General features: G+C 36.4%; 1 protein-coding gene and 1 long non-coding RNA gene across 2 annotated transcripts; both read right to left on the bottom strand.

The window, feature by feature from the left end:
* Nucleotides 1-351: 351 nt before the first annotated feature.
* On the bottom strand, nucleotides 352-18844 carry LOC145769869 (uncharacterized). The gene is made up of 3 exons (XR_014289107.1): nucleotides 18695-18844; nucleotides 9644-9811; nucleotides 352-704 (listed from the first exon to the last, which is right to left on the bottom strand). It is a non-coding gene; the product is annotated as an uncharacterized LOC145769869 (long non-coding RNA).
* A 15866-nt stretch (nucleotides 18845-34710) lies between these two features.
* On the bottom strand, nucleotides 34711-64035 carry LOC145770878 (receptor-type tyrosine-protein phosphatase epsilon-like). Its single transcript, XM_082582621.1, has 24 exons — nucleotides 63889-64035; nucleotides 62193-62369; nucleotides 61013-61238; nucleotides 60276-60372; nucleotides 59853-60002; nucleotides 59069-59233; nucleotides 58087-58214; nucleotides 57773-57842; nucleotides 57437-57498; nucleotides 48713-48870; nucleotides 47807-47903; nucleotides 47341-47420; nucleotides 46828-46962; nucleotides 46256-46396; nucleotides 43391-43539; nucleotides 42363-42498; nucleotides 41793-41899; nucleotides 40979-41091; nucleotides 40255-40331; nucleotides 39622-39756; nucleotides 38686-38829; nucleotides 37589-37728; nucleotides 35176-35311; nucleotides 34711-34809 (listed from the first exon to the last, which is right to left on the bottom strand). The coding sequence occupies exons 1-24, from the start codon at nucleotides 64033-64035 to the stop codon at nucleotides 34735-34737; spliced, it is 3045 nt and encodes a 1014-aa protein (XP_082438747.1). The 3' UTR covers nucleotides 34711-34734.
* Nucleotides 64036-72089: the final 8054 nt, after the last annotated feature.

The following is a 72089-nucleotide window of genomic DNA, read 5'->3' as shown; positions in this document are numbered from 1 at the left end:
AAATATGGATCCAAAACTAAACAAATTTACATCGATGGAACCAAGTTCTATTTGACTAATATTTTTGCTAAAGCAAACATTGTTTTACGTTGAAAGACCGTCTCAAACTGTTGTCGTACTGATTGCTTCAGGCTATGGAAAGTTTACATAATTCATTCATCACCAATTTCTTAATTTGATTTTGTGCTTTTGTTACCACACAAATCTATACTTCAAATTTGAAGTAAGTTTCATTGTGAAGCATTGATTGAACTAAACTACTCGAAAAGTCTTTTGAGTGATTTTAGACTGCATCCTTCCACAGTATTCAGTCAACCGAAACACTCTTATTGTCTTCATGTGCTTGAGACATTTCGTTTTATTCACACAGCAGATTAGTTACATTGAAACGTCGTATATACAATGGAATGATGAGCATTTTAGTATGAAGGCAAAAACTGATAATTACTCACAGAAACCCTCAAAATCAGTAATTTACTACGAAACCGTATCAATTAAATTCAAAATAATAATAAAGTTGAATAGTTATCAGAGACGTTTGTTGGTATGCTTGCGCTGTAATTTCTGACGACTTTCTTCATAATTCATACATGTTCCAAAGCAAGTCTAAAACAATTTCAATTCAAGTAATTTATTCCTTTCAAAGTCACAAGCAGATTGAAGTCACAAGGAAATCAATAGCCAACGCGATAACCAAGCATTATCTGAAAATTGAAATATTACTTGTAAATGCAGCGTAGTGATTAATGTTTTATAATAAACGACAAATGTTTTTCGAAGCATAATATTGGTTGGTGAAAAGTTTTGCGCTGGTTATCTGGAAAACTTTATCTTCTTGTACAAGCAAGTTAGCAAACATTTGTATTGTTTTGTGCGTTTCAAGATTTACTGCATGACCTACATGACTAGTGACCATTTCGGATTAGGCTACATGCATGGCTGGACCGTGCGTGCCTTCAACGAAGAGATTAGCGCTTTCAAGGAGATTACGGCGGAGACATCAGACAAATTTAAAAAAAAAGTTGACTTTTTTTAGCAAAAAAACAATAGCAAAAAACTGGTAGAGTATGTACGTCCACTTAAAATTTTAACCAGTTTGTCAATAATTTTGCTTTAACTTTGCGAAAAAAGCAACCTCGTAACGTTTTTATATCAAAAGTTATTAGACAATGAAAGTGTGGATGGAATAAGTCCACACGTCAGGCCATTACCTCACAAAAATCGCTTAGTCCGAATGGGGTTAACATAAGAAGCTGTTTGTTTCGGTAGAAATTTGTCAGATCTTTCTTGAAGGACGTTTCAAAGTTATTGTATGAACATGTTATATTCACGGTAACCATCGGCGTAGCTAGTGGGGGAGTGTCTCCCCCCAGTTGGTAGTTTCCCCCCCGGTCGGAAGCTTGTGGCAGTAGAATATTTTTCAACGTAAACGAAAAAGCATAGTCAAAATCTTTTTTGAGATGGATTTGGCTCGAATTCTATTTGCTGGTTCCTACTTCACACGTTCAGGGGGGCAAAATCATGGTCCACCGCGGGCGGCACAAACCATAGCGATACGCCACTAACAGTCGTCGGCTCCAGCTCGTGACCGAGCATTGGTCTCGTCATCAAATCGAATTTGGTTTTGGATGGTGATGTCATATATGGCTTTGGAAGCCAGTGTATGATGGAAAAGACGTGGGCAAAAGTCACATTGTATGGGGGGTAAGGATTGTATGGAGGGAGGGACGAGGTAGTTTTAACTTTTCTAGTGTTCGTTTTTCTGGGGCTTTTGTATTCTTTTTTTTTTCGAAAATTTCCGTGCCTTCTTTAGATCTTTTTCTCCAGAGTAATCTGTCACTAGCAAGGTTTTCCCATGAATCCAGATCAATGTTTGCATGGTTGAGGGAGACTTTTAGCTGATCTTTGTATCTCATTCTTGGTCTTATGGAGGGGGGTTCCTGTTTCTAGTTGTCCCTCCTCGTTGTTCGTTCTCATGACATGTCCTGTCCAGCGAAGGCAGTGTTGCAATATGGTGGCTTCTGAACTGGGCAACCTAGCACGATCAAGGATTGCATCTTTGGTGAGACAATCTTCCCAACGAGTGCCTAGCATTTGACCCAGTTTCCTCTGCTGAAAACTTCCAAGACGTTTAATGTAACGGCGGTATAATGTCCAGGTTTCACAAGCATAGAGAAGAGTGGATAGAATGACTACCCGGAGGACCATAATTTTTGTGCGGATAAATATAGCATGGTTGTTGAAAACACGATGGTTAAGTCTTCCATAGGCACAATGTGCTGCTTTTACACGATGTTCAATATTCTTTGACAGTGTTACAAACAACCAAAAAAATGTGGCCATGTGGCCGTTGTCCTTTTAAAAGACAACAATAAATATAATACAAAATAAACAAATAAAAAAAGCAAAACCTTACACAAATTAGAGTGTAGTAGGAAGCACAATATTATACGGAGTCAAACTATGAAGAAACATAATTCATATCTATTACCAATAGGCAATAAAACATGCATGTTCCTCCTCACTTCACTTTATCGGGCTCTTCTCATTTTTCAACAATTTTCAAACTTTCACAAAATTCAGAAAAAGTACGTTGTTCGCAAATATTTATCAACACCTTCCAAAACAGACCCTAAACATCTACCAGCAAGTCCAAAATGATTCAATCAAAATAAGATGATGCAATACTGATGCATTCAAAACGATGTCCTTTTAAAAGGACACCGGCCATGAATGGGTTAATCATACAACAGAACATATGCGATTACTGTTTCGTTGGTTGTGCCTCCAATCATAACAGAATTTTTGTTCCATATGAAGATTAATGTATTTTCTTTGAATGATGTTCAAAGTGCAAGTAGAAAAATGCAACGCACCACTACTTTACTGACGATTCGCACACAATGACTCTTCAGAGCTAATAATGAATAAAGTTAACTTATGAAAATGTATAACCTGTTTCAGTAATCGTGGAAACAAAGCCTCACTCACAACACATTGAATATTCCAATCAACCTAGCTTGTGCTTACTGAACATAACCTTACTCATACAAATTTATGGTAAATATAATACAAACAATATATTCGAAGGATATCTTCAGGTGATGGGAGGAAAAAAATACGTAGTATTGCTCTGTTCTAACAACAAGTTTTTGATGACATAAAAGTGTGTGACTGATGCAAATAATTCTTCAAACAGGTTTGGTAAATAGGCTACAGATAGATATTTCTCAAAAGATAGGTTTGCATCGAATTCAATAAGGTTCATGGCGAAACTGCATGTTCATACAAGGCGTTTTAAGTGCAGACTGCAGGTAGAAGGCAAGTAAATGCAACTGCAGAAAGATATGTGTCTTTCCGTTTTCAATAAAAACAGAAAATTCAGTTTAGTTCTAGGACACACAATACTTTTGCAATCTTAGGAAATAAAAATTATACGACACTTCGTAACTTTGCTGAGCTGAAAAGCTAAATCAGTTAATTTTTTTGCCTGAAAGTTTTTGGATTATTTTTTAAACTGCTTTTGTTGGATTTTTCATGGAAACTAATAAAATTTTTGCACATACAATTGAAAAAACGTGATGCAAGCCCTTCCAATATGATATGACCATTGTTGCAAACAGCTGAAACAGACCAAGGTGACACTACACGTGCTTCATAAAAAGACATGGATACAATGTTTTAGAACACTTCACGTTAATCGTGGCCACTCAGAAACACTCTTCTCGTATCTGTGTACGCCAGAGTTTTCCAAACTGTGGTCCGAGGACCATGGGTGGTCCGCGACGACTGCACAGGTTGTCCGTGGCGATATAAGAAATTAATAAGTCACACATATACGTTGTACGGTACGTACTCTGTCAAGTATCCTGTTCTGTGTGACTACATTACCAACAAACCCTTAATTAATACATAGTCGATTTTTTCTAACGTTACACAACATTTGGAATTGCTTTCTGCACATTTCAACAAGTAAGCTACTTTTTAAAAGAGACATATGAGAATTTTGACTGGATTTTAAACCAGGGAGTCGAACCGAACCCGAACCGGATTTTTGTAAACCGGTTTTGGTGCGATTTTGTCTGAACTTTAACCGGAACTGAACCGAAAATTTGAGTTAGCTTAAACCCTAACCGAACTCGAACCGGTTGAAAAAAGCGGTTCACTCCAGCATTACGTGTGGTAAGTGAAGTTGTACGTAGCACGTTGTTATCTTGGAGGCCACATTGTACGGATGAATTGTAGCTTATTCCGTAACACAAGATCCACTATCATCGATGCTTTGGAGAGGAGTTTTTTGAGGTAAACAACTTCTGTTCTGTGACATCATAGACAATATAGTTTGATTGTAACTTGTGCAACAAACAACTAAGGCAAGTTAATTGAGCTAAGCAGTGTTGAGATCAGTGTTGCCAACCTTGCGGTTTTCACGCCCAATTGGGCTAGTTAGTAGTTGGGCAATAGTAGGCCTAGGCCTAATTTTATCGGACTCGAACCGGAACTTATAAAACCGGTTTTAAGTTTTTTCGAATCTGAACCGGAACTGAACCAAATTTTGAAACAATCTTTGAACCAGAACCGGACCCGAACTGGAAAAATCAAACGGTTCGACTCCCTGTTTTAAACCCTTTTGTTGTTGCAAAGGCCGATCTGTCAGAACGGGAAGAAGAAGAATTAGCCGAATTATCATCTGTTCGAACTTTAATATTTAGTTTCAATCAAACAGCTATTGCATCTTTCTGGTTGAGTGTTGTGGAGGAATACCCATTGCTATCGCAAAAGGTAACTAAAATTTTATTGCCTTTTGCCACGACCTGCATGTGTGAGACAGCATTTTTCAGCTCTTACCAACATGAAGACAAAATACCATTACAGGTCCAGACTTTCCATGGACCCTGTATAGTAGGGCCCTTTCCAAGTTCAAATGGGTCTTGTTTTATCTTAATCGTCATCGACAGATTTACTCGCTGGCCAGAAGCCATTCCCCTTGCAGATGTCAACGCGAAGAGCTGCGCAGACGCATTCATACTGCATTGGGTCTCTAGATTCGTAGCCCCGCGTAATATCATCGGATCGTGGCAGGCAATTCACCTCTGTCCTATGGCACGAGATGGCTACATTTATTCACGAGATGGCCACAAATAACTCCGAGAATTTATGACTTATGCAATAAGAAGCAATCCCATCCGTCCCATTGATGTCAGTTTTTTAAATAAACAAAATTCGGTTTTATTCATTTTTACCTTTGTATGGGGAGTCCACGAATAAACAGATTCCCAAATACTGGTCCGTGGCCCAAAAAAGTTTGGGAAACCCTGGTGTAAGCGATCTCAGAAATTTGAGAAAAGTTTAAAGCTGTTGAAAACAAAAAACTTGTATTTTGGAAATTTTTTTAGTCCTGGGCAAAGATCAAAACCCTAATCTGGTTCCTAACTCTAACCCTTGCCTTAACCCTCTAATATTAATCATAACTCTGGCAACACCTGATTGTAACTATGACATTAAATGTGGAAAAATAGCGACTTCATTTAAAAAAATGCAGAGTTTATATTTACCATAAATGATAAGCATAGCTTATCATTTATGGTAAGAACAAGCGGGGGAAGAACAAGGGGGGGAAGAACAAGCACCTTCTCGTGGTCCCTCCCGTCAGTACCATATCTTTAAGAAAAGATATGCAAAACGAAGCTTGTCACACTCGAGCAAACCTCATACGCCATCATCATCATAGCAACTGCGTAGAAACAAAGTTACGTGCATCAGAGCAGATTGAGCTTAGCAGGTAAAAATGTGACAAAATTTTGGAGGTAACTTGCAAAATTATAAAAAGGGTACCGATGAACAAAAGCTTTGGGAACCCTTGGCCTAGCCCATTGTCACAATCAATGTGCAAGGCCTCGCGTCGGGCTGCTTTGTATCTTGTCAGAATGTGCTGTTTTCATTATGGAATTTTGAGCGATGTGTTATTATAGGGTATTGACCTGAAGTAACTTTTGACAGCGAAGTTTGTATTAATATGCAACGTGTTTCCAGAGCATTCGGGACATTCATTCAGAACAAATCTGGAATGTTCTGTTGTTTTCACAATTGCCGAGTGACGTTTGTCATGACGTCATAATGATGTTTATCAGTAGATGACGATTGCGAAATATTTAATATGTAAGAATCTTCTACCCTACGTGACATTCTTTAAACTTCTTTAAGCTTCTGCTTGTTGACGTTAATGCTACTGTTAATGTTTACGTTAATGTTAATGTTACTAGATTGAACAACCTTCTATAAATAGTGGTGTAATTTGCGTAAATTATTATTATGAGTTGATTATGAGAGTTGTGTTATGAGTTGTGAATTGGTAATAGGTGAAGGAGATTATTGTTGATTGAGAGTTGAAGTAACTGAATACAAGCAGATGAGAATTGGTGGTGATATAAATTGCGTTCGAAATTCGAGTTATTTGAGAAGCCGTTCGTTAAAGTCCTTCAAGAAGTTTCATTATCATTTTGCTGGTAGAACTATCCGACTATTTAATTGACTGTTTTTCGGTTATATCCCATTAAACTACGTCATTGAACCTTCCCAAGTCTCTTTCCTGGTAAGAGATAGAAAGAAAGCGTGACACCAATGCTGAAGGAAACATTCGCATAGATGAGGTAACGCAACTGTCATCTTGCTCACAATGTAAAACAGGCCTAAATTAAAATTCTTTTGAAGTCAGGGAGCTCAGATTCCAACTCACCATATTTCATCTGTCATTTTGATACCCCTCAATATGCATCCAAGTAAACTATGTCACTTTGGTTTTTTGGAATCTTAGTTTATGCACCTGAAAACTTAACATTCTTTGAATATGTACTCTGAGCACAGAAACATACAGAAACTAGAAGTAAAACTTAAGCTAACATGCCAGCTCGATAACTGTTGTCAACTTGTTATTGTCAATCAAGTCAACACAGAGCACAGTACGAACTCCCGCCTGAACTTGTCCACTCGGAATAAAAAACCCGCAGTGTTTCCAGTCCATCTCTATGAAGCAGTCTATGGACGAGCATTCTTTCATTTTCTTGCTAGCAAATTCAATGATCAGTTTCGAGAATTTGTCGCAATTGTGAAAGAATATTGCTAATTTCTTCGTTCTGTTTGAACCTTGACAATTCTCCAGCTCATCTGCAACTAATTGAGCTTCTCTGTGAAGTGGGCAGCAACATCTTTCTCTCGTACCTTTTACCAGCAGCTGGATAAAAACAAATTTTCAAAAATGCCAAAGTTTGCAAAGAAAATGTTGAGCTTGTTCGATTCCACATATTTGTGTGAGCACACGTTCTCTTTGTGAACTTTAACCCTTTGAAGGTTGGGCTGTCAATACAACTTTTTGTATCAACAATTGTATCTCTAAAATCACTGAGGCTGCGACTACGAGATTTCTTGACTTTTCCTAACTTTTATTCACCTCTATTGAGGTGAATTTTTGAGCGAAAAAAGGTTATAAATTAAGAGATATAAGGCATTTCTCAGCACATCCTCTGAAATATTTCATATTCTATTGTTCAAACTTTTCCCACCAGCTGGATGAGCTTACGTAGAGCATGATCGAATTTTTTGGGTAATCTTTCTCCTAGTACTAGCCTTATATTTAGCCGAGTTCACATTGAACTTACATTGAGAGACGCTGTTGCAACTACAATACATTGCATTTAAACCGCGTTTTTTGTCGCATGATCTTCCAATCGTGTCGTGGATTACATAATAGTATTTGATAAACGCCACCCTGCTTCTTCAGCTGGTCTACATATGTTAATAAAGCGTTGGAGTTGCTGTTCTAGAAACCGTGGTCACTAGATCGTAATCCAAATTGGTGTGACGCGCGTTCAGAAATCTCATTACTGCATGTAATTGATGAAGTATTGTTCTTTTAGCCAACCAGTGAGCTTATGTTTGAGCGTGGGAAAAGTTATTATTTTGCATAAAAAATATAGATTCAAATTGAGATTATGTAAAAAATATTTAATCAGAAATTTGCAATGCATGTTCTTCATTACTCTACCAGAAAATAATGTGTAAACTCACGCTACAATTGCTTTAATCGCAAAATAATCCAAAGCTCATAAGTCACCTCAACATTTCAACGTATATGAGCAGTTCTAAAATTCACATAGTTTTAATTTTCGGATATGCTCAGCATGAACAATTTTACAATGTGAATCCCAAATTTTAAAACCGTGCCTTAAAAATTAACAGAGATATCACTCTTAAAGCATAAGAAGAATCGACACCCCTCCAAACTGAGCAAGACTCCAGGAGCCCAACCTTCAAAGGGTTAACAAGCACCGCTTGAGATCAAAGCTGAGCGACTCCCACATAAGTGACATTTTATCTACCACTAACCACGACCTAGAGATGACTTGATTACAGAAATCAAGACGTTAGTTTCATTTTTCACATTAACACAGCTATGTTTTACATAGTTTCTTAATGTGTTAATATCTGATGGAAAAGCAGATAACTTATATAGTCTAACTTATCATATACTGTAATATTTAACATTATCTTAGTACTAAAAATGCTTTCGATTTGCAAAGAAAATGTTGAGCTTGTTCGGTTCCACATATTTGTGTGAGCAGAAGTTCTCGTTGTGAACTTTAACAAGAACCTCTTGAGATCAAATCTGAGCGACTCCCACATAAGTGACATTTTACGCTTGTCTATACCACAAACCTGGATACAGAAATCAAGACGTCAATTTCATCCTTCACATTAACACAGCTATGTTTTACAAAGTTTCTTAATATGTTAATATCTGATGGAAAAGCAGATAACTTATATAGTCTACCTTATCATATACTGTAATATTTAAACCTGCATATTGCTTTGTTGCATAAAAATTACATTAAATTGTATTAGCATATATGCATCTTTCTAAGCAAAACAAAATTGTCAGAGGCTGTTAGCCAGCGGACACTTCTGCCTTATCAAATCTGGGCAACCTGGGAAAAGCTTTGGACACCCCCGCTTTACATCCATCAAGCATCCCATTTTAATTGTTGGTGAAGACATAGCTGCGGGCTTACTCATCGAATAGAAGTGTTTCAAACTTTTGTAATACAAAAATACTTTTGAATTTTATGTAAGTGATTTAATGCTTATGGGATGAGTCAGAGTCAATCATCAAACATAGTTGTAATTAAAGGTAAAAGTAGTCATGTACAAAGTTACTGGGACTCTGGGAATGAAAATGGAAGCTGTCAATCAGCCTTCGGCATTGATAGTGGTTTGACCAATTTCTTTCTTTATGCCGCCTTTTCATCATTAACTACCCTCAACCAATTTATTACACCTTAAGTAGTGGCGATCGGTGTTTTTTTAACAATCAAGTACTATAGAATGATCGAAAGGCAAGCGCTTTATACAGTACAATGTCCAATGCCATATCTTCATTATATGTATAGGCGCTATATGAGTTGTTGGAATTTACATGAACTTACAAAAACTTACATGAACCTATCTTTGGTGCAATTATCTACACTAATTTTTCCAAGAGTTATTACTGCAAAAATTTTGAACGACTAAAATTAATATTTAAGCATTTGTTATAACTAGTTTTAGTTACATTAGTTTCAGTTACTCATAATTACATTTGGTAAGTTACCCGCACGTCCTTGACAATAACACCACTGCTTATCTCCTGTATATACATTGTTATAGGCACACCACCGACGGTTTGTGAGGTCCTCTTTTTTGCAATCTTTGTAAGTAGTTTCACCGGTGATGAATGGGAAGTGGCAAGTTTTGTCATCAAGTCCACAACTGCAATCACCTAAATAATAATTCAAATTTAGGAAATATTCTGGTTCGTGTAGATAAATATTGAGATAATTAAATTTCACACAATTAATTTTCAAAACTAAAATAAATTTACTGTACTTCAAATAGACAAAATTCTTAAAATATTTATAAAGAATAAAATTATATTTTCTTAAAATATAGAGATATGCATTGGGAAATAATTACTTACTGCGCTTTCATCTGATTCACTTGTTTCACGTTACGTGATATGCTAACATGAAATTAAGCCATTGGATGAAATTTAACGATTACCGACAAAACAAGAATTTCTGTGTTAATTAGTACAGTACAATCATAGTTTGTTTCATAATAGTTTTCAAAAAGCAATTTCTTGTTGAACCATAGGCATACGAAGCCGAGTAACGTGACCAAGCTTAACATCTTCAAGTTTATTACATATAAAAACACAAAACTACGCAACAAATTAAGTATCGAACGTTTTCGACATCACAAGATGTCTTTTTCGGAAAAATATACATACAACTTAACTACATCTGAATAAAATACAATGGTTAAACTAAATCTATAGACAGGAAAAGACGAAAACTGCACAATACTTCTGACTAGCTCAAACTCAACGATAAGCCCCACGAGAATCAAAGGTAACTGCATCAAAAGGTGTTAAACAGATCACATGATATGGTAGAAAGTCAAAGTGCGAAAAAAATAATTTTAAAATACAGAGAGCGAGAAAGACGAGCCGCAAACAAACAATTGTCTGTTCAAAAGTGGATTGTGACGTTTTATGTACAAGGCTTCCAAGATCTTACTTTGATACTGAGACCTGCCTCTGGACATGATCTCAAATTGCTTGAAAGAAACGTTATTTTGGCATTCTGTACATGAGAAAATGTGATCTTTAACCCTTTGAAGGTCGGGGGGCTGTCAATTCAACTTTTTGTATCAACAGTTGTATCTCTAAAACCACTGAGGCTGCGACTACGAGATTTCTTGACTTTTCCTAACTTTCATTCACCTCTATTGAGCTGAAATTTTGAGCGAATAAAGGTTCAAAATTTTCCCAAATTTGTACAAAATTTTCCCTTATATCTTTATCTTTAAAATCCTGTATCTTTAAAACCCTATATCTATATCTTTAAACCCCTATATCCTTAAAATCTTTTGTTTAAAATTTTTCCCAATAATCCAAAACTCATAAGTCACCTCAACATTTCAACGTATATGGGCAGTTCTAAAATTCACATAGTTCTAATTTTCGGATATGCTCAGCGTGAATAGTTTTGCAAAGTGAATCCCAAATTTTGAAACCGTGCCTTAAAAAATAACAGAGATATCACTCCTAAAGCATAAGAAGAATCGACAGCACCCACCCCCCAAACTGAGCAAGATTCCAAGAGCCTAACCTTCTAAGGGTAAATTGCACTTTTCTGTACAGAATTCAAATTTTTTATAATTAGACTTTTCTTCCCATTTATTGACCTTTCTAGACCCATGTTTGGGTCGCGACGTATAATTTGAGAACCACTGCACTAAAGGCTACAAAATCATATTATGAAGGAACGTACCTGTAAAGAGAATTTTTAAGGGGAGTATGCTGACAACCCACTGATAACCACATAATACCATAGACTCTTGAGCATTTAATATCGATACAAATAAGTTCATTATTTCCATATCCGATAGCTCGAAAAAGTCTTCTGAACCTAATTTATGGTTGGTTGTTGGTTGGTTTTAAACATTTATCTTCGGACTCAAAAACCTCTGATAGGTGATTCTTAGTAGTTTCGCATACTTGTATAGGCTTTTGACGCAGGTGTGGTTATCGAGATTAACAGTGAAGTTTTTCGACTGTTGAAGTGCTGTAACAAGAGAATTATTTCATCCGCTAGGTGTCTCTAAATGGAGAGCAGTCCTTAAAATGAGTTGCTCAAGCGCATACCTCGAGAGCCGAACCAACGCGCTTAATCGTGAGTTGGGTGCCTCACTACAGAACTAACGGGGCGGATTAATCTTGTAATCTATTGTATTAATAGTATTTCTGTTTCCTTATTTAACCCTATCTTGATACGAGCTGTTTTCTTACGCGGAAAGCACGTCACGGGCTATCTTAGCCCGTGCTAATGAATCGCTAATAGCGGGAGCTATGAAAATCACAGAACCAAAATATTTTACAAGCTAATAGCCATGTGCATTGTGCGTATAGAAATTAAATTTTTACCTAACAAGTTTATTGAAATAAAGTGTTTGAGATGAAAAGACGTCAGAAAGTCGGTTTTTATTCTAATTTCCAGAAAATAGCTTCAAAATTGAAATTTTTGAATTATAACTAAACTAAACAAAAAATTACTTTTGCTCATTAATATAAGGCATTTTTGGACGTTTCTACACTTCAAAGTAATTGCGCTACCATTTATATTGCACTAACATTAACTTTTATATAACTACCATTGCACGAAAATGTCTAGTCACCTGAGACGAAATGCTTATTGTGAAGGGCAGGAAGGTAGAAAAATGACCAGTATTGGTTTAGAAAATTCGCAAATAATAAAAACTAAAAGTCAAGAAGTTTCACATTTCTAGCATATTTCCTTCTGAGAAATATTTCACTAATAGAGTGGGGCGTCCTCATATAACCCCGTGTCGTATTAAGATAGGGTTAAAAAAACAACTAGTGCAATAGAAAAAAAGGAATTTCTGCCACATATAAGGCAATGTAAAGTTGTGTTACTGTGTGGGATTTCCTGAAATATAGAAGTCATAGTAACGTAACCAGAGGAAGAGAATGAGCTAGTAGCCCATCAAATTGTAATGTAAGCATTTAATAACTTTTTGTTTTTTTCGTCCTTTTTGAAGATAAATTTTTATTCACCCTGCAAAGTTTGTTTGCTCTCTATTCCCGATGTTTCGTCTAACTATGCTCTCGGCAAACGCATTGAATATAAAACTATAGCGCGCTTTGTACTACAGCACAATTCGCCGAAAGTGACACTTGAAGAGACCGCGAAAAATTGTCACTATAACCGAAGTGTCACTATATAGTTGAATTCGACTCTACTGTAGTGTATTTAAACGGGACTTTGCAACAGGTGTCGCGAGAAGCGAAATTTCACTATAGCCGAAATCTATTCTACTGTACTGGGGTATTAATTTAAAACAAAACTCAGCAGAATTTTAAGCCACCTTTTTTGCTTGATAGCTTGCGCACAATGGTTGCTTATCATATTTTTCTGCTACATCAGAGGTACTCAAGCTGGGATACGCATACCTCAGAGGTAGACGCGCAAGTTCATTTTACTGGCACAATTATGATTTTTGCCACGGTGATTTTATAGCTCTTTAACCCTATCTGTAACGACACGAGGTTTTATGGGGACGCCCTATTCTAATAGTGAAATATTTCTCAAAAGGAAATATGCTAGAAATGTGAAATTTCTTGACGTTTGTTTTTGTTCTTTGCGAATTTTTTAAACCTACACTGGTGATTTTTCTACCTTCCTGCCCTTCACATTAAGCATTTCGTCTCAGGTGGCTTGGCATTTTCGTGCAATGCTAGATATATATAATTTAATTTAAGTGCAATATAAATGTTAGTGCAATTACTTTGAAATGTAAAAACGCCCAAAAATGCCTTATATTTATCAGAAAAAGTAATTTTTTGTTTAGTTTAGCATTACTTTATGTTATAATTGAAACATTTCAATTTTAAAGCTATTTTCGGGAAAGTAGAATAAAAACCTACTTTCTGATGTTTTTCATCTCAAACACTTTATTTCAATGAATTTTTTGGGTAAAAATTTAATTTTTATACGCACAATACACATTACTATTATCTTGCAAAAATATTTTGTCTCTGTAATTTTCATAGCTCCCGTTATTAGCGATTAATTAGCACTGGGCTAAGATAGCCCGTGACGTGCTTTCCGCGTACGAAAACAGCTCGTATTAAGATAGGGTTAAGCCGTGGCCTACGAAAATACATGGCCTGGACAACGTGCACAAGCCTTCAGAACTGAAGGCTGACTCCCAAGTTTGTGATAAAGAAAAACGTCACTCCCAAAAGAGGTTTTCCTTGCGATTGCTGAGTCACATTTTAGAGTTGATAAAATTTGTTTTTCTTTTACATCGTTTCAACATCGGTAGACGTTGAAACGATATAAAATAGAAAGCTTTGCTAGCTAGGGCCTGCTGGGTGCAGTCAAGTGCAGCTTTCTACTGAATTCACTAGTATTAACAGAAGCTTAAAGATGCATGTAGCCTGCAGCTACAGATACAAAGTAGAGTTTAAATGATAAAGAATACCTGTAATGTGTTGGTATCTGTAAGCAGGATTTATGATTTAGAGATTATTTTGTAGTCCCTAGAAGGTTTACAAGGAACTAGTAGTTGTTTCAGAGTAGGAAGGGTTATCATAATATGCACTCAGGTAGTGGCAATGAAATTATTTGGAAAGCCCTAGTTGACCAGATATTTTTATTCTGTACAATCACTATTTGTAGCCTACCGAAAATGTGTTCAGCGTCCTGATTATTCTAAAAAAGTTTTTAGCTGAACACAGTATAAACTTAAGTGAGGTAGTAAAGTAACAAACAAGACTTGTAGTTAAATTAAGGCAAACCACAGTGTCTGTTTAAGGTTAGCATCAAGTAAACTTTATATGATAGGCCTGCATCAGCAGTGTAGCCCTTTTTGCTAATAAAAAGTATTTTTACAGATTATCCAATAAATAAATAATGCCTCTTAAATGCTGTGTGTCTCACTGCAACTCAAATTATGATTCTCCCGAGATCACTGTATCTGTGTATAAATTTCCGAAAGATGATATACAGTAAAGAAACAAAAGCGGAAAGATAGCATTTCCAAAGTAAAGTGGGTTTGTAGCTTAACATAGTGCAGTTTGTGCTCGTCACTGGCCTGAAGATGAACCATTTTCTCCACACTATGGTAAACTGCGGCCGACAAATCCTCATTCGCTACTTCCTCACATTCCAACAAGTTGTGTTCCCACGCTTCCAACAACAAAAAAAGGAAAACTTTAGCTTCTAGTGAAAAGCGAGGTATTATTCCTGATGAAATTGGTGAGTTTGTAAAGCAAGATACTTTTTATTTGGATGATTTGTGCAATGTTTTGAGTAATGAAAATGTCGTAGTTTACAAAACAGAAAATTATACTACAATCCAATCAAAGAGATGGTTCAACAAAGCAAACTCTCTACCAAAGCTTTATCAATCCAATCAAAAAGTATGAAAGTCGGAATGCCATTATTTGCGCTGAAATTACGTGAAGACTACACGTTTGCTGCTGATCACAATGGGTCCTCATGTTCCATTGCACCTTTGTTACGTAATCGGATATCAAAAATAAAGACAAAATCAGCTTTATTCGCAGCCATTACTTTTCTTGCAAATAAAGAAGAAGACAGACATACAAGCGTAATCTTGCAGCAGTTGAATGTAATGGGTAAAACAAGAGTTGGTCAGACAATTTATTTATCTGAAATGATATGCCGGGCATTTGAATATTTTGTACTAAGTCGTTGTCTGTATGATCGTTTACGTGCCGATTACAAACTTCCAAGCGCAAAGACTTTAACTCGCATCACCTCAAAAATTCGTTCTGTTGATGATTTGACGTTTATGAACAATGTAGCCTACTCTCACAACTAGATATTTCGAAGAGAAAATGTGTCATTCTCATCTCATTAATGAGGTGTATGTAAAAACGGCTCTTCTTTACCAAGGCGGCTTCCTGTTTGGTCGAGCAGTAAATCATCCTGAGAAATTAGCTAGTAGGCCTACTGTTTTGTCCTTCATGGTTAAGAGCTATTATGGAGATCCTGAATTTTTGGCAAGGATTCTTCCTGTTGCCAAATTAAATGCACAGTTGCAGTACCGTACACACAATGTACTTCGCTAATTGATGCTGTGAGTGCTGTTGAAAATGGAAATGTTGTTGCAGTTTTGTTGACGGAAATCGGGTAAACCAAAATTTTTTCTCAACGTTCGACACGTTAGATAATAAACCATGGTTAACCACTACAGCTACAGGTCTTTATTTATATGACTTTGTCCATTTACTCAAGTGCATATGAATCAACTGGATAACTGAAAAAATTGGAGAGCTAAAGTTTGTTCACAAAGAACATGCATTATGTTACAAAATGGGCAGATTTGATCCAGCTCTACAAACTCGAAGCTGAAAACCTTGTGAAACTGTCTCGCTTGACTGAAGCAGCAGTTTATCCCAAGCCAGTTGAACGTCAATCAGTTTCACTGTGCCATAGAGTACTTTGTGACGAAACATTAAAAGCACTTAAGACACATCCCTCACTCAACAGCAATGAATGTAAAGGAACTATAGCCTACTCTTTATAGAAAAGATTTTGCAATTCTGGAAATGGTCAGCACAAAAGTGCCTGTTCTTGATTTATGCAAAAGGGATCAGCTCCAAAAAGCCATAGTTTCTATTGATGACCCACAGCTTCAAGAAACTGCTGCGCATTCCATTCAATGTTTAAACTATTGAATTGTGTTTGTATGTTGCTTGATAAATGCTATGATATTTTTTTCTCATATTAAAGCTGCTTGTGATCAGGGAAAAAAACAGTAATGGGCTTGAATGAACATTCTTGACGAATATCCAACCAAAGTACGCTTTTCATTAATATCAGACTTCAGCCTTCAGTTCTGAAGTCTTGTGCATGGTGTCCAGGCCATCTATTTTCGTAGGCCACGGGTTAAGCCCTAAAGAATGCACACTGTTTGCAATCACCACAACTGTGGTATTTATCTGCTAAACTGAATGGGTCTTACTTTTTTTGAATGAAAAGGACATTTGGTAAAGGTTGAAAAAATTGCTAGGTTTGCATTTAACTTTTTTCTGCAATTTTCAAACATTTACAGATAATTTTTGTTTTACAATGTGAAGTTTATTTGATTTTTTCTTCCCATAACACTTAAACATCACTGTGACAACGCTTGAGTGGAAAGCGAGTCTCCTACAACCAAGCAGTTGTGGACTCAGCATATGGCAGTTGAGCAAGCGACAACTAAGCTAGCAACATTTCAACAAGTGGCTGAAATTGGTAAATGATGAACCTGATATAAGTAAGAACTGGCCAAGCTGATACTTGGCATGTAACAAGTCAACAAACTTAGTTTAGCAAGCGATGACCAAGCAAGTCCCATGCTAGCGGAAAATCTCCTTTGCTGACTTGGGCAGAAGCTGAAATGTATTTGTTGAGTTGAAGCACTTGCTGAGTTGTCGCACACCAAGTGGTCCAACTACCACGGAAAGCCTGACATCTAGCGGTGAAGTTTTGCGCAATTTAAGGATTGTTTTTAAAAAACGGAAAAAATGAAAACGAAAATAAATTTTAAAAATGCAAAATTTGTTTAGTTTATTAAAAATTTTAGACACTTAAGGCGTTTTAAAAAAAAAAAAGTACACAAAATTTGTGAACATAATTGAAAAGACTGTCAAATACAGAACAACAATTTTCAAGTTGTGATTTTTCCTGGCAGTTGCCGTTCTCAAAGTACGGCAGTTCAAAATCAAAGCCTTGCTCAAGCTACATTTTAAAAATGCAGCTAAAAGGCTTGCCAGTTAAAGGGTTCAAGTCGTTGATAATATTTATGTGACGAGCGAGAAGAAAGTTAAAGGTTAAGAATAGAAGCGTTTAAGCTAAAACCAGCAAGCCTATGACTTGCTACTACACATCAACAAATTACTGTTATTGGAATGCTATCATAAGTAGTATACTATTAAGCCTAAATCTTTTCATCATCACCAACGTTTCGTGTAATATTTTCGTGCAAGACTTTCAGTTGAACATAATCTATGCATTCGGCGCATTTAGAACATCTTATCTAATATATTTACTCGTGGTGTCAAAGTAATCCATCACAACGTGTAAATTGATGGTTGTAAGTGTCAACAGGTAGTTTGTTGTGTTTAGTAGTAGCGTATAAACGTGTAATCGCGTACAAGTTATGCTACATTATTTTTAAGCTACGCCATGCATGCAGATAAATCGAGAAGGTACGCAAGTAAAAAAAGTTTGAGGACCCATGAGCTACATGGAGCGTGAGTTATCTTACGAAGCATTGTTTTCTGTTGACGCTTAACCACTTTACTTCTTCAGTCAAATATGACTGTGAAACGACAAAGCTTGCATTGTTTTGAACTTTCCAGTGCTCTGTAAATTTTTATGTACCTATTGCTTTTATTTTGTTATGGCTGGTTTGGATGTATACGACCTAGTTATAATGTACTGTAGTTTGGCATAGCCACAATGTAGCGACAATGAAGATTTAAAACGTGAATGCAAAGATTAGCGGATTAGGTTGCTTGTATACGGTCCTTTTCTTAAAGTAGAATTTGAGTCAACTATTTGCGTCACGTCGAACAGTATCGAGCCTTGGACACGTAATAGCTTGGTAAATAAAATTGAAATTATTTTTAGAAATTGTCAAACTAAACAAAAAAAATTAACATTGCTATCTTTTCAATACTCTATGTGAATTGTATCTCTCTTTAATAAAAATAAAAACCTTATTAGGCTGCTATACAGTAGTGTTGAACATTGAGAAGAAAGACGAGCATTAGCACGAAGTGAACTTGGAAGCTGAAAATAAATTGTCGTAGGCCTACTCAGCCAAGTATATCCTGATTCTTGACTGAAGGAAAGCACTTAGACAAGCTGATCTGTCCACAGCTTGTAAAACATTACTAACAGTAGATATCCAAACTATAATTTAGATTTTCAAATCAATTTCTTCGATTTTAAATTTTATTCAATTAAAATCCTCTTTACAAGGTCTTTTCAACCACCCAGCAATCTACAGTAAATAATATTTTAAATCTTTTTTGTCCACTTTAAAATAAATTACATACCGTTGCCTTGAACAATATGAAGGACACGCACTAAGAAAATTATGAGCTTAAACTCCAAGTGGCTTGATGTTTTCATCATTGAAATATCAATTTTTATTACACTTACATAATATAAATCAATTCATAAGTTATTCAAGCAAACGAATCACATTCGAAGCTGAAAACAAAAAGTATGTGTAAATCTAATTTGATTCTGATACTGTGTGGTGTGAATCATTGTCTGGTAACAAATCTCCTTGAGTCAAATGATTGAATGTCCACTTGAGTGTCAGATCATGGCCTCTTCAAATTTTTCTCATTAGGCTACTGTGCAGCAGTGACGATCGGTGAGGGAAAGCAAGGAAAGCAGTGCTTACCTGAGCGAAAACTATGCAAAGTAGGCTATAATGACTGAATTCTAGGTTTAACTTCTTATTATTTTTAACATGTCTATTTTAACTTGAAAATTACTGTATTTGTGACTAGAATTACTCGTAACGCTTGTGAGTAGTCTAAATCCTCACCAAACCGCATGTCTTGCCTATAAATGCCAATTAACGCAAACGCTTCTGTCAGAAACAATCACTGAGGCTCTAGGTAAACAACTATTAAAGTTGCTTACCCAGATTCAAAAATGTCAAAAAACGCCTTCGTTTTATCCAATCATCACTCGTTTTGCAAAACGTCACCAGCTGCTTAGCCAATCAGATGTGTTATGGTGAGACCAGGTGAGTCTTGCTTTCCCAGTGACGTCAATGCATACATTCGCTAGAGCGGCTAGACTAACTCGTCAGAATGGTGCTCGTCACGGTACACAGCACAAGCATCATAATGCCGAAATAATTGTTGCTGTTTTTTGATGTCTCCTCGCCATGTACTGTACTTCAGCCTACTAGCTTTCATAGTCATGCCTTTGCCCTTTTTACAGCGTTGATGTAACGTTACTTCGCCAATGAACGTTCAGGTGCGGCTGCAATATTTAGTTTGTTAAGCTTCTATACGCAGGAGGCAAACTTATCCAGCTTTTTGTACAAATTGCTTGCGGTTGTAATGTTTAGACCTAAGTGTTAGTTTTTGTAGTGTAGGCCTAACTGAATATCTCAGAATGAACATTCATGACGAATTAAATATTTAGACAACTATTATTCCATGTCTAACACTGGATTTTGGTCCTGCAACGTCAACGTTAAAATTAAGATTGTTCATGACTTCTAAACATTAAATGGATGTATGATCACGACATAGGCGAAGCACAATTTGACAGATTTTTATGTTTGATTTGTTTTGAAAATGCTCTCAGAGCGCACCAAATTGGAAGTGTTTTTCAAAAATTCCTGGGGAGGCCCCCCAGACCCCCCGCTGGAAGTGTTGCCTTCGGCAACACGCCTTCGGGCTTCGCCCGATGGTTACGCCCTTCGTGCCTAGGCCTACTACCTTGCTGCAGCATATTTACAAGTTGCTTTCCCAACGGTTTAAGCCACCGAACGTCACTGCTGTGCAGTGTGCATTGGGTGGGACGTTTATGACTTTTTTTTTTAATTCAAAAACAGCTAGTCATAAAAAGTGGCACATGCATAAAAAAATTATGTGTGCAAAATTTTATCAGTTTGGGTGTGCATCTTCTACCCCCGCAGGGGGGGTCAAACTTTCAATTTTTGGAAAAAAGGGGAATTTTCACTTTCCGTTTTAACATAATTTTTTTTATAAGTTTTCTTCTGCCTAGTTATAACTTTTAAGTGAGATGTAGCCAGAACTTTCCTATGTAAAGGCATGTTCGAAGCTTCAGGTTTACTGCCCCCGCATGGTCGACCAAAATGCTGAATTTTTACCAATTTGAGATCCAATTTTGTGATTGCTCAATAAACAAATTTGTCGCAAAGGGGCGAGATGGTGTTAACGCTGTACGCTTATTTATGTTCTGTCCACTAACTTTGCAGGATAATACGAATTGACAAAGTATAAGAAGCTTGATCTGTAAGCTTGATCAGTTAGGCTACAGCTGTAAAACGCAACCTATAATTTACTTCAGAATGAAAGCAATATGATCTGCAGGTTCAGTAAATGGATTGTACAACTGTAGCCTATAGTTTCAACGTGAATGGTTATTATGGTTTTGTTCACAAAAATTTGTCATTTGCATACCAAAATTAAACGTTCACTTGATAGAATCACATGCAGAAGTAAACATTGTTTGACAGCAATGTAACGATAAAAAAGAACTTATGATAAAAAAAATGAAACTGTGTCAAAAATACAACAAACAGCAAGGAGTTTTAACCAGTTCACCAGACTATTGTTCAAACTTAGTTCTGGCATAAGTCTAATGAATCATAAAATCTTGTATCGACTGAAACCGAGGAATTTTTTTCCTTGATTGTAATATTGCTTTAAAGTATCCATCTCTTTCAATGCTGTCCACCACATGTGATGAGGCATCTGTCACGAGTTTAATGGCTCTCTCAACGGCTTGTGTGTGGCAGGGAAACATAGGAAACAACTGTTGTGGAGGCATCTTTGTTATGATGTGCTCTTCTATCACACTGCTATCAACACCACGCATCACTGGGGGTTCCGTAACTAGAATATTTTGCCAGTCTATCATCTCGTAGTAACGTTCGGAACTAAACTGGAATACTGGCAGGGTAAATTTTCGCTGACGAGTGCTGTGAGATGATAATATTCTTGAATTGAAAATTCTTCTCCATCCTAGTTCTCTTACATACTTTTCGGTATCATATATCATTGCAATCAAAATGGGCATAAAATGCATTCCTCTGTAGTAGGCCTACTTTGTTGACGATATTGCGAGATTTATTCGATAGCTTCTGAGCAGGAATGTTTTGGGTCATTGGTGAAATTGCTTTCCTTTGTAATGGCAAACCATACTATCATGTAAACATTCATAATATAGTTCACAAGTTCCACCAATACAGCTGACGGTTCGTTAGATGCAACATATAAACGTAGAATTCTATTGGCTGTGGTCAACCATCTTGAGTGGTTCATCATACTTGGACTCCAAGATACGAAATGAATTGATATTTATCCACTTTTCACTGCTCTGTGCATGCATGTGTAGAAGATATGTTTGGTCAGTGCTGAGGTCATTTTCATCAATTTCCATATCTGGTGCAGGAACTGCTTTATATTTTACAACATGTAGGCCTAGTTGTGTGACAGTGGCTAGCTGTTTTCCAATGGGCCCGGTGAAGCTATGAGGTCCGCTAGTATTGCCATATCTTTCATAAGATGCCAAAGAGGCAATTCATTACTATGGAGTAGGCATATTAACCATTGAAGTGGCTTTTGGAAATGATCTTCCAGGAGCTTTATCACGACTCCTTTTTGACCTGTGCTTACTGCGGTTCCATCGCACCAATTGCCATTACATTATCGTAGCTAATTTTATTAGATTCAAGATATTCAAGAATCCCGGTGGCTATTGACACACTATAGATCCGTTGGCTACAGTAAAATGACCAATTAAATTACAGTAGAACTTGGCTCCTCAAGTAAAGTAATGTGCTCTTCAACTGCGAAATGTTTACGAAGTCGCCCAGCAATTTCATTTTGTTTGATGGTTTGATCTTTTCGGTCATCAAAATAATTATATGCTTTGCAAATTTAGGCACATGATACTTTCCATTTGAGCTGTAAACCTTAGTTTTTTTGTCGCTCTTCTCACTTTGCTTTTATCTATAACAGATTGGGATTCGCTATCTATTACAACCCCCGCATCTTGTAGAAGTGATGAAGCAATAAGTGCTGCAGACATATCTCAAATACCAGTACGATCGCATGATTCAGCAAATATTACGACTAAACTGGAAGTAGTTTTGCTTTTTCTGGAGTTTTCCGATGCAAAACTGGGCTGATAATCATAATCTTCGCAGCGTTTTTCATTGAATGACAAAGTTTCTGAACTTGAATAAGAAGTTAAAGGTGTTTTTTCCAAGCTTCACTTGTGCCTGCTCCTTGGTCTTCACGTAAAGAACAGAATTGTTCTGATTTTGCGATTCTCCTCTGAAAACGTTTAAAGTTAGACTTTGTGGCCGATTTACCAAGTTTATCAATCACCATTATGCGGGTTGTTCTTTGATCAAGAAGGAACTGTTGTTCCGCAACAAGGACACGATTTTCCTGCGGGCAAGTACAATGCTGAAAATTAGAACACTTACAACAACCTATATCAAATAATTTCTGCTTTGCAGATTCTGTCATTTGCTCAAATTTTTTCTAAAATTTAGGCCTACCTCTAGACTTTTTTTCAATTTCAATTTATTTTTTTCTTTGTTAGAAAACAACAGCAATGATAAAGTTACCAATAGTTTACGGGAATAAAACCAACAAAAGGAAACGGCGGCAAAACCAAAGAAGTTTAAAACGTGCATGCGATGTAAATTTAAAGCATACGTCGATGAAAGTAAATCTTAGCACGGCCACCAAACTTAATAGTTTAAGATAGAAGAATTAGTTGAAAGAATCAGTTGCCTACACAACACATACCTAAAGCAACTGGAGGACTGACAGTTGATGAAGCCTTGCGGTGACGACTGAACCTTACAACTAAAACAAAAACAAGAAAAATCAAAAACACGCGCATTTAAGAATAAACGTACGGTGAGCTTATTATACAAAAAACTATGTACAGTGTTTCGTGTTTAAATAAAATGAAGTGGTGTTCGCAGCAACGACAGTGGCGCAGTTTTAATATATCAATTGATAACCGATGGGTTCAGGAATATACACTAATTATTATTTGAACATGATATTAAAGTGATAATTATGAATGATGAAAAATGTGGTGAAGAATATATGAAAATGGTTTTGATGGCATGCGGGTGATTTTGGGATCGGAGAGGGATGGAGTTTCTTGGCGTTTTCCAATGAATTTCCAACCAAACTGCTGGAGAGTGATGCAGCTTCATTTTTTAATTGTGACTCTTGATCATAAAACATACTGGCAGTGAACGAGTTTGGACAAGAGATAAATGAGCGTACTACGTTAACACCGACTCGCCCTTTTGCCACAAGTTTGTTTATTGAGCAATGACAAATTGCATCTCAAATTGGTGAAAATTCAGCATTTTGGTTGTCGATGCGGGAGCAGTAAACCTGAAGCTTCGAACATGCCTTTACATAGGAAAGTTCTGGCTACATCCCACATACAATTTATAACTGGCCAGAAGAAAAATTATAAAAAAAGATATGTTGAAGCGGAAAGTGAAATTTCCTTTTTTTTCAAAAAATTGAAAGTTTGACCCCCTTGCGGGGGTAGAAGATGCACTCCAAAACTGATGAAATTTTTGCACACATAATTTTGTTTTATGCATGTGCCACTTTTTATGACTAGCCGTTTTTGTATTTTGAAAAAACGTCAAAAATGACCCACCCTACAGTGTGCAACGAATTGCTCACTGGTGCTAGTCGTTTTTGTGCTGAAATGTTGCTTTGGAGTGTAGCAGAATGTACTTCTGCCAGTTTAGAGATGTGCAGACGAAAATTCATAATATCATTTTCTATACAAATCAGCAAATGTATAAATGTTCATTATTCATTGATAAACACCAGGCAGTGGCTAACTATAAGGATGCCCTACTTTTAATGCAGCAATATGACGTCTGAAATTTGTGCACCACGTTGGTTTTGTTTTGTGATGCAATCGACTCCAATGCAAATATTGTATATTTATCATTATTTTTTTATTGTTGTTTGCAATTATTTGTATATATTTATTATTTCTATTGCCAACTTGACAACAAAAATGACAAGAAAAGAACCAAACCGTGTTAATAGAGAAGAATTATAAAGCCAGTTACTGTGTGTGACGAATAGGCATGTGCGATGAGATGGGTTACTCCAAACGAGAACAGAGTAGATAACTTTATTGAATTTTTCTGCTGCACATGAAGTTATTGCAGGTGTTACTCATGCTTTACGATCTACTTCGAGTTCACATAAATGTTTTTTTTTGCGGTTAATCTTCTTCCGACCTACTCGGAATGGAGGTAAAAGGAGGAAGATAAGTAATCCATGTGATTAATTTCTTTGATGCTTATCTATGCAGTTCTGCTAAATTTTTTGTTCAACTCACAGCAATTTGAGAAATGCAACTATTTTTTTTGGAAACGGCAGCGCGCTTTTTCGTCTGACACTAATCTAAGCTAAATTCTGACCAGGGTTTTCATGGTTAGGTGAACTTATCAACATGAAATATCATAAATTGTCATTGTTACAATCAGTTTAGGGTACGCTCTGATTCGATAAATACATTGCTGAACACTTCGGCACAATTGCATATATTTCGTGACATAGTATAGGTCGGTTGATATATCTACATATCTAAGGTTGCGACTGTGCCGCATTCAAAACTAATTGTCCTAGTTTGGTGTCATGCACGCATAGCATCAGCGCTTTTTCCCTTCTACCTTTTTCTAGAGCTCTGCTATATTTGGCATATACAGTAATGCTTTTGTTGTGATGGTCAGAAATAAAAACAAAATGAGCTGAACTGATCAAGTCTAACAGGTCTTAAAACGTATGAATCATTATAATAATCTACTACGCCTACGTATATTATTGAAATGGTCACAATTATCCAAGGTCCAACACAAAGAAAATAACCAACCCTTAGCTTTTAGGTTATTTAGGTTTTAAGGGATTAGACTGAAAATTGCTATACAATATTTAAAAACAAATTTTTACAAAAGTTTAATTTTGTTTGTTCAATGTATTTTAACAGATAAATTTTGAATAACTCTGGTCTCAGGTTGAAGTAGACCTTGGAATACAATGGACCCCAGTATGCAAGAAAGGGTTGAGCGAAAATGTTAAACCAAGTATTATCTTTAGGTTTGTTCTTATTGATACTTCATCAGCACATCTATAATTCAATGCACTATCCTTTGTTGATTCGATTCTAAGAAAACCATGCTGTACTTTTTTCGAAATGATCGATTGGAATTGGAATTATCAAATAATTCTCAAATGAACCTCGTAACCTACGCTCATTCTTGCAAGTTTAAATCACAAGAAAGCACAAAGTTTATCTTCAGGTATCCTACTATCCATAGCCTACTGTAGGCCTACTCGGGGAGTTGATAAATGAAAACTCTCTAAATTTAACACAAAGTTTTATTAACTGTTTACCAAAAGCATAAAATACTAAATCTATTTTAAAATCTTGATATTCTCCAGTGTAACATTTCTTCTTTATGTTCTGGTTTAACCACTTTCCTTTCCTTATACCCAGGTGATAAAATCAAACAAATCTTCAGTGTACGATAAGAAACAGAAACTGAACATACTAAACGTTCTTCTGCACTTCTTCCTTGATAAGAACGCTAACTTACAGAAAGGATTTTGTGACGTCGCTAACTTAGTTTCCTGATAAAATATGTGTGGGCTGCTTCCTTGTACAAAGCCAAACAGTCTTCAGGACAATTTCTCAAAAGAAAAGATTAAAACAAAAGCTCCGCATTGTTGAGCTCAAAATTGCTTAGGTTTTTATAAGACATGAGCTGTATTATAAATAGATTTAAAAAAAATTGATTCTATATAACCGTTCAAAAAAGAACAACTGTTTACAATAAATTGAAAAAATAAAGTAGAGAATATATTTGCCCTAGTCAATTTAATAATATTTTTTCAGTTACTTTTTGAGCTCAATAGAAAACCCATTGCCAGTCAAACAACAACCAACAGTTTGAGCTAATTTCCGTGTAAAACTGTTATTGTACCGATATGTGTCATCCACTTGGTGAGTTTTTTGATTTGGCTACACACAAGATAAGCCAAGTAGCCTATTCTCATTGCTGATGTTAAGTTGCATGTTTTTTGTTTGTAAAATTGTACGATGTTTGTGTTAATGATGTTTGCATTGTGATGATTTTCGTTAGTTTTGTGGCCCGTAAAAATTTTCTCTTTGTAATGACCTAAATGAAAAGCAAACATGCTACAGACAGTATGCACTTTATTGGCAAGTAGCTTTATAACTTCTTAACCCTATCTTAATACGATCAGTTTTGGTACGCGGAAAGCACGTCACAGGCTATCTTTGCCCAGTGCTAATTAATCGCTAATAACGGGAGCTACGAAAATCACAGAGCCAAAATATTTTACAAGATAATAGCCATGTGTATTGTGCATATAGAAATTAAAATTTTTCCCACAAATTTATTGAACTAAATTGTTTGAGATGAAAAAATGTCAGAAAGTCGGTTTTTATTTTAATTTTTCGAAAATAGCTTCAAAATTGAAATTTTTGAACTGTACCATAAAGTAATGCAAATTTTATCAAAAAAATATTTTTTCTCATAATTATAAGGCATTTTTGGGCGTTTTTACATTTCGAAGTAGGCCTAATTGCACTAACATTAACATATATATAAGTAGCATTGCACGAAAAGGTCTAACCACCTGAGACGAAATGCTTATTGTGAAGGGCAGGAAATTAGAAAAATTACCAGTTTAGGTTTAGAAAATTCACAAAGAATAAAAACTAAAAGTCAAGAAATTTCACATTTCTAGCATATTTCCTTCTGTGAAATATTTCACTATTAGAGTGGAGCGTCCTCATAAAGCCCGTGTCGCTACAGATAAGGCATGTACTTCTAGACTACCTGTACTGGACACAGGTGAAGTATTCATCACGTGACCATACCACAGTGGACCTAAAGGAATTGCGCTTTATCAAAATCAGCTTTTTCAAAAACTAGACAGAAGACAGAGAATTCAGTTCATTTAAGTTTTCTTATAAAAAAAAATATACAGTTCAGTTTTAATCTTTGAAGGAAGTTGAGTGCTTTGCAGAAAGGTAGGCTACCTTTTTTTAATGTTTTGTGTGCGTGACTGAGCTGTTAGCACAACAGTAGCTATGGGAAAGCTTTGTGAGATTGGAATGGAACCTATGGTACTGCTCGGTACATAAGTAGCCTAGGCTATGTACAACTTTACAAAGCATAAAACATTATCAAGAAATACCACGTTTTTGATTGTTGACAGTAAATACAAGAAGGCTCGCATTGAGTGACATTGATAGACTAACAGCACAGCAGTAAGGCATGCAAGTTTGCAAGAAGTCAAGTTTTGGAAATAGCCTAGGCTACATAATAGTAGTAAGCAGTGAGCTATGGTATTTTGTAATTTCCGCAAAACTAAAGCGTACAAGGTTGAAATCAGTTAGAAAGTGATGTTTCCAGTTCAGTTCACTTACATGTCAGACTAATTTAGTCATTCCATTTACAAATAAAGACACCTGGTGGATTGTTGCAGGTTGTGTAGCTTGGTACAAATTTCGAATTATAGGACGTTGCTCTGCTTATGGCTGTAAAATTGGCTATGATAGGCATAAAACACCAAAAGGTGTGTCAACTGTCAATGCACATTGCACAGTTTTCCTGTACAAAATCATGAACTGTTAGAAAAATGGATCTGTAAACTTTCTCGAAAAACCAGGTGAGATCAATTGAAGACACATATGAGCGAATACAGACAAAACAAGCCATGCCATCTGAAGTTACTGCGTTGTTGAAAGATGACATTTTATTTCTTTGTATTGTTGACATGACTGCTGAAATTCCATCCTTAGGCATGGGGTTGCGGATTTTTGTTGATTTGTTTCTGAGTAGTAAAAGAGAAAGAACAATGTTAATATTGCAAATGGCGCAACAAGTCGTTTCAGTGAAGTCACAAACCTGCTTGCTGACCTAAAATGTCAATTACCATCTTGTCACGCAACTAGCTTTGATGATGTTCTTGACGATTTACAACTTCTTTTGAAGCATTTTTTCCTGATTGTAAAAGAATAAATTTCATTACTGAGCAACTGAAGCTTATTGGAGGTTCCACAAACGACGAAAATACTCTAGATTAACCACTGTTTTTGCATATCTGCTATGGTCAACAAGTGCAAGTGCGTACAGAGTTCTTTAAAAAATGAAATTTTAATTTTGCCTTGCACCAACGCAAAATGCTTCTGTTAAATATTTAAAAGCACGGCGATCTGGGTTGACTTTACGTGAGTTTAATGTCAACCTCATGCTAGATTAAATTTACACAGCTAGCAGAATTGAGTATGCATCTGGAAGGCTAGTGGGCCTGACCAATGGAGGGGAAGTTGCTTCCACTATTCTGTGTTTTATGGCCTCTTCTTTGTGCGGTATATTCCAAGATGTGATAGCATTGGTTTCTACTTATCATTTGGATACACCGAAACTTAAACTTGCCATGTGGGATGCCTTACACTTATTGGCTGAATCTGATTTTAATGTTGTATTACTCTGCTGTGACAATCACCCTGTGAATCGTTCGTTCTTTAAAAACGTCTTGTGTGAAGGTGTTCTGAATCCGATTGTTTCTCATCCAATCACAAAAAAGCCTTTGTTTTTATTGTTTGACCCAGTGAATAATTTAAAAAACATTTACAACAATTTGCATAATCGAAGAGTATTTTTTTTCTTCTGATATTGACAACCCTAACACAATAAAAACTGCTAGATTTAATGACATTTGTGACTTGTATGCTGCAGAATCAAAATTATTAACATTGCTACTGTATCTTCAATTCACTTCGCTGTGAACCTTTCCTGGAGCAAAAATTCTTAGCGATTGAAGAAAAATAACATTTTTTTGTGCGACTTGTTACAGTTTCATTGATTGATCTTTGGCAAAATTATAAAGATATTTCAAAGTGCACCATGGGCCATGATATCATCAACAATATAATCTGCAAGTTTTTTAATTGTTTCATGTCGTCCAATTATGTTCGTGATCTATCACAAAGCGGTAGATCAACATCGTGCCGTAAAATTACGAAGTTGCGTGGTGGATACTAACAACCAGAGATGTGACTTTATATTTTTGCTTAACTGCTTACAAATGTGCTATTGAATTGGTTCAATATTGGTAGTCTATGTCTATTAACGGACAACCGATATTTTGGGCGTCGTCGTCAGTGGAATCGTACCTCAAACGTTAAGAAATTAATTAAAGCTATATATACCAGCTCAAAGTTTTAGCCAAGAATGCGATGAGAATAATTCAGTGATAACTTTCTTTGACGTTGTTCCGCGTAGCCTACCTTGTTACTTGTGTTGCATCAATGTTACACCTCTCCTTAAATTCACGTTGCATTGCAATTTTCTGTGCTGCTTAACGTACTGAAATTAATAAACAAACATTTTCAGCTAACTCTTCGCTATATTTTACATAACTCACACCTAAAACAGTACTGCGGTGTTGTTCGTTTGGTAATTACGTTTTCCGTCGCATGGGGCCACTAGCGTATTCAATAAAAACCTGTGTCGAGTACAGGTAGTCTAAGAAGAACATGGTTAGCCCTTCAGTTGGACAGGCAGATTTTGAGTTTCGCATCCCGTAGTCTCAAGACATCCCTGATTTCGAAGAAGAAATTAAATGTTCAAAAGCAGATTGTCAGAAATGAAATAAATTGAATAAAAATTACAATTGTCAATCATGACTAGGGAGATGTTTTTGTAATCTAAAAAACTCCAAAATGTGACTTTAAGTTTGTAAAAAAGTAAATTTATACAACGAAAACAAGAAAGCGCAGAAAATAGCAGTAATTCAACATAAAAAACGTCTAAATTAGTTTCAATTGGTGCCGAAATTATAATTAGCCTACACATATGCAATTTTTTACATTCTCTGGCAGAAAGTTTCTGTCAATCAAACACTTTAGCTGTTGCAGAGAAAACAAGTGGCTAAATATAGTTAACACAATTTGTTTTTAAATCGAAAAAATTACTTAACGTTTATGAAATTTCTGGAATAAACGCGATATGAACAAGCATGAGCTTGTGCAAACCTAAAATCCGTACCATAGTTAATTGGTACAACCATGGCCACCTAAAGATACGGCCTGATTTGTCACATTTTGCAGAAATTTCCAAGTTTTTCTAACTTTTGGCGAACGTTTAAATAAATTTTTCTAAAAATTGGATTTTTACGCTTTCTTTATTCTTTTCCCCAAATGATACGAAAGGTTTTAACATCCTTACATGTTGAAAAACGAAGAAAAATTGATTTCAAAGATTTTAGTCAGACTGTTAATTTTCAATAACAGTCTGATTTTGCGTTTTTCAACTTACTTTTTCTCATTTGCTACTGCTTCCACAAGGCAACAAAAAAGTTTTATGCAATTAGGATACCGCAAAAAGTAAAAACATCTCAGAAAATGTCAGTTAAGCACTAGCAGTAGCTGTAATCAAAATCTGCAAAATGTGACAAATCAGGCCGCATCTCCAGGTGGCCATGGTACAACCAAGCAAAAAAGTAACTTCAGTGACAAAAAATCGCCCTAATTATGAATCAGTTGTAGGCCTAATATAGATATATTTGGTTGCCTCTTCTAGACTAGTACCGTACTCCATTTGATCATCGTACTAGCTACTTTACAAGAATTAGCAACTTGAAAGCAAGTTACAGTAAAAGAACGAACAAGCAGCACATTCAAATCTTTACAAGATCAAGTAAATAAAACATCCATGTTAATTGAAATTGATGTTACTAACCAATAACATCTACCAATAAAATGCTTGTAATCAAGACTTTGATGCCGTTGTTTTTAGTGTATATTAATAGTTAATACCAAAGTAAGTAAAAGCAAATTGGAAAATATATTACTCAGTGTTTCGATTTGAGCTTTAACGTAGATTCAGCTTCCACCGCAGTAGGATGCTTTCATGCAGACACAAGCTTCAAAACAGTGCACTGAGTTGATGTGTCATGTTTCAGATTGAGAAACGTTTCTTCATTTAATGTTTATTAAAATTTTCTTGTTGGTTTTTCCAATAAAATAACTTGGATAGAGAGGTTGTTTTTTTCTGCCATCAACAGACATAGCTCAGCAACAGTGCGACCTTTAACATTGTAACACAAAAATAAAATATAGCGAACGTTTTCGGCTATACATATGGTCACACATATTTCGTGTTTGGCTATATTTATACGCTTTATTTGCTTTTTGTGTTTAATGTTCAATATCATATTGTTGTTGAGCTATGTCTGTTTATGGTATTCTTTTTGAGCAAGACAAATTTGGTATATTTTTTTAAGAATTTTTAGAATAATTTTTAAGCATGAACGTAGAAAATATCTAACAATTCAATATTATTTAGTGTCTTCTATTCCATGCCATAAGTTTAGCATCACATTTTTCTTAATAATCCTATTTTGTCTTCACATCTAGGCTATCTGAAATAAAATATTAACAGAAAAATATAAAAATAACGACTTTATCGAAATAAACTTTTCTAAACACTCTATCTTGAGCTGCAATGTTGAATGGTGTATTTACACCATATAGCCAGTGTATAGGATAGGCCTAATACCGTATACTGGCTACAACAAATAAATTCGTACTGCTAGCCTTACCAGGTATTTTAAAAATAAAAATGTTGAAAATATGAAATATCTATCTACTGTAGGCTACATAGGCTACTACTGTAGTTACAACGCATTAAATCCAAATATTTTATTGAAAATACAACGTACTGTAGATAACTATACAATAAATGAGGTCAGGCTATTGCAATAGGTTGCCATCAGATTCCAATATTTACATTTGCTGCAATCATAATGGAGTGCGGACCGATGAAACGTTATTTACATTTTTGAATGCCTCACTAAACATTTAGTGGAAGCTGCTTGAACGCAGCCTACGTACTGCCTACAACACAATCATTGGTCCAACCGAACAGTTTATGTCTAAAAGAACAAATTATCTGCATTTTTCAATAGAAATTCGACGAGTAAGCTTGCGTGCTTCCGTATGAATAGTCAAAATACTTTAATAACAGTTTTGTCTGCAAATCAGTTCTTGTGGCTTTACCCGCCCGTGGCTTTTAATATCTGGTAATGGTAAATTTGCCATTAAAATTTTGCGAAGGGGTGAACAAAAGTGAAAAGTTTCAAACCCTGATCTACTATAGTGCACGAAGACTAACACCCAATAAATCTTCCGTATCCCCAACTAATGGCAATCACGCCAGTTCAGAGAGTTAGTAAAAGTTCAGCAGAATTTATTTACACCTATAACAGTACTGATCAATATTTTTCTTGCGCAGAATCCTTGTTACTATTTATGGTTCACCATATGAGATACGTATTGTCAAAAATTACAATGAACAGATTTGATTTCGATAACGCAAATAACAGCAGCAGACAAATTTGTCTTTGCAAAGTTAGGGATGGTAGAAGTAGGGGATTGCTCACTCAAAAGTAAGGTGGACAACTGGAGGGTCATAATGTTATCACAAAATTTGATGCAACTCCACCTTGAGGTCTACTGCCATATGTCGCATACTCAGGTGCAGTTTATATGACCTGCTCACGTGTGTACAAAGTGTGTATCGCCAAAATAAATGTAAGAAATATGTGATATCATGTTTATCTAATAGTACTCAAGTCATGATAATGCAGGCAGGCGCGGATCTAGGAGTTTTTTTCGGGGGGGGGGGGGCCAGAAAATTTGAAAATTAATTGAAAAGAAAGAAAAAGATAAAACACATATGAACAATGATACTACGACATTTAGCCTAGATATGATATAAAATAGACATTAAAACAGCTATTTTCATCAATTGTGAATGTTTAAAAAATAAATTTTGCTTCAATAAAAATTGCTAAGCATGCAAAGTAAACTTGAAATCTGGTTTAAAACCCTGCATGTAGTATCCATGACCAATTGGATATATTTTATGTTTGTAGGCATAGCCTATACCGGTACGGTAATTGATTGAAAGTATAATGAAGACTGAAAACTATAAAACAGCCATTCCAGTGACGTTGCCAGAAATTTTGAAAGAATTTTTTATGATGTCAGGCGGGCGAAGCCCACCGGCGTGTTCGCCTAAGACGACACCCAGCAGCGGGGGGTCTGGCGGGACTCCCCAGAAAATTTTGAATATTTACTTTGAATTTGGTGCATTCTGAGAGCATTTTCAACAAAAATGTGGGTATGAATATTCCTATAAAATGGTGCTGTCCGGTGGAATAGCAAAAGGATAAGATCATGTTTTTTTCGGAAATAAAGCTAAGTCTCTATGTTTTCTTGTTGCTAATTCCTGGCTGAGATGTTTGAATGTTTGGTATTGGCAAAACTCACTCTTTTAATGCAGTTTCGTTTAAAGTTAAGTAAACTTTGTTTTAGAGACAACGAGACTGAAAGCATCATTCTCAATATCACGACGCCACACGCGTGCCAAAAGGGGGGGGGGGGGTTGAAACCCCCCAACCCCCATCCTGGCTACGCCACTGAGCCATTCAAGGTTTCAGATTGTTTCAACTGACCCCATTTGGTTCAGCGTTGGTTTCAACTCCAAAAAATGTTGCTATTAAAATGTATTTGATGTTATATGAAAGAAAATAACGGAGTCTGATCGATGGATAATTTCAACCATAATAACAAAAAAACTATTCCCCCCCGGGATAAGTTAAGTCCGCCGTGGGACTAACATTAGCTGTTTAGAAGCATATCAAACCATTTGATGCGGAAACATACTATTTCAACAATTCCTCACAAAATTTCGGGGGGGGGCCGGGCCCCCTGGGCCCCCCCATAAATCCGCGCCTGAATGCAGGGGTAGACTTCACGCAACACTGGTAACAGTAGGTAGCCTCACACTGCTGCAGTCAGGTTCTGCAGATGTTCTAGCACCCAATACTTTAACCAAATATAGCAATTCATTTGATGAGAATGAATTTATCTAAAAGCAAAGAAAACGTTGTGCAGTTCTGCTAATTTTTGAACTTCTTAGTGACCCTCCAGCTGTCCATTTCGCAAGAAAAATCAGTAAAGTAAGTCGTCCCGGTATTCCACTGTCCCTAAGCAAAGTTTAGTAGATTATAATTGTATAATATGAGCCTCTGTTTGTATTGTGCATACAAAGTCAATCAAGTGCCAAGAAGCAACATCCAAGTGAGATTTGATAGAGAAAAAATATTCTTCGTGGCTAACGTCGCTGTGATAAAAGGCAACATTTTACATTAACTGTTTGTAAATTTCTTTCTAAGATGAGCTTGAAATCATGTGGATTCTTTTATCGAAAGTTGTCATAAAGGTCAAAGGCTGCAAGGTGAGCTTTCATTGTGGTGTAGCAAAGCTGATACAGTTCCTGAAAACAAAGTTTTTAATATATTGGTGCTCAAATCAGCGTTTCTCAACCTGGGGTTTGATGAGAGATATGCTTTGTAAAATATTCAATCACAAAATGCAAATTTATACTTGTAGTGGAACAGTTAACGAGAATGGTAACAGTTGTGAGATTGTAATTTTTTTTAAGTCAAATTTATTTTGATAAACTAATTCTAGGCAAATAATATACAGTATACATGAGAAAGACTAAGAGGGTTTCAGTCGGTAGTGAATGTCTGAAAGCGGGAAAAAAATACATGGTTTAAAAGAGGACTTTATATCTAACAACGGATTTTTACCTAAGCAATAAACTATTTTCATGCTTCCAAACGACAAGTCTACTCACCACAGAAGAAACAAGTCCTGGTCTCATGTCTCTCAAGTCTTTGACTGCTCGAAAGACGTCGACCTTCTGTTCTACATTCCATCTCTCGATGAGATTCAACAAAGCACAAAACACCCCAGTCTGCTTCAAGCCGTCGCTGAAAGCATCAAATCACAAAAAAGCATTAAAAATAATTTCCCAAATGTGTTCCTAATGAATGTGTTGAAGTGATTTGATTGGTTAAACGTACAATATGTAGTTAAGTAGTTTGAAAAGTGACAAATCGCATTAAAGTAATGGCCGGCGTATTATTTTTTGTGGTCAAAATTTGGTTGGTATGCGACTGGGAAAACATTTTTATTTATTTCATAAATATTGATAGAAGCGATGTGTTTCAGCCTGTGCTGCGAGTTCATTGTGGTAAGAGCGTTTTCATTAGCTTTCGGAACACAGTTCCCTAGTCATGCACAAGAACAAATGATGTAGAGTAAGTGTATCGTTGTTTCATAAAGTTCTTTTCTTCAGCTTGAGAGTGCTTTCTTGATTGCAGCTCGTTGGGTTTGTATTACACATGACCAGAGATGGGTGTGATCTTGATCTTCAAGATCACTTTTTTTTTGGTGATCTTGATCTTGATCTAAGATCACTTTTTTTTGTGTGATTTTGATCTTGAAGAACAATAAGATCAAGATCACTTTAAAATTTAAGTTTACTTCCTAGATAGAGGCATTTTTTTAACACTCGTACTGTGCAAAGTAGTTAGTGGCGACTACTAACATTAAGCCACTGCTAATATGGTATGTGTCGAACAAAAGACGATTTAAAATCTCCAACTAATCTGGTCAGTGTTGCCATTTCAAAATTGAAAAAGTTTTCGGTGTTGGTCATAATAAAGAAGTCAACTTTCGTGTACTTTATGTTCACGTATAATAAAAAATTATTTAACTTTGTTCACAATTTCCATGTGTGAATTTTAAAGAAATGTTTGCTTTCTTTGACCCAATTTTAGATGTTTCAAAAGTCTAGAATGGCGGTGTTAAAAAATCTGGACTTTGGTCATGTAAAGTGGTTTATTTCAGCAAATCAACCAGACCAAGACTTGTTTAGGGTCTGAGTATGGAGCGGTTTGTTTGACCGCAAACCTCTGGAACTTTTTTGATAGCAGACAACAGTATCAAGGTTGCCAGATAGGTAAATGGTGCAATAAACATTGACATAATACAGTGAAAGTTAAAACAACTTAGTAACACGAATAAAAACTCCCTCATAAACCAGACAAAAATTTGATAAAAAATGATGCAGTTCAAACTTTATTAATATTTATTTATTATAAATAAAAAGCATAAAACTAATTGCTTTTTCAGTAGGCTACTGCTGTAATTAACCTCGGCCTTGGGTGTGACGTTGCGATTCTACGCAAACTGTAGAAATCGCAATTGTCAACAATTGATAGGCCTAATAGCAACAGTCACTAACTCATTACAATTTTTAGGCCAGCGATCGAGTAGTTTTAAAAGTAAAAGTTAGCAATACCAACTATACACCTTTACCCAAGTTGCTTATACAGTAGTAACTATTTTTTGCAACATCATTGATCAAAAACTTATTTTTTTTTCAAGTACACAAAAATTGATCTTGAAAGTGATCTTGATCTTCAAGATCACGATTTTGATCTTGATCTTCAAGATCACTTAGTTTGGTGATCTTGATCTTGATCTTCAAGATCACCTATTCTTGGTGATCTTGATCTTGATCTTCAAGATCACCAATACTGGTGATCTTGCCCATCTCTGCACATGACTCGGGTATTGTGTTCCGAAAGCTGGTGCAGACCGCTACTAGAATATCGAACCTCCAGCATCAAGCTCAGACAGGTCGTTTGAATCTACTGTACATTTGTGAATTAAACAACAATGATGCTGCTAAAATCTAAACTCAATTTGTAGCATTTTAATTTTCTTACACATTTTAACAATTGACCAACGGAAAGAAACTACTAAATTAAACAAAAGTGTTATTATTGATGTTGTGAGCTAGGTTGCCAATATATGTGCAGTAGATTAGCAGACCTGCTATTCCAACAAATAGCTTGTTGCTTACCTGGCAAATATACAAGATGAGCATGAAATGTTGACGTGATTTCAAAGTTTTGTTACAGTTAGATTAAATATTAGATAGTTATTAATATTTGTTAACATACCAGGTCTGGTGTGAGCTCTGTAGCATATTCCAAGAAGTTAATGTTCTTTTACACATAAACATGATGTTAAAGTTATAAACAAAAATATTTCTTCGACAAAGAAAGTCTCATAATTACAATATTTTTCATGCCAGATTTATCGTGCCATCGGCGCTGGTGTTATGACGAAGACTCCATTTCGATCATCAAATGTGTGATGCAGTCAAAGCACACCATGGATGTCACGTAACTAACCTGCAGTGGACCAGCATGTTTCCTTCAGCCAGATCGCTGCTAAGCATCTTTGCATCATTGATGACGTGGAGAATATCTTCACCACTAGGTGGCTCGTTAAAGTTTGACCAGTTTTCGTAATGAATCTGTGTCACTCTCATCTAAACAGAAAAAGTGAGATAGACTTTGAATTTGATTGATAAACTAATGTCAAAATGTATAAGCTTCCACATTAAATCAACAGCTTTAAAACTAAGGGTACTCTGTGTGGTAACCAAGAAAAATCATTGGAGCATACAAACGAGTAGCTCATATTGGCCCTTCAACGATTTTCTTCGTCACACTTTTAGTTGAAAATAACATATAGATACCTACATTTTTCTGAAACACGTTTAAAAGTTACTTCGTTTTACATGTAACAATGTATAAATTTGTAAAAGTTGATTAAAAATGTGTAGAATACATGTTTTTATAAACCGGTTTCCTAGTCATGGAATATGAGTATCAAGTCGTCCCTGTGTATATTTGGTGTTATTGTAATTCTGAGAAAAATTTCAGTAACACAAAAATGAAAAGTAATCGACATCAAACTTAAATATTGTGATTGGTTAAAATAGCACCTACAAAATGCAAGTGGAATACTTTATACGAGTTATTTATACTCGATTGGAATAAAGTAATTGACCAAGATATTCAGTTTTAATTAAAATTTAATGACTGCAAAATATTGTTATAAGTAGTTGGCGTGTGGTAAGGTAAAGGTGAGCCCTGTACTTAAATCCAAGCATCAAAGAATGATATGATAAGGTTTTTGTTGTATTAAGCTTTTCGCACTAACAAGAGTAGGGTGGTCAGTTCATTTCTCTTGTTCGTCTTTCCAGCAACTGCTCCAATCCAATTTTTTACACGCTGGGTAGAGAGTGTACATGACTTGAAAATGGCCGGGAGAAAGTTTTACGTAGTTTGAAGCTGCAATACTTTTTGTCTGACTTTCTCCGGGTTCGTTTCGTCAGAATGAAGTCAATTAAATCTGTTCAGGTGGTAGGAATAAAAAAAATACATTACTGTAATGACCGACTTTCTCCTCGCCATATTGATAGCAAATAAAAGAAACGTACCGTAACATTCTTTTTCGACACATCAAACCGCCGCAGAATGCAATGATTCCAAGCCTCAACTTCCTCTACAAGCTTGACGTTCAACGTTTTCAGAGACAGTTCAGAGCCTACTACTCCAGTTGGCCAATAACAACAGCACATTTCCTGAAAGCAGTAAAACTATAAACAACAAACTTTAGGAAAACAGATTTTATGTCGTGCTTGTTTATCTATATGAGTTGTTATAATAGTTTCCTATTGCAGCCTATTTTTTCATAAAACAAGTTAAGTTTGTGACATATTTATTCTTACTTGCGGACAAGGACTTCAATAAAAACAAAAACTTAACACAACAAAGTAACAATCTGAGAAATACAAAACGTCATGTCTTATTCTTAAAGCCTATGTGGGCACATCATAGCTTACTCAACATAGCTGATGTACAGCAGCTATACCAAATTAAGTCGTTTGGGATATGATGTCATCCTTACTATTTCTTTTGACGCACCGAGACAATATACTCATTAAAGTAAACGCATAGCGTAGGCATGTGATGTAATATCTCCAGCATACTTTTTTTAGCAAAGTGCAGTAAGAGTATTAGCAAAAGATTAAGATTGCATTGACATAAGTTCACTTTAAGGATGTGCGTAGTTATGATTCGCAAATTGCCAGTCAAATTATTAAAACTAAGTGCCTTTTTATATTTAACTCCTAAAACAAATCAACCAGCACATATTGGAAAACTAAAGAAGCTAATCTAAATCTTAAATAATTTAATGAATCCTGAGACCCCAACTTTTCAGTATTTAAAAGTGTAATGCTCAGGGTTATGGCGGAAAGATCTTAATCAAAATGTAATAATTTTTGCTTCACTAGCACTTGCACTATCAATAGCCAAATTGCTATTGTAAAATTAATTTAATGTGTTTTTGCTGAACATAGTTGCTTACGTACCTGGCCACATTCCTCTAGTGGAGTAAGCATAACAATTATCTTTACGTCACATTCCACGACGGCTCTCCAGAAGTTCAGGACTGTATTTTGCATTGGTCCTTGAGATGCAATCATTTTCTCAAAGCAGAGATATTTCTGTGATATAATCTTGAGGAAATCAGTTTTAGACAAAGATTTTCTTATATCGGTTACGATAGTCCTCACGCAACGCAAAAACTACTTATTGTTCAAATGAAAATAGACAATTTTTTTTAAGCCACAGTTTACTTTGGGATTGCGTTTGCAAACATTAATGAAAAGAAAGCTGGTTCAATACGAGTGAGGATCTGAAGCCGGTGACTTTCGCATGTAGTCCATGTAGGGTGGTAGGCTATTTACATAAGTTGCGCTCACGAGCATACTGAGCCTAGGCGGTTTTCTTCTGCTACTGTAAGTAGCCTTACAGTTGCTCAAAAAAATGAACGAAATCATGACAGTAAAAATTTTATTGCTAGAAAGAGTATCATAAACTTTTTTCAGTCTTAAACATATTAGATTAATCTTAAATTTAACTTACACAATTAGGAAACTAATTAAAGTTTGACAAAAACGTAACAATACAAATGAAGTCGATTCACAAAAGCTAAAGCCCACCTCAACATAGGAAGCGTTCACATAAGGAATATCTTCATCATGAATCTCCGTGGTGAGAATCACCCGTGCATGGTCATCTGTAAAAAGTAACAGGTTGAGAGCTGACCATCAATAAAATAGTTTATTTCTTTTTATCATACTGTACATGTGTTTTTAATATTTGAGCAATTTAAAATTCGTTATCCATGAAAAGTGCCCAGTATACATATTTTAAAACAGTAGATAGGTTATTGTACACAATGCAATGAATATGGAAATATTAATAATTTTAAAACTATTTTAGGATGAATCAAGAAGCTTTGAAAAGCAATTACTGCCAACAAAAGTTATTATATTTGAAAAATGCAAGAAGAAATAACCAAATTTAAATTTAAAAATCAGAAATTAATATTAAATACATTTTTCATTGCTTCAATGATTTCATCCAATGCCTGGTTAAATAGTGAGAGCGTAAAAAAGATTTTCGAAAGAACGTTGGAAGAAGACTTATGAAGATCACACAGCTGTGTCATCTAGAAGACGTAAATATGCTTGAAACAACCAAGATATTGGCTTCCTTGCCTTTATGTACGCTTCAACCTTTATCCTCCTGGCACAAACCGCAGCAAAAGCTATGGGGGTGTTTGTTATTTCCCGCTTTGAGTAACATTGCCGTTAATCAAAAATCTACTTTACCGGGGATATATTCTACTGATTAGAATCAAACTTCTAAATCTTAGCCTACATGGAATATTCATTTCCGTTCGATTTTGATCTTCGTAACAATCTTGAGTTCCAAAGTTCCGTTTTGTTTTTAGTGGCGGAATGCAATCCAACGTAGCAAATTGTTCAACAATTCTAAAATTTGTGTTTTTGGAAATATAAAATTAATGATGCCTTCAAATACAACATAGCACAAATACATACAATAGAAGATATCGGTACTACAGATGCTTATAAAATACATGTAACCTAATATAACAAAGCAACAATCCATATATTTTGTAAAAAGAAGTGTCCTTCCTGGCAGTCAGCACAAAGCTGTAATCGTAAAAACAGCGAGCAATTTGCGATTCTTTAACCATCACGGTGCCATTTGGACTTCCAATCAACTGTATTTTTTTCGGCAGCCAAATGTAGAAAAAGTTTAAAGCTACTGTATATACACCAGTGTTTCTCCGATGAGGCTCGGCTCATCAGTATCGCACAGCTAATCCCATATATTGTCAGAAATATAATCTCAGTTTTCATGAAATGACTTTGAAGCATTAAAGCAATTTCTTACTTACAGTAGTTTAATAGCAATTTATAAGTTTCAAACGATTAAACATTTTAATTTTATTTGTTTATTTGATTTGTTACCTTTTCTTTTGTTGAGGGTGGCTGCGCGACTAGAAGACCTTCCAGGTCACTTTGCAGCCACCGGTTGCAGTATTCATACATACTACGTTATCGTTTGTTTTATCTGACTTTGCTGAATATGTGTATTTATACGGTGCTGGCAACAAAATAAATGTCAATCAATCAATAATTTGCATACCCAAGCTATAAACACTTACGTTGCTTCAATGTTGTTTGAAATATCGTTGAATTCTGCAGTGCTGTAATCTGTTTCTCCAAGTAAATAAATTTCTGCTGCAACTTTGTGGAGAAATACGTACTGATCCTACAAATAACGAAACAGAAAGAATAGACAAAATTTTGAAAATAATACGCTTAGACTGAGACATTTTTACTAGCAAAATGTGTAGCACGTAGCATATTGTAGTGCGTATAATTATTTTGGTGGAGACATGTTTATTAAAAATTTTCTCAATTGGTCAGGTGAAAATTAGGCTATATTAAATTTCTTATTTTTATTTATTGTCTGACCACATGTGTTGCTCTCTAAATATCAAATACGTAAGTAGTATGTGTTTCCGCTTATTAGTAAGGAATTGTACAGTATACAATCAGAAGGAGTCAGAAGCGAATAAACATAGTATTACAATGTTTCGTGTCATTATATTTGTGTGTAGGAACAAAAATTGTCATGACCTTACCACCTTAACTTGCGCAATTATACTTTTCACAGGACATGAGATACATGTGTACTCTAAAGAAATACAATCACTCAAAAATGTAATTACATTTGTCTGCACCATGTCGCAACGGTTTTGCCTCATGCTTTTTACAGTTTCGAAAACATTTATGGAGTAGCCAGACTTCATTTCTCGAATGAGATAATCCATTCCAATGAACGTTCCAGTTCGTCCTACCCCGGCGCTAAAAAGAATAATGGATGAATAATTCTTTTTTTCTAGCACAGTAAGCACACTGCCTTAGATTCTGTTTTTTTTGTCAAAAAATTGGGAATTAATTATAAAATAAATGTTTTAAACACATTAAACTGGGAGACAGTAAGTTTGGCAGATGAGTCCTGCTCTTTACGTGCAAGAACTAGAGAATTGTGACCATAGGACAATTTTCTCTATGAACTATTAGCTGACTGCAGTCATTGTAAACCTTCTCGCACTCAGCCAGAGAGTTGATGCTTTTTTTGAACTATATTAGTTTCAGAAAAACAGAGGAATGGCAATGGTTGGAATCAAACCCACGTCATCGAAAAGACGACTTCCCTAACCATCAAACCGCTGGACAACGTCACTGACGCCGAAATGTTCACTTATATTACTTAATGAGTGCAATCAGCTGATTTAAATGTTGCTTTCTGATTGGTTAAAGAATCTCAACTTCTGCAGTGATCTGCAGATTGCAAATACGCAGCTGGAACGCAGGTGCGTGACGCCCCGTCAGAAATGTGTATTGAACTACTGCCAAGAAAGTTTTTCTATAACTGTTTTAAGAACCAAATTAATCGGAGAGTGTTGTTGCTTGTATTCATTTGCAGAGAGTGATTTTCATAAAACAATTTTTTTGTTTAAGACAACATTTTTACAAGACAACTGTAAGAAAGCAAAACTGCTTTGCACTTGCACGGGCTTGTGCTGAATCTTTTACGGTTATTGAGACATTTACACAACTTCAGTTGTTCGTATAAATGTTGATAAACGAACAAACATAACAGGGTGGAATCCAGAAAATACTAAAGAATGAAACATCACACATAAACTGTGCTGTACTAGCACTCACAAAAAAAAGAAGTGACTCACAGTACCTGCAATGGACAACAATTACACCACCATTGACGTTTTCGTTTCTCCTCAAGACGTCGCTATGGAGTCGTATAATTCCAGTTGTCGTCATGGGAACACCATGGTCAGGCCATTCCGTGTACTGGAACTGTGTGACGATCAGTCGCTCGTCCTTTTTAAGATAAATGTTATGTGATTAACTATTTTTTTGACCATCAGAAATGTTACAATTGGTAAGGAGTCAATTGATATAAATCAATTTAAGCTAATTAAAAAAACATGCTGGGATTGTTTCCTTGCTTCAGATGCTCAAAAGAGCGCTGGTTCAACAACCGCTCAAGGGCATGCGGTTGCGCCTCATGCAGAAAACCTAGAGTCTTGCCTAAAGGTATAGGCACGAAAATTGCTTCCTTACCTTCATTTTATCAAAATTATCTACCAAACACTAAATAGGACAATGGAAATATAGCCTAATTGTTTAATCAGAAAGTTATGATAAATGTAAAATATCCATCAAAGATTATAAATAATGTGTTTCTGAGTTTTCTGCGGGCATTTGCATACAATGATCCAAGCGCACTTTACCTACTTCAAAATTTTGCAATTTTTTATGTTTACTCTATCGTATACTTATTGTATTGTGTCTGGCACGATTTTTTCTCGAAACGCGATTGGTAAAAAATAAAAATAAATGACGATACGACTTGATCAATATAATATTTACATCTACTGTGAAATGGACGACAAGTGGCTCTTCTTGCCCCATCTTGTGAGTACCATTTACATCCAAGCTGATGCCAAAAGAAACTTATCAACCACGAGCCTCCATCCGGACGGCAAAGCTGCAGGGGGCAATGAACAAGTTCAGACACCCCACCATCCTGCAGCTCAACATAAAAGGTTACACAACAAGCAAGACCAAAGTTGTGGAGCAGCTTGCCCTTACCAACTTGGCACTCGTCATTCTCCTTCAAGACACCCACTGCAACTCTGCAGATAGGCTAACTATTTCCAACTACGTGCTGGCCGGGTCTATCTTAAGCAGGAAGCATGGCATTCCACGTTTGTGCATGAGAACCTGATGTGGACCTTTGTCGATCAATCTTCAACGGATGCTGAGATTGAATACGTGTGCATACGTATCTAACACTACAACATCGTTAATATGTACAAGCCCCCACCCTCGTGAATGATACCATCATCCCTTTCAACGTTCGCCTCCTCCAATCTCTACTCTGCCAATTCCAACGGCTAGCACATCGACTGGGGCTACAACAACACAAGCAGTGACGGAGAATTGCTGGCTGACTGGGCTTTTACAAATCATCTTGCCTCCTATTCAATCCAAAAGAACCAGCCAGTTTTCACTCTGGTGGTTGGGAAACAGGGACAAACCCTGACTTGGCTTATGCGAGTGTTGACATCTCTCTTCCGGACGGGAGTGTGCGTCAGAAGTTCCCACGGTCCTATCGCAGTCTACCCCTCATTATCGCCCCAAAACTTGTGACCCCATCCAGAGTTTATCAGCGAAGCGATGGAACTTCAAAAAAGCCGATTGCAATCAATAAAGAATAAATACACAACATAACACAGATGACCTGACAATGCTCCACTCCACAAAGTCGTGGGAAAACCTTGAAGACACACTGAGCCAGGACACAAAACCTTCTCAGCTTATCTCCAGAAATGACGACTGAAACCCAGCGAAACCAAAACCATGGCAGCAGCTTTACATCTACACCATCGAGAACCCAATCGTGAGTTGACTTTTAAGTACATCGGAACATCTCTGTTCTTCTGTCGCAAACCAAAATACTTCGGGGTGATATTAGACAGATCGCTCACGTGCTGCCACCATTTTGTGCAACCGCGCAACAAACTTTCATCACGCGCTGTGTTAAAGCGCCTGGTAGTCTCCAGCTGGGGTGCGAGAGCTGACAATTTGCGTATAGCAGCTCCAGCCTTTGTTTATTCCTCAGCAGAGTACTGTGCGCCTGTTTGGTGCCGCAGTGCTCACTGCCATAACATCGACACTGATATCAACAGCTCTCTGCGCATGGTGACCGGATGCCTGCATCCCAAATCATTGGGCAATCTTCTCTTTCTTTCTGCCATCCAACCTGTTGACCTTCGTCGCGAAGAAGCCACTCTGTCTCTCGGTCGACGGGCATTGGAACCTAACCATCTTATCCACAACAAGATATCTGCTCCTTGAACGAGCACCCTTATTGATTGAAATTAATACACTCATTTGTTGCATCCGTTCAACTCCTGATCAACAAAACTGATATAAAAAACATCTCTTCGACTAATCCAGTGGAAAATAAATGGAATGCTGAATGGAAGCCAAACACTACCAGACTCGACTCGTTCATCCCCGATGCCGACACCCGTTCTAACGGCCTAACCTGCAGAAACAGGTGTGGGTACGTCTCAACCATCTCCGTACGGTCGTTGGACTTTTCCGCTCAACCGTGCACCAATGGGGAATAGCCCCTTCCTCCTCTTGTGAATGCGGTGCAGAGGGTCAGATCGCAGACAAAATCATTAACGATAGTACCACTTTTAAGCCACTTAATAGAGTGGAAGGGGTGCGTGTCTTGGATGATGAAACAAAAGGCTGGCTGCTGTTAATAGCCTTCCAGCATAGTCCGGAAACTTTGCGAATCTGGAGTTGAAAAAGGATATACCATCGGCTCCCGATGCTTTCAGGCTGACGATGACGACAGTTATCGTTTTATTTTTGATTTGGTCTTTTCTGTTTCTCGTTAACTTAACAGACGTTTATAAAATTGTTTTCAGTTTATGGACAAAGAATCTCTAAGTAACCAAAAGACTTCATTAAACCTTTTGAATACTGTACATCTTAAATTTAAAATTCTTCAAACCTTTGTTTCATCATTTTTCAAAGTCATTTGGACTGTTCTGATGATGTAGCATCCTTTTACAACTTCCTCCACAGGAACTATTGTGAAGTCATCAGTTTCCATAGTGGAATCTTTATCCGGCCAATACTTTTCGCATTTTTTCTGAAAAACATACAAAAGTGAATAAACAGTTGGCGCACTTATGTGGGTAAACTTTACAATCTAGGTTATTAGCTTTGCGCCTCAATAAAATTTGTCTCCGCAACATTACGTAATGTGGTGGACGACTGCAATATTTGCGACAAAAAGGGCATCAAGAGACTATTATTTAAATATAAATAAAATAGGCTCTCACCTAGATTGCTTCACAATATCTCACCTAGTTGTTACTTTTGAGTCATCCATTGTTTTATTTTGTATTTTATAGCACAATTGATAGCAGATAGGAAGACGTGACACCAACCGTTTCATTTTGAAAATAAATATGGATCCGGCCACCCTCGATAACAGGGACATCACTAGATTAAAACTGGACTACTACCCTACTTACTCCTGCATGAATAAACAGCACACATTCAACTTGATATACGCACCTTCCCGTTTTCAACAACCTGAGCCAACATTACGATGACTTGGCATTTTTTCTGCCATATCATGACCCAGAAAGCTTCAATTGTATCCTTGAGTGGTCCTTGTGTTGCTATGAAGCGATTAGGAGAGCAATCGCTCTGTAATCAAAGCATAGTATTGCTTTATCAAACTTATTACAGATTAAAGTATTCCAGTTTTAAATACCTTAGTCAAACACTTGAGAACACGTTTTTGTGGAGATCAAATCAAACCACAGTTTCAATTTAAAAACAATCTAAACCTAATAATAAATTTTGGGCACTTTGCTTTATTTTGCTACAACCCATCTAATTTCACTGAATTGATATATGGTATAACGCACATTAACTGACGATAAATTTAATTTTATTTGTTTTAACATACTGCGCAGTAGTTGTGTAAATTGTTTCAGAAAAACTACTACAATAATTTTCAGAATAGCTTTATTGAGTATATGTGATCAAACAGTGTCTAAAGTCCATTATTCAGCAGCTCACTTGAATATGCGATGCGTTGATGTATGAGAGTCCGTTGGTATTTCCTTGTCCACTTTCCAGATTCACTATGGTATGATCAACTGGAACAAAATAATTGTATGTTTTAATGAACCTTTTAAATGCACTATGTATGTCAATGAAGTATTACAATGAACTTAATTTACTTTGCAATCCTTAACACTCGGCTCTAACAAACTAAAGAGGAAATCGTAATCATTGAAATCTAATTGAAAAAATGGGTAACATTGCCATTGGATTTTATATCTTGTGTTGGCTTTTTTTAAATCAGAACTTTAAAAAGAGCTTTGTAAAAAAAATAATTAAAACATTATGTAAGAATCAAAATAATATGAAATTGCAATGGCTCAAAAACTAAGATGAATATCTTATGCAAAGTATTAAATTTATTGCTATTTGTGATACGTATGCACAATTGGAGGGTAATTCAAAAGTTTTAATTACGTACATGGCAAGATGTTCTTGTATCTGTTTAGCTTCTTGTGTTGGTCCAAAGCAGCGAATTTATTTGGCAGTTTTAGTTGTGCTGACAATGCCTTTATTGCCTTGAAAACAAACACTTGCTAATGCAGCTAGTTCACGGTTGAGGTGAAACGTTTGGAAATGTAGCCTAATGGTTTACAAATGATTACTTGTTTATTCTGCATCTATACTACTATACATTACAATTAATTTTAATTTTAATGTAATCCATTATAATTGCAATTACACGTTGACGGTTATAATTATTCATTTTTATTGTTTTAAAACAGTAAATAAAATACGGGATTAATTCAGCAATCCCCGATTAGCCTTTGAAAACATTATATTACAATAATGACAGTATTTACTTTTATGTAATTTTAGAAAAATATAATACTATACATATTACTGTAAAATAGTTTTGTTCAGTGGTGATGGTGTTTCGTTATTATACGACAAAACTTAATGAAAAATGCAATAAGTATATAACATAAACGATAGAAACATTCAGAGATAAATTTTAAATATTTAACATAAAACAGTAGAACAAAAGCAGACTATATCAAATATAGGTGATTAATGCACACTAAGTTTACGGAATGATGTTCATCTACAAACGCATTACTTTCCTTTAATGTTTGGGTTAAAATGTTTTTTCTGAAAGCTAACACGTAGTAAAAAGTTGTTACACACCATTTGGATCATCTTGAACGGCCTTCAATAAACTGTGTTACACATCATCTTTTGCAAGATAAAAACACTTTAACCCATAATGAATGGTCCAATTACAGAAAAGTGAAAAAACGTAGATTCGAAATAAAAATGGATGAATTCAGTGGGTTTTAAAGAAGATGAATATGAGGAGGTCGAGTGCAATAAAACCAAAACTCACCAAAAACTGATCCTTCAGTACTGTGCTGCCAGCATCCACCAAGCGAAGATAAGTAGTGTGAAAATTTTCCAGCAAAATTTCCGCATCACTTCCTGGGTTTGAGGTCGGACTTTGAAAGTTTTCGTATATTCCATCTAATGTAACGTCTGTCCCAGAATCTTAAACGAAAGTGTTATTGTCGTTAAGCTTGTAGAGCGTAAACTAACTTAAACATATCCAAAGCTTTTGAACCATGCAACATACTAAGGGCAGCAACTCTGTGTGTAATTACTTTAATTGTGTTGATTCTTCACACAAAAAAGCTTGTGTAAAACCTAATTGTGATGATTCTTTAACCCATTAAACGCCCCACCTATTTCTAGAAGTTAATTTTTTTTTCTGATATGTTAGTAGCACCCTTCCAGTTTCCATAATTAGTAAAAAAAAATAAAAATTATTTATTTGTTTATTGAGGCGTTGCAGAATCGCAACGTCAGCGGTTAAGCGATAAATTTTTGTTTAATTGTTTGACTAATCGAGTGTTAAGACTCCTTTTCCTTTGCGTCTCTCTTTAGACTGTTTTCTTTTTTTCCTCAGAACATCTAAAAATCTAAAACCATATCGTCAGACTAATAAAATAATGGCGTAACTCACTTTTTGACGAAATTGAGATATTAGTGTTTTGTAGGTCCCTAAAATGTAGCGCACCTGCCACATAATTTTCTAAGACCTACTGTATACGTTAACGAGAAAGTGGTATTTTTGTAAAAATGTCAAATGGCCTAACTCAAACGCATGACGACTTAGGCCATTTTACAAATCTTTTTAATCGTTTGCTGGAAATAAAGCTTTCCTCCAACAGAGCAGATGGTCAGAAGACGACTATCTAAACTGTACAGAAATAGAGCTTCTATCACAAGTCTAGACGATTAATTTAGCACAAAATAATTATGTTTTTTTTTATTCTATGTATCGTAATCTTGGCCATGTCCAAGTAACTACTGGTACCCTACTTAAATCAATCTGTTTTTTTCTGTTCCTTTGAGAAGCTTCATTTTTTTAGCACTCTGGTAGCGCGACTTATCACCTCACACTGTGATACAGGCAGTGGTGGATTTCCAGAAGATTAGCTTCCGGAACGTTTGCTTTTTACTTTCCAAATGTGCTAGGTGCCATAGAAGAAATTGAGAAATATGCCCTTATATGAATTTGAAACAACCAGAGATGTATGTATACGCCGCAAATTCTACGCTGCAGACTTGCAGCGTAGACTTTTTGTTTACGCTAACGCTTGCGACCACATTTTTTTGGATAGTTTGCGCTTGAGGCTACGCCGTAAAGTTTTCGCGGTTTTTTAGTGCATAGCGTCAACGCATACTTTTTATTGTCTTTTTTTCGCTACAACGCGCCAATACCTTCCAGCGCTGCAGTTGAAAGAATGTTTTCAATGGGCAAAGACATATTGGAACCAAAACACAGCAAAAGGTCACATGAACACTTTCAGATGCTTGTGTATCTTCGTGAAATTCAAAATAAAACTTGTTTGTTTCGAGTGGTTTATACCGTGTGAATGTTTGGCACCTAGCAAACAAAATTAGTTTACGCTAGTGTATGCGCTGACGATGACGCCGCCAACTTTTTTTACAAGTTACGTTCACGCATACGGCGTATGGTTTTTCGAACGTTTGCGTTTACGCTGAAGGCATCAATATTTTTTGTATGCGCTTACATCACTGGAAACAACATACTTAACCCTCTGTCTACCGTGGGGTCCAATGGCTCCCAAAACTAATTTCGCTCTGCGATTTCTCAGGACATATAGCAGATGCGATATTGATATACCTTGAATTCTCACAGCTTTGCTTGATCTTTAGGACAATAAATTAATTAATGATCTCAATCAAAACTTGGTAGCATAAAAAAAAAAAATAGCATCTTGTACCGTGGGGTCCAACGGACCCCAAGCCTGCTGCATTCGAAGTAATCTTGTATTACAACAGCACTAAAAGAGGAGTCGACACTATTCACAGAATGGTTAGGAAATACACTTCCAAAAAAATGATGAGAAGATGGCCGATAGCTTTATTTTACAATATGATCGATGTCACTGCTGTCAATACTTTTGTGATATGGCATCAATTGCAAGGCGAAAATAGCAGCACAACATTGAAGCATGCATGCATGAAAGAGAAGAAATTTGTAGATTCAATTAGGAAAAGAGCTTGCTGGATTACCAGCTTCGACTTCAATATCAACAAAACATCTAAATCCGCAACAAATAAAAGTAACAGCTGTTGAAGATCAGGCGGTAAAATCAAAGAAGGCTATAGATGCTATCTTTGCGAAAGACACAAAGACCAAAAATGCAGACAATTCTGTAGCCTACTACTTGCAAACTCAACGTTTGCCAAGAACATTCACAATTCATTTGCAATGAATGCGATAATATATAAAGTCACAATATTTCTTGTGAACTAATATGTAGGCCTAATATGAGTTTTTTAGCCAAATCTCCCAATAGTTTGACCATTGCTCAAGAATAGACCAATTCCGTATCAGGATGGTTGTGCATGGGCTACTGTATGACTTGTTTGTTAAATTTCGAGTATTTTTGGTTTTTCTACAGTGTTTATAAGTTATGATTTTTGTAATCTGTTACGTCCTTTCCTATTGAGCTTTAATTTCATCATCGGAGCTGATTTTTTTGTCCAAAACAAGTACTTTGAAATTTGGGGTCCAATGGATCCCAACGGTAAAACTTGCATATATTTTTTTCGGTAGACAGAGGGTTAATGTATGTGTTTGAAACGTTGCTAAAGTAAGTATCATAGTTTATGTAGGCTATAGATGATGTAACGATGTTCAATGCAAATATTCGTATTTTAGTGAAACAATATGACAAAAATTACAACAAGTTCCACAATATTTCAAGACATTCATCGTAGGCGATTCAATACCATAAGACCCTTGGCGACTTCGGGTCTCAATTGCCGAGTTACGTCCCTGGCGCAACCAAGATCCAACATAGGCCTACTTTGCTGGTGAAAACGTTCTCAGTGGAGGACCGACCATTCGTATAAAGAGTAAACTTGAAACAGTTACAGCGTGTAGAGAAGCACTGGCAAATGTCAGTATAGGCCCGGATTTAAAGGGGGACAGAGGGTGCAGTTACCCCGGGTCCCCTTTTTGAAGGGCCTCCCGACGTGGAAAAATGTAATTTTGTGCTGTTTTTCTTAATTTCTCTCAGCCTTTGAAGTTTCTGCAAAATGCCTCCTTTTTCTGTCAAGGTTAATTTTTAATCACAATGTGGGAATTAACTGAGCTTGGCGTAAAGGCATTAGCAACGGTGTGGGTGACTTGCAAGTTATGCCTACATCCTTGCAAAGTTTTTCGCCCTCTCGACGCAAAAAATTTTTTCAAGGGCCCCCCGATCTAAAAGTGCCCCGGCGCCCCATACTCGCCCCTGTGTCAGTATGAGGTTCATTTGTGAAAATCCGCGCTCACACTCGCTCGATGAAATTGAAATGGATTTTAGTGACATTATCAAATTTTGAAGACTCTAGGATCTTTTTTCGTAGTTATTTATTCACGAAGTCCCCTCACAGCTTCGCGTTCAGTTTTCGTTTTCTCCGTGTGTTATTAGGAGGGGGGCCGGAACGATTTTTGACTGGGGGGGGACAGGATTATGAAAAAAGGACACTTTTGTTGCTGAAAGGCCAATTTTTTTTATGTTTTAAGATAAAATATCGCGATAATGCTCATCTATCAGCTCATTATCGAGTAATGATACAAGTGTCCGGTATACAAAAATAGGGCATCATGCTATGTTAGAATAGTTATAATGATGTAACCTACTGTGTTGCAGAATTTTGTGCTTTGAATATTATTTTGAGGCAAATATAAAAGATTATAATTAGGCTAAAAGCGAATAGCAGAAATTGTTATATTGCAAAATGTGCAGTAGCTTACATGACCTTAAAAAGGCACCATTGCCTCCCTGCCCCTCCATCCACAGCAAAAGTGAGGGCAGGGGGGGCATTCAACCCCCTGCCCCCCGCTTCCGGCGCCCCTGGTTATTAGGCCTACTGTGTTTTCTGGTCAAGTAGTTGAAACACTTAGCCGTCCAGCATTGAAAATTTTATAAGAAGCCAAAGCCAAGTCGGAAAACTTTGGACACTGGTCATGGCTCAAAGATTTTGTTCTATCTAATGTTCAAGACTTTGACGGCACTGAACGTCCACGGTGTAGCCTACTTCTGTGGGGATCTTGACCAATAGGTCGCGGATAAGACTGTTTTTATTGTTACTCTTTCCAGTTGGTACCACGACTGTTCCGACATACACGGCTACTCTGAATAGGGCAAGGAATAGGCCTACTAAGAGTGGTGCTAAGCAGCGGAAAACAGTCACTATTGGTAGACGGTAGCCTAATAAAAGTGGAAGCGTACAGGGAAAAACTCATTGTGACTTAATAAAATATCGGAGTGCAAACGTCAGGGTGTGGCGTTAGGTTAGTCGAGCTGCCTCAAGGTTGCACAATAACGGATCAAATTAACTCTACTCTGAGTAGGGCAAAGCATAATATTATTAATAAAAGCATAAAATATTTGAGCTTCCGGGTCGCCGTTCCGGACAAGTCAACTTTTTGATCGAGCTTCCGGAGCTGCGTTCCGGACCGTTCCAGCTGAAATCCGGCCCTGGATACAGGTCAGATCTTCTCAATGCACCGTTTCTCGAAGTTTTCTTGCACTCATGGCAGGTTTTTGTAGAAAGCCATTGTTGGATACTTAATTAATTCTCAGCTTAATATCACACTTAGCAACTCTATAAACTCATTGCTGGTTCTTCGCCGTCATTCTTGAGTTTAACTGATGGGAGAAGGAAAATATAGATTTCAAAACGTTTAAATTGACTTTTATGTGTAGGTAAATGTGCTAAAATAGGAAAAGAGGAAAATCACTTTTTGGCGAAATTTCTCAATGACTTGCATACTGTAGATTCTCATTACTGTAGAAAGGTCACAAGGTACAGAAAGAATAAATTTTTGTACCCTGGAACATGGCCACCTGGAGATGTGGCCTGATTTGTCACATTTTGCAGATTTTAATTACAGCTACTGCTAGTGTTTGACTGACATTTTCTGAGATTGTTTTACTTTTTGCTATCTCCTAATGATAGGCTATAAAAGCTTTTTGTTGTCTTGGGGAAGCAGTAGCAAATGAGAAAAAGTAAGTTGAAAAACGCTGAATCCGACTGTTATTGAAAAATTAACAGTCTGACTAAAATCTTCGAAATCAATTTTTTTTTGTTTTTCAACATCTGAAGATGTTAAAACCTATTGTGTCGTCTGGGGAAAACAGTGAAGAAAGCGTAAAAATACAATTTTTCGAAAAAGTTATTTAAATATTCGCAAAAAGTTAGCAAAACCTAGAAATTTCCGCAAAATGTGACAAATCAGGCCGTATCTTTAGCTAGCCATGCCTGGAACTACCATAATCCAACTTCATCGGCAAAACAAAGAGCTTGCTGAATCATCAGGAATACGATCATTGAGCACAGCCTATTTTAGTGAAGTATTTCGTGATGAGAGCTTCTCCGTCTTCATCGTCGGCTCCAGCTCGTGTCCGAGCATTGGTTTGTCTTCAAATTGAATTTGGCTTTGGATGGTGAGATGGTGATGTCGTATGTGGCTTTGGAGGCCCAGTCTTATGATGGAAAAGACGTGGGAGACGATCATCATAGATCCGCCGTCAATGTGTGAAACCGGGCTGGAGGCTTCCAACTCTTCCAAGCTTGCCCCGTTACCCGTAATATCTTCGCCATTGGGCTTTGTTTGGTCCAGGTCTAAATTGAGACAAAGGCCATTCGCTTGTATGGTTGTTTAAGGTGGTCATAAGCGAGGGCTACGCACACACTCTTGGCCAGCTCCATGTCCACTGCGTTCCAATAAGATCGAAACGTGCAGCTTCAGGGGAACTGGTTGGAACGGGCTGCCGGGTGCTCTGTTCATACCACGTAAGGATCAGTGCGACGTGTGTGTTTCATTCAAACACAGTAAAATTACCAAGGAACAATACGATGACCATATCAAGTTGAAGAATGAAGCTTGATATGAGAAGACGAAAGACAAAAAGTCCGCTAGCACAGTAAAATCCGTATGGACAATGGATTCACAGGCTGTACTGTGTCCCAAAACTTAGGCAAGCAGTATGTAGGCTAAAAACCAAACTATAAAACCAAGCTGCAGGTACACAATTTTACACTATTCAATCTTCAATAAAAAGATGCTTATTGCTCTATTTGGAATGAAACAGAAGGTGATTTACGCAGTGAAGTATTCGCTTTCTTGCAGTTTAATCATTTCGAACGGATAATTTCTGAAAGCCCCGGTCTGGAGGAGATAGTTATTTGAAGTGATGGGTGTGGATATCAAAATAGAAACTCTAATGTTTCTAGTGCCTACTGTGCCCTTGCATGGAAGCATGGCATCACTATTACTCAGAAGTACCTCGTGGCTGGTCACACTCAAATGGAGTGCGATAGCATGCAGAGTACTATCGAGCGAAAATTGGTAAACGACATTTTTACGACGAGAGATTACGAAATTATCATCCAGAATGCCAGGATCAGACCGCATCCCAACAATGTACAGAGGATGCAACACAGTGATTTTATGAAAATCGATGGATGATGCTTGTTGAGTATCAGACTTGGAAAGAAAGCTGGAGATCCCACGGTTCATGATCTTAGAGACCTGAATCATGAAAGCAGTGGAAAGGTATTGTACAAGGTCCCATTATGTGAGGTTGCACAGTGGGAGGATCTGCCACAGCGGTCACAAACAAACTTAGGCGACACTACATGGATTCCTGTTTTTTCAAGCCACCTTCCAATCAAATTGAGGAAATACAATGATCTCCAATCTATGAAACATAATATGCCAACAGGGTGCCACTCCTTTTTGATAATTTGCCTCATTACTGATATAATTTATTCAGCTTGTCTTTCCAACTCTGAACTGTTTTTGGGTGAAATATGCAGTCAAGCATGAAATACAACTCCTATCGTAAGATTGGAATTGTTATTAGGGCTTTTCCTGTTAAATCTAGTCGTATTATTACTGTTATTATGTCACCGTTAGAAAACTCATATTGATAAACTCAAAATATCAAATGGCCTAAGTCATGTCTGTGCATTCGGAAAATGGCCTAAGTCATCCCAGCACATTATGGGATGCAAAATGAAACAAATCAAAGTATAAATGCTCATTGTAGTTGTGACGACATGCTACTTTCGTTTAACTGTACAATAAATATGATAAAAACAACTGTGTAGACAGTTTTTTTATTAGTCTTGACGATATTTTACTCAAGTGCGAAAACATAGTTTTCTATTCACAATTGCAAACAACGAAATCATATGGCATAAAAACATACGAGTAGGCTAACACAATGTCTTTGAACACATCTACTTTGGATTATTGCCTGTTTTTGTGGTACAATTCATTGCAATGCTGATGAAGAGGAACGTCACACATCCCACAAAGAACGTTTTGCTGTGACACTGTCAGCAACGACGTCTTTTATTGCAGTGACTAGTTTTTAGAATGTGGTGCGCTGTAGAATTACTTGGTCGGCTGTATTCAAAAACAAAAACACTTGGTCGGCCAGTGGCAGAGATTGCTAAGCGTTTGGAGTTCAAAAGTTTCACAGTCACTTGTCGTCGAAACTCTAGTCCCAGCAATTTCCTTTCCAAATCTTCCAGCTTGTCAGCTTCTTTGCTTACAAGAGATGATAAGAAAGAAACCTTTTTCCTACTCTATTTTACTTCCGATAACCTGCATTTTTTCTTCGGACCTGACGTCGTTTGCACATCATCACTTGTATTGGGTGCAATGAATTTCAATCTCTCCTGCAGCGTCTGGTAGCACTGCTTCACTTTCTGTCAAATCGTTTTCGTCCATACCCTCTTCGTCGCTAACTGCAGCCGGATCTGGAGGCCGCCAACTACAGCCGGATCATGACCATGTCAATTTCATCTTCTTCACAATATTCCATATCTTCGAAAGCGGCTAATAGCCTACCTCCTCTACACTAGTAAGAAACTTCTGGCGAGACATTATTTAGTGTAACGTAATGCGTTTGGAAAAAATAGCAGTAGCTCGGCCTGCCTCTTGTAACAATTAGTTATCGTGTGAGACAGAAAACAAAAGCCAGCTCTTTTTCGGTCAAGCCATCAGTAAGACAACTAAGTATCGTTTAGAGTTGGACAACTGGTTACTGGCTCGTAATTCTCAGAAATCATTTGCAAATCAGGTCAATTGTCACTTTATTGTTTCGTAAATGCTTTGTTAGCAAACAAGCATAAGTTTTTGCCCGTAATATTTTAGCATTACTTCACTATACTTTAAGCCAATTTTTGAAATTATTTTATTAAGTTAATGCATATTAAAAAATGCGCTCGAAATGCGTAAAAAGTGTCGTAAAAGAGCGATGATTTTAAGTATACAAAAAAAATTGTTTTTTTTAAATAAGGTTTTAAGCACTTTATTTAGAGTTTAAATGACAAGAATATTAATTTTTTTAGATAGAAGTTTGCTTTAAAAATGCGTTTATAGAGGCTCAAAGTAAGCGTTGCAGCAACGCAACGTCAGCGATTAATGGGTTAAAGAAAAAAGTTGCTTGTGTAAAGCCTGTCTGCTTTGATGATTTTTTAAACAAACAAAATGCTTGTGTAAAGTTCTTACTTCGATTTGCTTCTTGCATGCCCATTTCTACTGCTTCAGTGACAAATCCTTTTCCCTTTTTTCTGCAAAAAATCCGCATCTATACAGCAGTGTCGACAGCAGAGAATAAGATAATTTTATCGAAATACAATCTTTGAAATAAAAACGTTAACGAAAAGTCAGAAAGGAAATGTAGCAATTGTAGCATACAAAGATTATTTCATACACCGAATGTGGTGCAAAAAATATCCGTCTTGTGATCCGTCCTAAAAAGGATCGCTCAAAACTTTGGAACGCCTGTTCACTTACAAAAAGTAATGATGCACAATTCTCACAGAAACTATATGATCCACTTACCGACGAGCAAACACCAATGTGACGACTACGATCATCAGCAATATTAGAATGACCGGCGCTGCTACCCAATCTACAGAGGGTTTCAATATGTTTAAAACGAATTTAAACATCCATTTTAATGTACTGTACAGTAATATAACTAATAAAAAATTAAAATATAAGGTTGTGTCTCAAAAATTCAAAAACATTTATTAAAATATATTTTAGTATCAGGAAAAAACAGCTAAAACATATTCTGCATAAAGTAATATTGTATACTGTAATACATATATATCATGTATATCAGATATCATAAGTAGAGAATATTATTATACCAGTGCTTTCCGTAGAATTAGGAAGTGTGACCGAAGTTGTGTCTGATTGGATAGTAACCGTAGCAACATCACTAGATGCCAGTAATATGTTTCCATCCAAAGTAGGTGTTGCAGATATAATGTAAATTCTAAAAAATAAATTTATAGAAAAGGCTAATTAAATATCCAAAAGCATGATAAATAATTCAGTTCTACACACGTATATACAATAATTATTACAGTAATATTGGAGGTGCTGCCTCAGCGCCTCACATGCTCTTCTGTGCCTGGAAATTGGCGACCACGGAGTACCAAGACTGCTTGAACTCACGCTTTTGTAAGTTTACTTTTTCTCATTTCAGTAACAAGAGAAAGCAATGAGAAAGCATTTTGTTTTTCTATTATATTTTAGCATTTTACTACGACAAGACTTTGGGTGTGGATCCACTAACCGAAGTTGTGGATTTACCAATTGGAAAATTTTGTATCGCGTTATTATGTAATGTGACTTAAAAAACGGCTAGATCCAATATCCGTAGATCTTAGAAGCCGCGACTGCTGTATTTCGTTTGCGCAGAGCAATAACAAACTCAATTTTAGTTTATTACATTTAATATTTGGCAAATATTGTTTTAAAATGACTTGTCACTTGTTTAGTCTTTGTTTTTTCAAACATCCTTTTTTGATTTAGAGTTATTTCATAAAAAGTTGTTTATTTCATTTGCATTGTTGTGACATTTTCATTGCCAGAGATTGTGACTTGTCTACAGTGTACTGTACACGTATGTCACTTTCCTTCAGTGTCGCATTACACATCGACAAAATCTCAGCCATAATCGAAAGGTTTGATTGATAAATCAAAATATACTATTTAGCGTCTAGCTTGAAATTTGCAAAGTAAGTTAAATGTAAACAAAGTTTAGGTAACCATGGTTGCATAAAAAGTATAAATTTAAAGTTGATCTATTGAGTGATGCCTTGCCTCAAATATCTGATAGCTTACTTGTACGTTTCATTTTGAGCAAGAGGAAAGTTTCGTGCGTGATACACTTCACCGCTTGTTGTGCTGCGTCTCTGTCGTATTGATGACCTAACGCTTGACGTGTCCGCGACATCACAGCTTGTAGTTTGGTTGTCACCCAAGGAGATATTGCGTTTTGCTTGCAAGCTGATAAACAATAAGCATAAATTTATCCTTTCAAATCATAATAAACCTTTATTGGAGAAACAGCAACTGTTAGTTGAACTAAATCAAAATAAAGCAAAGTGACAATTGCAGATTTAGCATTTCGCAACGGTTCATCTACCCGAGTGCTTCAGATGGTGATGTGCTGATTGCCCTATGATCACTGTATTTTGGGAGTTTGTTAAAACATGCACAGTGTAAAATTCCAAAACAGAATCATACCCAATTAATGAAATTTAAGAGGAAACCATTTAATAAAAAAAATGCAAAAAAAATGGCATTTAGATTTCGATCAGCAGTCGGCCACTTCTATTCCAATAAGCACAAGTGAGATTTGGCACCGTCATCGGCCGAGCAAATGCAGCGCGAAGAAACAATTGCTGACCATGTCGTTCTTGAATAATGTACAATACATGTAGAATACAGGCACCAAAAGGTATGTATGATATAACAGCACTAGGCGAAGTTACCCTGACGTGGCTTTCCAACAGTAGCCTTGAAATCTGAACAAGTGAACAACCCTATTTCACACGAAAAAAGAAGCTGTTACATTATGTTTTCGAAACTTTGCTGTTGACGATTTTAGGGTACAAAAACTTACTGCGCAACAGCAAAAGCCAGATATGGAAGTCCACTTTCTGCTCCTGATAAATTAGTGGACTCTAAGGCATTGAGGAAAGATTGCGAAAAAACTTCTGGTTTGCCATTGGACAATGATGAGTTAGCAATTTGCGCAACAAGGAAATAACAACTGTAGGAATAACGTCATGAATGAAAAAGTGTGTTGGTGTAAAAATGACTATATGCGAGGTGTAACGCTTGTTTAGTTGTTTGATAGACTTTGGTCATACAATGATTTTCAAAATAAGAAATGGTTAAATAAGTGGTTAACAATGAAGATTAAAACGTCCACGATACCGAACAGCTTCCGTTATTTTGCGAACGCATTTCAAGCTACATATCACACAAACTGATGGTCACATAGCGTACAGTACATGAAACTTACTTTTCTTATTTTAATCACCTGATTGGGCCATTAAACTCGTCTGACGGATTTATCATAACTGAAATGTTATTAATGGATAACCAAAATAAAGTAGGACTGGCCAAATCGAAAGGTTCTGTGAAAGAAATGAATATATTTGGTTTATTTCTAGTTTATATGATTTTGCTTTACCCTAAGGCCTCAGGTCATAAATAACCATTTATTAGATTAATAAATTTAAAACTTTAATTTAATGTTCTTCTTTAATCAAAGTGGTCACATAGGAACAACCAAACTGACTACAATGCGGAATTGCAATAGACAAGCAATAAAAACTGCAAAGTATCGTATTATTTTGTTGTTAGTCATTTTATACGTCAGAAAAAAAAATATAAGCAGTACAAGGTACAATAATCGATATGCCAGTGCTCCAACAACAGGAATAGATAACAGAGCCTTAAAAAGTTTAAAACATGTATATGCACTTGTTTGAGTAATAACTTGCACGTCTGTCGCTTGCAAAGCCACAAAACCATAAAAAATAGGTCCATGACAAACAGATATGTTAAAGGGAAAGCACGTAACCTAAATGTATGTTATAAAAACTCACAAAACGCTTTTTTTTAAAGCAATTATGTAAATGAATGATTACTTATTGTGCTTTGAAGGGGCTATTAACAGAGCTTCGGTAGAAAGTTTGCCTTTAACAGTTCACAGAAAAACTAAATTTTGGAAAGCGTGAGTACGTGTCAATAAGCAAAGATCTCAACGAATACCTGTAATTGGTGCAATGCATTCTCCAATCGCTTTGGCTGCTACTCCATCACCGGCACATGATTGGCCAAACACTTCAATCACATGCCGGCGATTCGGTAAAGCAGGAAAAGAAACAGATCGATATTGTGACGTCACATACAGTTGGGTGTTCTTTTCTATGAAGGACTTGGCAATTGATTTGTCACTGCTATTTCGTGAAATGTTAAGGAATTTTAGAACGGTGACCTGTTAGTGATAATTATTTGTTAACGTTATACGAAAGCATGGTAAAACAATAAGCCACACAAGCAAACATGTATTAACAAAACGTGCATCAAGAGCAATAAGAAGTTAGGTTATACTAGACGCAGATAAAACCACAATGTAATATTTAATACATTTTGCAGTACCTCATTTTTTATATAAAATACATTTTTATATCATCTAGATTGTTTATTTCTTCTTTTTAATGCGCCAAAGGCAAACTTCTGTAGTTCAAGTGACAATAATAGTAAATAACATTTACTTTTTGACTAGTGCAAGGAAGATAGCAACGGGCACTAAATTTTTATCTTTTGCCCAAGTGCTTCTCAAACCACAGGTCACAACCCAGAAGTGGGTCACCGTTTGAGGTTGGTCTGAAGGTTGATTTCAAATATAATTTGAAGTTAGTGCATAGTCAAATTGAACACTAATTGCCCTTTTATTTTTTTTACGTTGCAGATATAATCATGATTACAGATGTAATCATACTGCACTGATGAGACCGGAAGGTCGAAACGGTGTGCACTGTCTGCAGTTATGTGATGTACATATATTTTTATGCTTGACAAAAATAAAAAAGTATCTTAAAAACTCTTGACGACACTAACTTCATTTATTCGTGATACAACAGAGTAAAGTCTCTATCAAGTTCTATGCTAATTTTCTTGTTTGTGTTTGCTTTGAAGCTTAGAAAACAATTGCCAAAGCATTGCTTTTAGTTTACGCTTAGTGTTTGAGTGGTTTCAAGAAAGCTCAAGAAGCAATGCTTTAAGCCTTGTCAGTGCTAATTCATGTGGAGCCTATTGATTAGTTTACAATTATGTCACTAAATACTTAAAAATTACCTTACAGTAGAAGCTTTATTTGTAGGCCTATATGGTTTTACTTCTACTTAATATTGGAATGTGAACAAAAAATACAAATCTTTATTCTTACAGCAAAATTTTCGATTGTATGTTCCTTGTCTTGTGGCCACGTCCACGTGACTATGCAGGTATTGTTGGTGGTTTGTTGTAACGTCGCATTGTTCAATGGTTCAGGTGTGACGTACCCTGTCACTTGGGCAGAAGTTGAGATTATTGGTTTCGAACAATGTGCGAGATCAACCGATATCTGAAAACAAATAAAAAGAAAAACATTTGGCGATTATACTGCATAATTAATGTTTGCTTTCAGGTATTTTTCAAATGTAGAAGATGTCTACTGTACTACTGCATATCAGAGTGAAAAGCCTTTACAAGTAACAATAAACTAAAATCACACAGGCTACAATAAAAAATAAACAAATAAAATGCCATCGATTAATCACCACAACTATTTTTCAAATAGGAACAGCTTTCTCTTGCGTGCATGGCTGCTGAGTACTTTTTTTCAGCCTGGTGTTACAGAACATATGCAAACATATTAGACATCGCTCCAAAAATCAGCTCTTAATTAATAACTGTTGGAAAACACTCCACGACTCAACTAACTCTCAATAACAGATCGGAATCCGCTTCAGACTTTCCCATACAACAACAATCACCTCAACACCCTCATCACGTTGATGCTGTCGCTTTGAAATAACAACATGTTTCGCTGGCATTTGTATGACTCACCATTTGAAGTGAATCTCAAACAATACAAACAATTTATCGTTGCACACTTTCCGGACCTACAATAGTGAAACTGAAACTTTTCCATCTTGAAATTTAAACTGGTTATATAGAAATTAGAGGATGATATTTGAAATATTTCTTTAACACCAAAAAGGCAAAGAAACATATAGGCTAATACACTACGCGAATTAAAACTTCTTAGGTTGATAAAATGACTCTGATTCAACGTGAATGTTGATTCAGTCCAATGCAGGTGTTTTCAAAAACTAGTAGTAAAAAGAATTCATAACTTTTTGTTGTCACTTTCGCTCAACCATACAGAAACTGCTGGCAAAATTACGGTACGGCTTTCCAATTTAGGTCACACGGGATGCCAAACTTCGATATGGGAGAGACTTGGTCAGAAACAAATCGGTGACTCTGTTCAGACGTTGGTCGATTTAAACACAACGTGTTCCAATGAAGCTGGTGTTACTTACCAGACTGCTTCTGTGTTTAATTTCCAACGATGTAGCACAACTTTCATAATTGCGCTCTTTTTCTGACATGCAGGAAATGCGAAACGTAAAGCGCTAACGCCTGGGCAATGCAGTGGGTACAACTAATAGAGGGAGTCACCTAAATTAAGGGGGTGAGCACGAAAATTACTTAAGTCACATTGAACAAAATAAATTCAGAACACTTCGAACATCTGTACTATGAACTTTGAACACATTTACAAGATATCTGCACCTAATTTTTAGAACTTAAATTTCCAAAAGTACTTTTTCTGGTGTAGATATTTTGCTAGGGTATTTATGGTTGATGGTGCGTAATTGCTTGCAAAGATCCGAATTTTTTTAACGTAACTTGAGTATATATTTTTCGTTCTTACCTCTTCAATTACTATTCTGTGAGCACAAAAATTCATCTTGGCTACACCTTGCAATCAAAGCAAAATTAATAATGTGCTTGTACGTTTTTCTTCATGTCAAATGTATTGACATTAGAGCACTAGTGTATGATGTATACAACAAATTAACTATAAGGGTAACCTTCACTTCGTATCTCTCTCGAGAGTTTAATTCATAAAATAAATGTGAGTATGCTTCCTTTCCAGTTTCCATATCACTTAGATTGTAATGGATCACTTCAGTTGTGTTTTTTCCATTGAGAGTGAGAGTGTGGTTAACTTTTGCCATATTTTGGGATGGGCGCCAGGTAACGTGTAACTCAGTTGTGTTACCACTACCACAAAGACGAGGCGTAATCGCGAGAAAGGTAGGAATTTCTCTGGCTGGTAAAAAACAAAACCGAATTGATTATATCAACAAAAATTAACAAAACTTAAAGTACTGAAAGACATGTTCTACATCGAGAACTGTTTGAGCAACTAAACTATGTGGAAAAAATACTAGACAAATAGCATAAAAGTCTAAGTCCATATGGGGAAGAACCTAAAAAGTAATGTTGTTGCGGAAAACAAAACTAATATGTCAAAATACTATTTTATTACTTTGAACTACAGTATACTACAAGCAACACCAAAAGCATGAAAGAAAACGCTTGTGCTTTTTTGTAAAATTAACATTATCATATATAAAAACAGAGAGAGACTGTTCACCATCAGGCATTTGATAATTAAAGTAATTTGCGTTCTTCTAGTGACTATTTCCTAGGTTACTTTACCTCCTGATGTTAAAGATGATAACTAGCTTTTTGTATTTCCGAAGTTTCGTCAGTCAGCACGACTGACTTTATCAATGTGGCTAAAACAACCTGTTCAGCAACGATGGCATAACACAAAAACATACTGATAAAATGAATAAAGTGATTCTTGCTGCTTTGCTTTATTCATTTTATCAGTATGTTTTTGTGTTATGCCATCGTTGCTGAACAGGTTGTGTTAACCTGTTTTAGCCACCTTGATAAAGTCAGTCGTGCTGACTGACGAAACGTCGGAAATACAAAAACCTAGTTATCATCTTTAACATCAGGAGGTAACCTAGTAAATAGTCACGAGAAGAACGCAAATTACTTTAATTATTATCATATATTATAATGCTTAATTATTATGTGATAGCACAAACATAGTCCGGTTGCCAAATCCAATTTTTTGGCTGAACCTGGAAATTTTATGCAAAGTTTTTTTTTATTGGTTTTGGTACGCTAGGGTCTACTCTTTCAGAATCTGGCGGGTGCACTCCGTGCAGCCTTGAGCGTTTTGGGAAATTCAAGATGGCGTCCAAAATGACCGCCGTTTCAGATAACTCCCTATAACTCAGTTAGTATTTGACCTAGGATGATATTTTTGGTGTCTAACCATGTGTTTTGAGGGGCAAGGAATCCATTGAAACTATTTATTTGACTGGTTGGGGATTGCATCATGTAGAAATGCAATAATGCCACCAATAGGGCTGCCGTATTACAAAATTCAAACAAAAACAAACAAATTCACTTGTATTTGGTCTAAAATGATAATTTTGGTGTCTATCCATATGTTTCGTGGACAAGGAATCCATTTCAAGGACTAGAACAGTTGCATATGAATTACATCACAGTAAAATCCAAAATGGCTGCTGATATATTTGCCGAATACTTAGCCTAATCACTTTGCTTTCTGACTGCACGAGGTTAGAATTGGTGGAGAGAAAATGCGTCTTCAATTGGAAATTCAGCTGTGATGACAAATCAGAAAGACTTACTGAGGCAGGCTCTGCCAGAATTCAGAACATTATTAGGTGTAGCAGGATCTACAATGACGATGTACACATTTCGCTGCAGGAAAAACTTGAAAATAATGCTAACTTAACCATTGACTGCCATAAAAGCTGTGTTTCTAGTTACACATCCACTCATCATGTTAAAGTGTTTATTAAGCGAAAACATTCCCAAAAACCATCATTCTATGTTCCCCCAAAGACAAGGCGACATTCGTCCGCTTGTGGAAAGTTTGATCTCCTTCAGGACTGTTTGTTTTATGGAGAAAAATGTGAACTCCAGAAAGACAGTAAGAATCCATCACGTTGGAGAACTGCTTATAAATTCAGACAAATACTCAGTCCAGATAGAAAGACAACCCTGAAGGAATCGATCTTAGAGACATGTGTTGTTCGAAATGATTACTTGGCTGAACAAGTTAGACTCCGCATTCATGGGATTGTGGGTGATCTCCATGCTGCTGAAGCAAGATACCACACAGACTGTCGGGCATGCTTTCTGTCTCTCGATCACGTAACATTTGCAGCAACTAAGTCAGATTAACTTGAACAAGATGATCCTGCCACGGAATACGTCATTGGTGTGATGAAGAAAGAACAGTCACAACTTTGGAATTCGATTGAACTGTACAAACTATACACGGAAAATGGGAGAAAAATTCATTCACGGAAAACCCTGCTACGGAAATTGTCAGATATGAGGCATGCAAATAAATGCTTTCCTATTTCTTTGCCGCTGGCCATGTGCATTATGCAAGGTATGGTATGTGCTACCTAAGAGCAATGGAAGCCCTCCCAGAAAAGGTACTAGTCCGCTTCATGAAAGGGCATGTGATGAGGCACCAGCGCGGACTATGGAATGATATGTTTATAGAAACTACTTTCATGAGATATGGCCATGCCCCAAATGGCATCATAGGAAAAACCTTGAAGCCGGATACGCTCAAGATCTGGGCATTGAGTCTTCATACATGTAGTACTGTGGAGGCTGCTCTGGGCGAAATGCTTGGAGATTCTGGAGACCAGGGAAGTGGACATAAGGACGAAAAGAAGGCACGTATAGAGAATGACAACAAGAACCGAAAAGCCATAAAGACGAAGCTTCAAAAATGTATGGATCCACTTGATCCCGAGAAACATCCAGAGGATCTAGTGAACATTGCAACTGGTCAACATGGAACCCCGGCAGTGAATGTGCAGGAGGCTGTACAGAAAGGATTCAAACAGATGTGCGAATTTGGAGAGAATTTACCTGATGGTTTACATGAAACAATTCACAAGACCGTGACTACCATGGTGGCTAAAAAGAAACATGTGAATGTGGGAGGTAGTAAAGTGTACGACATGAATGTCATCTATTCCAGGGTCATAGGCCAACAGGCTAGTGGGTGTGATGTTGACGTAACAGATGTCCTATCTTACGAAGTGGCCCCAGTACCAACGTCTATGTTTGACCCCACAGGAGAAATGAGAGCTGCAACATCAAAGTCTTCCTTAAAGCGACAACTTCAGGTTGAGTTATCTGCTCGGACAACAGCAAGTGACACTTCAGTAGTTGTGATTGATGGTTCCGCTTCCGCCCTACTCTGGGTGATTCCTTGGCCTGCAGAGGGCACCACTACAGACTACGCAAACAACTTAAAACATGCCATTGCCAAGAGACTAAAAGTTGGGGACGTTCACCTAGTGTTCGATCGGTACTACGATTACAGTACTAAGAATGTCACCAGAAGTGCTAGGGCCACTGGAGTTAGCCGAGTCCACGAGCTGCAGTTGAACACCAAGTTACCACCTCAAAAGACTGTATTGACGGTGACCGAAAACAAGAAGCAGTTGATAAACCTGATTGTCAAACTTCTGATTGAAGACGAATAATTCCATGAATACACCCAAAGTCACCAGTTGATAGTGATTGCTGAGGACGTTGCCCCATTTGAGATCAGCCATGGTGGTGTAGTGATCAGGAGGGCGGACCTTTCAACTAGTCATGAGGAAGCAGACAATATCATTGTCCAACAGGTGATGCTGTCTGCTCGAAATAATGAAGAGAGTGGTGTAACTGTGATATCCGATGACACTGACGTTTTCATTCTCTTGCTTCATTATTATCACGCTGGAAGCATGAAAAATCGTATCACCATGGAATCATCAATTAAGGAACGAACAGTCATTGACATTGGAAAAACCGTAGAGAAGCATGTGTCTTTTGTGAATGAACTCATGCCAGCCCATGCTCTTACTGGGTGTGATACGGTAGCATGCTGCTATGGGGTTGGCAAAGGTACTGCATTGAAGGTTCTGAAAGATGGTCACTCACTGTCACTTTTAGGGGTCATTGATTCTCCCATAGAATCAGTGATTGCACAGGCAACCACATTCATGTCAGCCTGTTACGGCCAATATACTACGCGTAAATCAATGTCCGAAACACGCTGGAGGGTATAGGCATCCAAAACGGGTCGGGCCTCCGCGATACCACCAAAACTTTGTTACCTTCATCCTACAAGTGAGGCCTTTAAAGAGAATGTAAGAAGGCCCCATCACCAAGCCGTTGTGTGGCGTTCACTGGAAGACAGCAATCCGCCTGAACTTGATGTAGAAATGTACGGATGGGTGAGAGACTCGAAACTTAAAACGCTACAACCGGTCCTCCTTCCGCAAATGTTGAACTCGCCCCAGAAATTGTCATGCGCATGATCAGATGTGGATGCAAGAGTGACAACCCCTGCAGAACGCTTTCTTGCAGCTGCTCAAGGGATGGTTTGAAATGTACAATATTCTATGCGCGTTATGCTGCAGGTTGCAGCCAGATTGTTACTTAGCATTTTAATTCAATTGGACAACGTCACAGATTTATGGACTAGCTTAATGACGAAATGATAACCACAACTGACTGTCCTGTGACTTTGAGAGAGGCTTGTACATTACTAATGGTAACATTTGTGATAACTAATGGTGACATTCGTGAGTGATGTTATATGTTAGATGGTATTTCACAAGCAAAGTCGCAGAAACAATGATTTTCTGTAAGTATTCAGCAAATATATCAGCAGCCATTTAGGATTATACTGCAATGTAATTCATATGCAACTGCTTTAATCCCTTAAATGGAATCCTTGTCCACGAAACATATGGATAGACACCAAAATTATCATTCTAGACCAAATACAAGTGAATTTGTTTGATTTTGTTTGAATTTTGTAATACGGCAGCCTATTGGTGGCATTATTGCATTTCTACATGATGCAATCCCCAACCAGTCAAATAAATAGTTTCAATGGATTCCTTGCCCCTTGAAACATATGGTTAAACACCAAAATTATAATCCTAGGTCAAATACTAACTGAGTTATAGGGAGTTATCTGAAACGGCGGCCATTTTGGACGCCATCTTAAATTTCTCAAAACGCTCAAGTATGCACGGAGTGCACCCGACAGATTCTTAAAGAGTAGATCCTAGCATACCAAAATCAATTAAAAAAAAACTTTGCATAAAATTTCCAGGTTCAGTCATACTTCTGCCGGACTAACAGTGTTTTCTTGTGGTACGTGGTAAGTAAAAGTGCGTACTTTAACATACAATTAAAAGAAAAAGGGATGAACTATTTTCTGGCAGATTGGCTATGCTGCAAGTACAAGTTGGTTAAATTTCTTCAAGTATACCTTTGTACATTAATTAACCCCTTGAAGGTTGGGGGGGGGGGCTGTCAATTCAAATTTTTTGTATCAACAGTTGTATCTCTGAAACTACTGAGGTTGCGATTACGAGATTTCTTGATTTTTCCTAACTTTTATTTACCTCTATTGAGCTGAAATTTTGAGCGAATAAAAGTTATAAATTGAGAGATATAAGGCATTTCTCAGCACATCCTCTGAAATATTTCATATTCTATTTATATGTTATTTTGCATTATTATATGTTATTTTGCATTATTATATTATTTTGCATAAAAAATATAGATTCAAATTGAGATTATGTAAAAAAATTTTAATTACAACATTGCAATGCATGTTCTTCATTAATCCACCAAAAAACAATGTGTAAACTCACGCTACAATTACAGTCATAAGTCACCTCAACATTTCAACGTATATGAGCAGTTCTAAATTTCACATAGTTTTAATTTTCGGATATGCTCAGTGTAAATAAATTTACGAAGTTAATCCCAAATTTTGAAACCGTGCCTTAAAAAATAAAAGAGATATCACTCCTAAAGCACAAGAAGAATCGACAGCCCCCCCCCCCCCCAAACTGAGCAAGATTCCAGGAGCCCAACCTTCAAAGCGTTAATAGTTTATAGACATTTACTTTGCTAGTTTTGTGTTGAAAACCTTACCTGGCTTCTGACAAATATAATGAGCTTTGAAAGTGTTATTTGTTTCTGAACAATCTTGTGTTTTCCATTTGTTGCTTTTAGACATGTAGGTGCAGGGGAAGTTTGTGTTTGGTTCTCCTTCTTCCCAGTTCGAGTAAGTTATTTCTTGCTGATTAGGCCAAAGTCTTACCCCGTTTTCATTTAGTTTTAATCCAATCCACACGTCTAAAAAACGCAATTGCACAAAATCAACTGAATAATTTTAATCATTTCATATTTCTAGGAAGGAAATTTGTTGGTAGAGCTAATTTAAAAACAAACTTCGAGAGAAAAACTGTAAACCATATGTTAATGAGTTTTTGCAATTTAAATTTACTACAGCAGTGAATCTAGGATTTTTTTGGATCATTAAATATAGGAAACCAGATTGAAGATTAATCACGTAACTACTGTACATGCTTGAATATCAGAAATACAAACCAGCTGATTGCCATGTTGACTGATTTACACGCTTGTTGACACTTTTTTCCAAAAAAGTTTGTATTGCTTTATCAGGAATGAAAGCAAGATTCGAAGCAAGATCCATGCATGCATTCTTGGCGCTATCAGCAACATATTTTTTATCGGATGAAAATATGAAATAATTATCTTCAAATGGTTCATAAGAATCTGAAGAAAATGATACCATTATAGTACAATTAACACAGAAATTCATAGGCTATGATGGTACATTGTGCTTGAATGATCCACAAGTACTCTTAACTCTTCTGTTTTCTAAAAATAACCGGCTGAAAATAGAAGGAAAGTCTATAACTTTAAACTAGTTTCTTTTTAATACATTGTTTGTGACTAATCCAGTCAGATTTAAAAATGGTTAAGTATTTACAGCTTGTAAAAATATTTGTAAGCTTATTAATACTGAAACATAGCTGGATGTTACAAACTTAATTTTAGACACTTTTAGAAAAACTACGTTAAAACAAATTTTGTATTGAATATTGTTAAGACTCCATAGTGTCCTCGTCACTAAATTTATCATAAGAAGAAAATAAAAACAGTGCTGTGATCAACACTTCTGGCTATCTCTACACTCATCACCATCATGCACAATAATTCAAACAAAGTATCAGCATAAAACGGCCCAAAACAGATCACTTGAGATGTTATACTTCTTCTTGTTCATGATATGGTAGAAGTCACGTTATTTCATCCAGGCACTGCACACTGCACAGCCATATACTGATAGTAAAATATGAAAAACTATTTTAATAAAATATGCATAACCAGCAGGGAAGCGGAAACCTATAATTGTCTGTTTTAACGTTGGTTTCCTGGCGAGGACACTATGAGGTGTTGAAAACAATAATATTTTTGTTCTAATATTTGTTCTAATGTAATTTTTCTTTGAGTGTTTAAAAATAAGTATGATGCATCTGGCTATGTTAGTTGATTTTGTGTGTTTATGGTACAGCAAGACAAACTCTCTGCCAAATCTCAATCATTGATACAACACTCTAACATGCACTTAATCAGAAGAGTATTGGTAGTGGGAATCAACGATAAATTTATCTAATACTTTCTGCATTGTTAATAGTTTTGTAACAAGAGTTTGCAGAACTTGAAGAACTTTTATCAAGATGACGTAAATTCTTATTTAATTAAATTCAGCGCATAAGATAGCATGTTAAATAGAAATTAGATAAGCAGACTGCTCAAAAAAGCTAATTTTTTTGTAATCATTTTGAAATGCATTTTGTCGTAATAAAAATAACGCTGCAATACGATAGCCACCAAGGTGGAAGACAGTAAGGTTAATGATGGAAACTGACAACAAGACGCAAAGTGAAACTCACAGTTATTCAGTTTGAATGAACGCATCTTTATTTCACTTGACTCGTTCTTGACTGCCCAACATGATACCTTACTCCTTCCCAAGCACAATCCACCAGCTGACATTGTCAATTTAGATTCGACTTCAAATCCAGTTACTGAAGTTTCAATGTTGAATAGTGATCCATTAGAAATCAAGCCATTCTCAAAAGGACTTTTGAACATTTCATCATACGTGATTTTCCAATTCACACTTGGAATTGGATTCCCTTCTATCACGCATTTCAATGTAAAGTTGTTGCTGAAGATGTTGATTGATGGTGAAGATATAATGAGACGAGGAGTTACTGTGACGAACAGAAGATGTTGACGAACTTAGTTCTAAACGTAT

This window comes from Aplidium turbinatum, chromosome 5 (assembly GCF_918807975.1).
Source record: "Aplidium turbinatum chromosome 5, kaAplTurb1.1, whole genome shotgun sequence".
In the NCBI taxonomy this organism is placed as follows: domain Eukaryota; kingdom Metazoa; phylum Chordata; class Ascidiacea; order Aplousobranchia; family Polyclinidae; genus Aplidium; species Aplidium turbinatum.
Note: the sequence above shows the minus strand (reverse complement) of the source record. Positions and strands in the feature narration are given on the sequence as shown.

Bases quoted from the DNA above. Each gene is read 5' to 3' on its own strand.
- LOC145770878 (XM_082582621.1), bottom strand. From the start codon at position 64,035: ATGGCAAAAGTTAACCACACTCTCACTCTCAATGGAAAAAACACAACT. The intron at 40,332-40,978 runs GTAGGCTAAGAT...TACTTTTTACAG, and splicing joins AACGGAAATGAATATTCCAT to ATGACCATGCACGGGTGATT. The intron at 34,810-35,175 runs GTGAGTAGACTT...CTTTGTTTTCAG, and splicing joins CAGGACTTGTTTCTTCTGTG to GAACTGTATCAGCTTTGCTA.